The sequence below is a fragment of the Carassius carassius genome, chromosome 20 (assembly GCF_963082965.1).
Source record: "Carassius carassius chromosome 20, fCarCar2.1, whole genome shotgun sequence".
NCBI classification, from domain to species: domain Eukaryota; kingdom Metazoa; phylum Chordata; class Actinopteri; order Cypriniformes; family Cyprinidae; genus Carassius; species Carassius carassius.
The window spans coordinates 32,328,999-32,401,087 of record NC_081774.1 but is presented as its reverse complement, the minus strand read 5'-3'; the positions used below and the strand labels follow the sequence as shown (position 1 = coordinate 32,401,087).

The following is a 72,089-nucleotide window of genomic DNA, read 5'->3' as shown; positions in this document are numbered from 1 at the left end:
ACATCACTGAATTCAATGATGAACTGCCTTTTTGCTTTATTGACACACTGTTTTCCTATTTAATGCTGTTCAGTTGTTTTCTCACAGTCTGTATTGTTAAAAGTGCTATTTAAATAAAGGTGACCTGAATTGACTAATATGATAAACAGAAAATGAGTAGAGCTGTGTATCGCCAGGACTGGACTCGTGAGCAAGCGCTGTTACTCCACCCCTATGCTTTTCATTTCATAAAAGTTTGTCAGCAGCATTCATACACATACGGCCGTGTGAGAGAGAGAGCTAGTGGTTTCAGTGCACCGTAAGTATTTGTTATGAACTGTTTGTCTACTTGTGCATTATAGTTTACAGTACTGTTTATTTAGATTATTATCTGATAATATTTTACTTAACTATATACCCTTAAACATCTTATTTTATATTATAAAATATACTTATAAATTATATTAATAACTAAATATCAATGATGTTAAGATCCATAATACTGAAAAGTGTTCTCACAGTTAAGGCAGGTGTCTAATCAATATGTGATCAGTATATGAATCAATAAAGCAGAACTTTAATTGTTAAAACGTTCTCTCTTTTTAATGATTGTACAGCGCACTACACAACTGATGGGAGCAGCTCTTGTCGAAGACAGTGCCTGGATAAAAAACGTTTGGATGACATACATCACTATCGCTTTAAGTTACTGGAACCTAAATAATTATTTCTTCTTTATTGTAATTTGTAAAAACTGCTGCTGGGTCTCGTGTCGCCCATTACTTATTATCTCAATCGATGTTACACAACTCAATGCTCTCAAAACAATTAAGGAAATCAGAATACATTGACATTAAATGAAAATGTCATTCTAAAAATAACGTTAGTAAGTAATGCAGGGGAAAAAAATAACAATCTTCTTTTTTCTAATAATCTAGATTTCAGTTTAAAATTCCTGGATCACTGACACACGGACTATCATCATGAGTTCTGGACAGAATCTGTGTTTTTTGTCTTGGAATTCAAATGGACTCAAAACTAAAATACAGACAGTGAGGAGCAAAATAAAGAAATGCCACATTGTTTTCCTCCAAGAGACACATTCAAATGAGGTTTTAGAGAAACTGGAAGACTGGAAATCAATCTACAGCACAGGAACATCAACAAACACAGGAGTGGCTATTTTGATAAGAAAAGATATATTTGATTCATTCGACACAATAGAAATGGATAATAAGGGCTGCTTTGTTGTAGTTAAGTGTACCCTAAAAGGACAACTGTTCACATTAGTTAGTCTATACAATCCCATAGCTAATACTAGACCGCTAATACAACTCAGAAAAGTAATTGAGAAAAATGCAGATGGCATTTTACTGATTGGAGGAGATTTTAACACTACTCTGAATCCATATCTAGACAGAAATTCTGAAACAAAAAACAAAGAACACTTATCATTGAATCCAGTTGTGGGGGAATTTATGACATCATTCCATCTGATAGATGTATGGAGAAGATTTCACCCAACTGAATGTGAGTTTACTTACAAATCAAGTAAAAATGATGAGAAAGCTGTCAAGTCAAGACTGGATTATCTTTTCGTTCCAGAGGAGTCAATGCATTTTATTCAAACCTGTGAGATTTCTAAAGAAGATTGCTGTTCTGACCATCAGCCAGTTCTCTTTGAAATACTGATGATCAAAGAAGAATATACAGAATTATTTCTGTATATCACTGAAGAGGAATTCAAAATATTATCCTTGGTTTACCCAGTTACTGACAAATGGTTGAGCTACAAACCTATATACCAGTCAAAACGTGCTCTCACTAAAGATCCCCACAGACCTCCGATTGAGGAAAAAGAGATTATAAATGCAATAGAGTCCTTAGCAGTGAACCAAAAACAAGCTGATCGTCCAGATCGCAAACCAGTCTCATTCTTTGTGAATAACTTATATCATCTGATTCCAGTTTTGTGTGCTTTTTGTAACAATATACTTCAGCAATCAGCAAACATCCCAGAGTCCTTTAATGAGGCTTTTAAAGTATCTGAGACTCATTACAGATTTAATGTTGACTATCTGATCTTAGCAACCATCATAGCCAGGAGGCTTCGTGACCACTTGGAGTCCCATTCAGTGGATTACACAGATGACAGAAAGAAGGAACGTAAAGCAGTATTATTTACCTTCAAAAAGCAAGAGGTGATCAAGTGGTCTGTCTTAAAAGAATTTCTGGCAAAAGAAATGGATAAAGTCAAGACAAACCCACCTATACCTGATACATACCTGATAGATATTTGCTACAGGATCCTGAAAAACAGCCCCAGAGGAAAATACAAATTACTGCGTTGGGGTTGCCCTCTGACTCCAGTGCTCAAGACCCTGTGTCTTAAATGTATTGCTAATGAAATGATTGAAATGATCAAAGACCCAACATCAAAAATATTTATTTCTAGAGAAAATGTTGTTGTTAGATTGCCTCTTAATTTTGATATAAAAATATTGAATGACTTGAAAGAAAAATATTTATTTGTGGAATGTAAACCTGTAGATGAATGTAAACAGTAGATGCCAACCCCACCTCAGACCTCAGATGATGCCAACCCTGAAACAACATACAGAACTAACAAATATTGCTATAAAGTTTGATTGCTTAATGTAATACTTGCTGTTAATAGTGTTCATCTTTAATAGATTTGTCAGTACATTTCTGACAAATATGCACATACACTGACCACTGATATGCTACTACTAAATATTGTAGAAACTAAATTTGCTGTAAAGTTGCTTTGCAATGATTTGAATTGAATAGATGATGTAAGGCCGGCCGGTCAGTAATCCCCATGAAGCCGAAGTTCAGGAGCTCTCACAAAACAGATGCCAGCCAATAAAACAAACTTTCTAATATGAGGGGGAGATCTCAAAGTACTGTACATATATAGCCCATGTCACTGAAAGTATGAGTTTCCATACTGTGCCTTTATTTGCAAACTGCATTTATTATATTACAATAATAAATTATTGTAATTCTTTCATGTTTGGTATCATTTTAAATGTCTCAGTGCAATTTGCAAAATGGTTTAAATTTCACTGCAGCCATGTAAATTATGAGAAAGTTTGAAAACCTCCCTCAGAATGGGGTGAGAATGTCTCCTGTTCTCCAGCCAGGAGATCCTCCTGACCAACCAAAAGGTGTTCTGTTTTACATCTAATTTAAATATTTCCTTTTTCTGGCCTGGATATGTGAGTGAAGTGGCAAAAACGGTAATTTGGGATTCTATAAACAACCACACATCTGTGGAGCACTGTATCCAGAACACTCACACGCCGCTCTCTCTCTCTCTTTCTCTCTCTCTCGCTCAGATTTATCTTTGAGCAACTGCTGTTATGTATTAATTAATTATTAATTGTATGCTTATTGTATTCTTACTGTTTAATTATGTAATTGACATGATATATTCTTACCTTGCAAATAAAATGTTAAATCAGATTTATTCTCATGTCTTCTGAAATCATTATGATTAGTAGATTAAGTGGAGTTTGGTATCACCACAAATCTGCATCCAGAGATAAAACAGAAAGCTCATGTGGGACCTGTAGATCACGGACTAAAGGCTTTCCACACTGAGTGTGATGGGAAAAAGAGAGGCGAATCACCAAAGGACTGTTCACCTTCTGCTAATTCAAGCCTGCTAGGACGCTATGTGGCGCCGACCAGCAATGCATTTTTCCTCCGATATGTACCCCATGGATTTTACACACTGATAAAGGGAGAAAATAGCCATTAAGAAATGAAGATACGGATTAGTGCTGTTGTCTCTGCATCAGTCTATATTGGCTGTGTGTGATGTCTTTCTTTCTTCAACAAATACTGAAAAATAGAACTGTATTCCCTTCAAAGGGTTTACCCCCCGGAGTAAGATCATCGAAGGGTTGAAGGGTGTAGGAGACTAAACAACTGTTTCTTGAAGTTCCCTTCTGTGTCATCATCACGTGCCCACGGTGAGGCGCAGACATCATGAACAGAATCAGCTCAAAGGATCATGGGAGACAGAAGTGTCCATCAGTTGTACCCTTTGTAGTCCTTCATTCCAAAGGGGCCTTTGAAGAAGCCAGATTTGAGCACTTTGGTTTGGAACAACTCTTCAATATGGCCGCCATGATTGTTTTCACTCCGAAGTGCCCTTTGGAGGGCGATACATCTCTTGTTTGGAAAGCACTGATGGATTCATGCTGTTGTCTCTGCGTATTGGCAGTGACAGCAGAGCTTGTGTCAGCTACAACCTGAAACCATCAATCTCCTCTAGTGGACACTCCAAAAATGACACATAAATCACATCGATTTTGTCTTTTTTTATGATCATACTAATACATTAATCTAAATTAAGATAAACAAAGTTTGGTTCTACACCAGAAACGAACTAGCCAGTCATGACTTTTCCCGAACATTGTCACCTCTGTCTTGTTTGAACCACATTAGTTCAGCCATTTAGGGCCATTGTTAATGATTATTATATTATTTTCAAAATTTATTATACATCATATTTGAAAAAAAATTTAAAATATAAAATGTAAAATGTATGTTTATTTGCAACAGTTATGCTAACAACAATAAAAACACATTTATGACATTAACTGACAGACACTGTGTTATGTTACATGCTGCTGCTGTTACTAAGTGTAAATAGTACATATAACTATTTTCACAGTAAATAGCAACTGTTGGAGTCTGTTGTTTGTGGTTCTCTGATCCCAAATGCAGACATGGTTTTATGTTTACAGGGCGCAATGCATCAACCTTTAAAAACACAGTATAAGTCATTATCATCCCTTGTTATGTCCCCATTGTTGCGTATAGTGACAGGAAAAAAGGCAGAGAATCCAATAGCGAGTAAATAACAGATGTTTATTATACTCAAGTACTCGACAGTGGTAAAAGACAGTTCGCTGGACAAAGCACAGACGAGTGAAGGAGGGTTTTGAAGTAGGCAAGGCAGGCTGAAGAGACCACCGCTCAGAACAGCGACGCAGGTATGCAAACGGCAAACCAAACCGACGGGATCCAGGAATCGAAGAAAAAGAGCCAAGACCAGGACACACATGAACAGCCAGAACCCCCAGACACACTGCAACAATCTGATAACAAGGCTGGGTGAGACACAGTTTTAAGTAGCCCCGGTGATGAGTGCAGCAGGTGGCAGTGATCAGAGTGATAGGTAATTAGTAACCGTGCCTCCAACACAACCACACACACAGAGAAGGTGAGAGAGTAGGTGTTTCTCAATGTCAAGGATCCTTCCTTGGCAGGACGTGTCCTTCCAAGTCACTTCCTTCAGAGGCTAGGCGAGACTCCTCTTAAGCATTCGGAGAACACGTAAATGGAACAGGCTAGCAAGTGCACGTAATTGCGTCATTACGTCAGTGAAAATATCCGTTTGAATAACGCTGTATCATTAAATTACTTTGGACAACTTAACTAGTTGTTTATAAAAGAAATGCCGATGATGCAACCAATTGTTAAATGACAGGTCCGGTTCAGTTAACCATTTGTATTTGTATAATTGACAATATAAATATGGTAGTAATTTGTACTGGCATTTAAACGTTAAACTTTACTTATATTTACTACAGTTATAACAAATGTTTGGTAACGTAAATAAAAACCGTTAATCCTCAGACTCCGCTAACGTTCGACATTTTTGAATTTTTGAACAAGATAGCAAAGCTGCGCGCATATGATTGTGGGTGATTTGAGAGCGCGAAGAGCGCGAAGGATACACATATGCATCCTTTCCTGTGTATGGGATATTCTTCGAACGAAGGACTCAGTCCTTGGTTGAAATTCCGAGGATCCTTGACATTGGAACAGTCCTTCGAAGGATGTCGATGACGTAGCATCCTCGGAATACTGGCTTCCGAGGATCCTTCCTTGACATTGAGAAACACCTAGTGAATTCATGAACCGTGACAGTACCCCTCCCCATAGGAGCGCCTCCTGGAGCTCCCAGGAGGACATAGCTATTGATTGTAATCATCAATAAGGGAGTGGTCCAGTATGTCTCTAGCAGGAACCCAACTTCTCTCCTCCAGACTGTAACCCTCCCAGTCCACCAAGTATTGAAATCCATAATGGACAAATTTGTTTTTGAATAGAGAAAATAAAGAAATTCAAAAAATGCCAGCGAATGTACATGTACCAACTGTGAATAGTCGCAGTATCAGTATTGAAGGAGAAGTGCTGGATTTTCGTTTGTTTTTTTGTCCCGCAACTCACTTAAAGAAGTTCAGATAAATAGAAACACCATACACTATGTAACAATCCTTAATTGAAGAAATGTGGCAAAATATCTCTGGAGAGAACCTCATATTATTAAATTCAAAAGTGCTTTCCATATTTGGATCAAAATAGGCTACATTTGTGAACGCTCATTTTCTGAAATGTTGCGCATCAGGTCATGCAAGCCTGCATCTTAAAGCCTCTGTCAAACTTTCTGCGTCCGCGAGTCCGCTATGGACCACTAGGTAGGCGTGACGTAAAAATCGTCATTGGAGAGTGTGTGCCGAGGCTCATGAGCAGACGACCGCGTGGACAGGTGTGCGTGGTCAGTAGGCTTCAAAAGCACAATTGCACATGTGCAGGCAGTGTAAAGAAGCTCATTGCTACTCGAACCTGTGCAATCCGTCAGTAAAAGAATATAAAGACAGTCAGATGTGCAATAATTCTGGGCAATTGCAGAGCGGACCATCAGCCTGCGCATTCAGAAGTATAAATTGAAGAAGTCTGCGTCCGTGCTGGCCGTGTCTGCATTCGGATTGCTCATGCGGAAAGTATAACACAGGCGTTACAATCGCAACTTCTTTGTGTTACTCCTTTCAAGCTGAATCTCACAAAATTGGTCAGCTCCCGACAGAATCAGGTTTTTATTTATGGGGAGTAGAATTGTTTATTTCAATGTATGTGATAGATTATATATCATAATAGTTAGGCAATAATATTATAAATCAGGTTGGCGTGTATTGCTGACCTAATATTTAAATTATATGCGTAGACTTGCACTTAGACCATAGTGCGGCCCGCTGGAAAAAAAGGTTGAGAACCACTGATATAAAGGTTGCTGTCCCATTTTATACAGGAATTGTTCATTTTAAAAAATCTAATTATATTGTTAACACAAGTTCATTTAGAACTTTTTTTTTTTTACTTATAAACTCCTTGAGAATTTAAAGTTAGTTTAATAGTATTTAAATTCAAGTTTAAAAAAAGGTTTTAATTGCTTAAATTATTTTTTATTAATTAATAATATGTTATCATGTTTATTCTTGTAAAAAATATGTGTTTATTCTTTAAGAAAACAAGGGAAAAAATAAGGGACAATCCGAATACTTCTTTTGCTTTACCTATTTATGTAAGCTACAATTATTCAAAAAAAAAAAAATAATAATAATAATATTAATAGAATAATGTCAATTAAAAATACCATTGGCCTGAGTAATTTTGACCATTATAGAATTGTGACTTTAAAGATTAGTCATTTAGGTGGTAAAAATACTGTGAAATTAATAATGGCATGGATTTTAGAGCATAACAACTGAAGGTTTATGAAACATTAGCCAATAAAGCATTTTTTAAACAACGGAACTTTAAGTTGTGAACTAAAATATTATTTCAACCATACAGCATGTGAATAAATAAAATGCATAATTTTCATAACATTTCATTATTCATAAAATGCATAACGTTTCTGGTGTTTGGATTTGTACTTCAATATAATGAGCTCCAAGTTTAAGAATAGCCCTAGACTAGTTTCTCTCTCTCTCTCTCTCTCTCTCTCTCTAACAGCATTAGCTCAATGATATACGTCTTCTTTCCGTTAGAATGAATGTTTTCCTGCCTTGCTAAATGTTGGACTCATGATCAATAAGTTGTATTGGCCTGAATCTGATTCAGTAAAGTCAAACCGCAGACAGTGAAGCTTGCATCGCTGAGCGCGCGGGACTCGCTGTGAGGCGGGAACAGAGGATTCCGCTTGGTCTTAAAGCCTGCCGCAAACATCCACGATCACAAATAACAATGATTTTCTTAAAATAATGATTAATTATTAATTGATGATTTGTTATTATCATTATGGTCTTGTGAAAATAATAAAATTATGAATACAAAGAGTAGTGCTGAGTGAAAGCATGTTTCAGCCCAGTAACACACCGTTCCTCAGAGCCAAAACACAGACCGAATTCTGTTCAGCTGGAGGGGGTTGGGTTTTGGGTAGTTATTCATGGCTTGTGGGGGTGGAGATAAAAGTGTGAATTGCTCTTTCATATGGACAGTGTCTTATGAGGCTTTCACTTGCTGAACTGGTTTATATACGACTGTTGTTTTGGTTATATTCACAGTGCTGGCTCTCTCCGACGAGAGAAATGCAACATTTGCAGATTTCACAATTCGTTTTCATTTAAAAAACATTTCAAGCTTTCTGTAGATATATTTTTAATGTACCTATGTGAGACACCACGATATTATGTTAATTAAAAAATTATACATTCATTATCATGAAAAATTAAAGTGATGAGATGGCGCCTCCCTGTCATTAATGCACGTTAATAATTTTTGCACAAACACTTGAATTTGAGCTTCTTATCACGAGTAAAATTCATGCCAACAGCCAACATATTTAGCTTGATCAGAAGGTTGACTGCAAGAGTCGAGCGGGATGTTAAGAGTTTGTCTGTTTCTTTTACTGATTATTTTCGGGTTAAAGCATGATATAAACAGATTCACACTCAATCGCTTTCGTATGGAAGCATATGGGTAGCGATATTCAATTTGGGATGTAATATTCAAAATGACAATGCAATATGTAAAATGGCAATGCATTTCTGTATTTACATTTACATTTTCCAATACATTTGTGCAACATTTGGTGCAAAATGAAAATGAAAATTTAATTACATAATTTTCATTTGCCATTTCATACACCAGTTTTAATATGTAAAATGAAAACTAATTTTAACGCTTTATAAGTTGCAAAATTAAAATGAAAATATATTACAGAAATGATTAGATATGTATAACATGTTCAAGCAAAAACTGTGGCAAAATGATCATTTAAATGCTATTTTTCTTAAATGCATTAACACTCACAGTCAAGACACTTACGATTGCATTTTCATTCAGTGTCCCGCAAAGAATGTAGCAAAATTCAATGTGCACATGGAAAATGCATTCCGAGCCGATCACGTCTCCACCCCCTCCCACCATGTCAATCACTGCGTGAACAAGGCGGGGCTTGCAGAAGGTCAAGAGACTCAAATCATTTCAGTTTATGGCTTTAATATTTCGTTCGCTCTGGTGGGCGGAGCTGAAACGCTGCTTTCATCTGATTGGTCGAATCGCTCCACCTTCAACTCGGTCTTTTCATTCTTTCAGGCAGAATAAGAGTCAGTGCGAGTGTGACACTGTAATGTCTGAAACCACCGCTCACTGTTAATTAGCATAGTATTTGAATCAGATGTAGCTGGGCACATAATTCGTGCTCAGTTTTAATCTGAGTGGATGGTTAGATGCATGATGGGCTAGTATTAAAAAAAATAAAAAAAAATAAAAAAAATAAAGGTCTTTCCAGCATTTAGGTATAACAGTACTGTTTTTTTTAATCATCTTGTTGCAGTTATACATTTGACTGCTAAATGAATGATAAAGAACTATATTAAAAATTTCTTCGTCATTTGAATATTGATTTAAAAATCGGTTTAAATCATAAATCAGATTTTTGTTTTCTAAAAAAAAGGCCATTTGATGTTAGGCCATTTGATGTTACCCTACTTTAAAAGCAAGTAAAGAAGGTTCCCTTTAAAATAACTTTAGTTGTCAATTACTAAAGCTTTTTTTTTACATCGTGTGAATGTTGTTGATTATAATGAGAGAACTTGAGTTTAATCGTGAGGACGTTTTATTAATTCTTTAGAGTTTCAAAGATTTAATCGTGACGGTTTAATTTTATTCGTTTCTTGTTTTAGGCAAATTAGGCCTAAATAATGGGAACGAAATTATACAGTGCTTCACATTTAAACATGCAACAATTTCTTAATCAGTTTACAGACAAATGTCTTTTTCCCAATAAGTTATATCAAAATAAAGGACAGGTAACGAATAATAAAAATGCATGTTGTTTTATTAAAGGAAAAAATATATTTATATTTAAAATATAAATTAAAATATAGGCATAATATATTAAAATATTGACATTTAGCATATTAATCCATGTAGCCTATACCCCCCTAAAATAGGCTACCACTTTTACTGCTCCGATGCAAAGTAAACCACAATTTCTTTTGAATAATATAACGGATAATTAATATAATATAAATAATACAGCACACCTTTTAAATGTGTCCAATTTAAAATATGGTTTAATACCATGTAGCTTAGAAAATATAAGCACAGACTCAGGCACAGGATTGACATTTATCCTGCTTGAATTCGTTCTAAGAAATGCACATAACTTCATAAATACCAAACTTTCATCTGTGAATATTAAATATTAAATTATTAAATATTTAAACTATAGTGTTTTTCTTTCATTTTCCGTGACTGAAGCAGTCAAATGTAACACATCAGCGAGGCAAAACTGACGTCTATTTGCGAAAATGTGCTTTGATGCGCTTGTTTGATAACTTGTGGTTAAAGCGCCACTCAGCGGTCAAAAGCTGCAAATGCACTTTATAGACGGCACGGCGGCGGTACACGCGGCGGTAAAAGAGGCGTTTTCGATGTCTACTTAGTGTATGTGTGTACTCAACCCAAGAAATTTGCTGACTCCAGGAGGAAGGGTTCTTAGAGACCAAACATCGCAACACTCTTTTAAGATCCTAATTGGCCCGCTCGGTTTGGCTATTGCTCTTGGGATGGAAACCCGAGAACAGACTAACCGTAGCCCCCAGTAGTTAACAAATTTCTTGCCAAAATTTGGATACAAATTGGGGCCCCCTGTCGGAGACCACGTCCATCGGAAGGCCATGTAAACGAAAGACTTGATCTACGACAGCCACCACTGTCCCCTTGGCAGAAGGTAATTTGGACAAGGGAATAAAATGAACCATTTTCGAGAACCTGTCCACCACGGTCAAAACAACCGTCTTGCCCTGGGAGGGCGGTAATAAAATCTAGAGCGATGTGTGACCAGGTTCTCGAAGGAACAGACAGCGGTTGGACTAACCGTCTGAGGAGCGATTGGAAGTCTTACCCATGGCACAAACCGAACACGCCAAAACAAACTCCCCGATGTCGCGAGCCATACCAGGCCAGAACCGTTGCTTGACCAAAAACTTGGTTCTATTAACTCCTAGATGACAAGCAACATTGAAACCATAGCCCCATGATGATGTCGGACCGATTTCTCTCAGGCACAAATAATTAACCCGATGGACCGCCGGGTGGAGGCGTTACTCCTTCTAAGGCCGTCTCGACCTTCGATTCGATCTCCCGTATGAGTGTGGAGATGACGAGTCTCTCAGGAAAAATACACTCGGGAGTGGACGGGCGCTTGGAACGGTCAAAACACGAGACAAAGCATCGGGTTTGATGTTTTTAGAACCCGGGTGGTACAAAAGAGAAAAATCAAAACGTTCGAAAAAAAGAGCCCACCGAGCCTGCCTAGAGTTGAGTCTTTAACAGATCTGATGTATTCCAGATTCTTATGATCTGTCCATACCATAAAAGGAACCCCCGACCCTTCTAACCAGCGATGCCATTCCTCCAAGGCAAGCTTGACCGCCAAAAATTCCTTGTTGCCAATGTCGTAACTGCGTTCGGCTGGCGATAAGCATTGGGGAAAAAACGTGCATGGATGCATCTTGTTGTACGAGGAAGAGCGCTGGGAAAGAACTGCACCTACCCCCACCTCTGACGCATCCACCTCCACCACGAACTGACGTGATGGATCAGGGGCAAGAAGAATGGGAGCTGTAACGAAGCGGCTCTTTAGTTTGGAAAATGTAGCAACAGCTACACCAGACCACCTGAACGTCGTTCTGGGGGAGGTCAACGATGTCAGGGGTGTGGCTAGTTGGCTGAAATTACGAATGAAATGTCTGTAAAAATTGGCGAACCCCAGAAACCTCTGCATGGCCTTGCAAAATCTGGACTTGGCCAATCCACCACAGCCTTACCCTTGTCGGGGTCTATGCAAACTCCCTCGGACGACACAATGTACCCCAAAAATGGAACTGACTGTGCATGAAAAGCGCATTTCTCCGCCTTGACAAAAACCCAAATCGCTCGCAACCTCTGGAGCACTAGTCTGACGTGCTGAACATGTTCCTGGAGAGAAGAAGAAAATATCAGTATGTCATCCAGGTAGACATAAATGAACCGATCTACCATGTCTCTCAACACGTCATTGACTAGTGCTTGGAAGACAACAGGGGAGTTGGACAGCCTGAAAGGCATGACCAAATATTCAAAATGGCCCCTGGGGGTATTAAATGCTGTCTTCCATTCATCCCCCTTCCTTATGCGGACCAAATGATAAGCATTACGTAAGTCCAGTTTTGTGAATATTGATGCTCCCTGCAGCCTCTCGAAGGCTGAAGACATCAACGAAAAAAGGATAGGTATTCTTCACTGTGATGTTGTTCAGCACTCTGTAATCAATGCAAGGTCGCAAAGATCCATCCTTCTTACCAACAAAAAAGAACCCCGCCCCGCTGGAGAAGAGGAAGGGCGGATGAACTCGAAAGCCAGCAAATCAGAAATATATTTCTCCATGGCCTAGAAAGTAGAAAGTAGAAAGTGAATATAACTTGCCTTTAGGTGGAGACGTACCTGGCATTAGATCTATAGCACAGTCATGGGGACAATGGGGAGGAAGAGAAGCAGCCCGGGACTTACTCAACACTTCCTTCAGGTTGAGGTATTCCTTGGGCACGTTAGACAAATCCCCCGTCTCCTCCTGAAACACAGAACTAGACACAGACGAATGAGCAGAAACAAGACAAGAGGCATGGCACTGATTACTCCACTGATTACTTAATGCGATAAACAGACACTGTCTACTCAATCATCACTGCAGCCTTTCATGTGAAGGGAAAATATCTACAAAATAATGCTGTAATCAACACTTCCACGATTCATTCATCTCGACAGATGTAATAGTAAAACGTAGTAAAAGTATTAGAGAGGGGTTCTACATGTAATACGCATTTCAAATGCAAAGATGTCAGCCAATCACAACAGTTGAGTCTCACAGCAGACACGCCCCTTCAAACAGAGCATTCAAGCTAGAGGGATAAAATCAGGATATAAAAATGCATTTTATTTCTACATTTTAAATGTAAAAATCATACTAACAATATAAGTACACCTCAGGAAACATTAAAAAAGAATTAAAAAAAAAAGAAAATAATCCTTAAAAAATCTTTAAAAAGTGAAAAAGTGTTCTTTTCTCAGCCTCGATGATACCACTGCAAGTTGTCATAGGAGATTTAGTCTCTTAGCCCAACTTTTAGCTCTTTCTAGCATATAAACTGTGTATTTACATTACATTTCTGTTATCACCAAACCCACGACAATAGGGGTGCATGATAAATCGCAAGCGATATTTAATGTGCATCACAGAGCCATTGTTCACTGACAAACTGAGCCAAACCATGATCATGTTTTGCATGTTTTTAACAGCTTGTCAGTGAACAACGACTCTGTGTAGTTAATGCAGCTTCATGTAAAAAAAATAAATAAATAAAAAAAATTCACTGATAGCACGCAAAAATGGCCATGAGGCAATGTCTCCACAATGCACAAGGGTCTCCAAACTCAGCCCTGGACGGTGTCCTGCAGAGTTTAGCTCCAACCCTAATTAAACATGCGAACTAGCTAATCAAGGGATTACTAGGCACATGGGCGTCGGACTGGGGGTATAACAACTACTGATTACCAGGGCCCCAAAGGAAGAGAGGGCCCTTGAAAAGTCTGGAGTATATATTTTCAGGGGGGGGGGGGGCTGCTAGAAACTTCCAGGCATTGCCAGGACACAGGCCCTCCAGGAATAAGTTTGGAATTTCCTGCTTAAGTCTATTGAGACCAAACTTTGTTTGTGTTATAATAACCATGAACTGAGGCTACCTGCACAGTTTTGGCAAAGTGCCACCTAGTGGTCAGGAGATATGAAATTTTACATTTTTTCTAACTTGATTTGGCCATCACAAAATGTTTTTCCCCCTGAAGATTGTGTGCAGCATGCTGAGTCAAACCATATCTTATTTTCCCATGTCAGCCATTTTATTAATTTTTTAAATAAAATTCTATATTTTAAAAACACATTGGCGTATCGTTACACAATTCAGTATGAGTTTCAAAATTTTGGGGGGCAAAATTTATAATGAAATTTATAAAAAATTATGAGTGTATTAACCTATTGTAATGAAACTCAATATTTTCTTTGGGTTATGCCGATAACATAGATATCAATTTAACATAATTACTTTCTTTTTGCCAATTAGATTTTCTTAAAAAAAAAAAAAGTTATTTTTTTATTTTTTTGTCCAATTTTCATCATATTTGACCCAGAACATCTTCAGACCATGCTGGCAAAAAGTTATGGATTTGGTATCAATATATGAAATGCTTATTGTTTAACACATCAATGAATGATCGAAAATGACTATTTTTGCAAAACTTTGACATACTGACACCATTCTTTGTGTGTGCCATTTTCACCTCACACTGACCATGCCACGTTGAGTTGATAAGAGTGCCACATATTGGTCAAAAGTGATTGGATTTATTATTTTTCTTAATTCATTAATTCTTTCTTTAAAAAAAAATATTTATGAGAATTTGTGTATTATTTAATAATCATTCAGTGCTTCATTGTTGTCATTTATTCCTGGTTAAATTGGCATGACACTTGTGGATAAAGGCTGTGATATTTTTTTGTGAAATCTGATTATCTAAAATGACTGTAAAAATCGCATTAACTGCATTAACACACAAGGCCCTGGAATCACTCAAAAGGGATTCAGAAATGTATTCGGTAAATGTTGATCTTATATTTAAACATAAATACAGACATTGGCAATAAAAATATAGTTCACAAAAAAGTAAGAACGTGTTGATACAAGGACAGACACACAAGAATTCCCTTTCTTGGAATAAATTTTGTCTGTTTTTGTTCTCACTTTAGATTTGATGAAAGTGGAGGAGGAAAACGAGAAGCACCACCCTTGTGAAAAAGAAGAGTGCTTAATTGTATTAAAAGTGTACTCGTTGAAGTGTACTTCCAATCTTAAAAGTATACTTTTTTAAAAGTGCATTTGCAGATAATATCATATAATTTAAATTAAAGGCCACTTAAGTGTACTTAAAGAGATTACACTTTAACGACAATAGGTCTTAACACACTTAAGAGCACTTTATAAAAATGCACTTTATGATAATGTCTAATAAAGTATTACTTAATTTAATTTAATTTAATTTAATTTAATTTAATTTAATTTAATTTAATTTAATTTAATTTAGCAGACACTTTTATCCAAAGCGACTTATAGTGTATTCAGGCTATCAATTTTTACATATCATTATTTAAACATACATGTGACATAATTGTAGCCGCACTGGGTTGTACATTATAATTAACTCAAACGATATATAGGGAATTTTAATAATTTATCAGGAATATGATTAATCTATATATCCCACGCTGCCCACGTTAGAGGATATTGCACCAAAACTGTCAGGCGCAACAGTGTTCTCCACAGTGGACGCATCAAGTGGATTTTGGCAGAACCCACTCGATGAGAGCAGCAGGAAACTTACAACCTTTATAACTCCAATGGGCCGCTTCTGTTTCCATCGCCTTCCTTTTGGCATTACATCTGCACCGGAAATATTTCAGCAGAAACTGAGCTCACTTCTGAGAGATCACGCCGGCACAGAAGTTGTCATGGATGACATTCTGATCTCTGGCAAAGACCAGGAAGACCATGACCAGAACCTACAAGCTGTGTTGAAAACAATTAAAGCCTCAGGACTGAAATTAAACAAGGACAAATGTCAATTCCAGAAACCTGAGATTCACTATTATGGACACATCATTGGGGAAAATGGTATTAAACTGGACACTGAGAAAGTCAGAGCCATTGCAGAACTTCCCAGCCCAACGAACATAACGGAACTGCGTCAAAGGATTGGAATGATAAACTACTTGGGAAAATTCCTCCCTGAGCTCTCCACTGTCATGCACCCTATAAACAGCCTATTGAAGAGCGACACTGTGTGGACATGGGGAGAAGCACAGGAGGAAGCCTTCAAAAAGGTGAAAGGCATGCTAACCTCAGCACCCGTACTGGCATATTATGAAACAACAAAGCCAACAGTGGTAAGTAATGCAAGTAGTTATGGCCTAGGGGGCGCACTCTACCAAGAACACAGTGATGGACTCCGACCATTCGCCTTTTGTTCAAGGACACTGACAGAGACTGAGCGTAGGTACTCCCAGATAGAAAAGGAATGCCTCGCCAGTGTGTGGGCATGCAAGCGTTTTGTGAGGTATTTACAAGGTATGGACAGGTTTGTGCTTGAAACCGACCACAAACCTCTGGTTCCACTTATCAACAGCTACGACCTGGATAAAGCACCTGTTAGGTGTCAGAGGTTATTGATGCGTCTAATGAAGTTTAACGCTGACGCTGTTCATGTACCAGGAAAACAGCTCGTTGTTGCTGACACCCTGTCTCGCAACCCCCTGCAGGGCAGTACTGTGTCAGAGACAGAGCATGATGTCAAAGCTTATGTTCAGGCAGTGATTTGAGAGAAGCTACAAGCAACGACAACATTCTTCAAAAGGTGATTCATTACACAAGTGATGGCTGGCCCTCAGATTTGTCCTGCTTGTAACACAACCTGCTCAAGTATCACGCCGCTAGAGCTCACCTGTCTGAAGTCAATGGACTCTTGCTGCATGATGACCGCATTGTTGTTCCTCTTTCAATGCAAAAGACTGTGCTGTCACAAATACATGCGGGTCATCAGGGACTCAAGAAGTGCTGAAAAAGGGCTAACATTTCAGTGTGGTGGCCAGGTCTCGGGAGAGACATTACTGAGCTTGTAAAAGCATGTGAGTTTTGCATCAAGAATAAACCAACTCAAAGAAAAGAGCCACTGATCACCACACCACTGCCAATAGGAGCTTGGCAGAAGATAGCCGCTGATTTATTTGAGCTTGAAGGTAAACAGTATTTAGAGAATCCTTCGACAACCGGATCCACAACTAGCGTTGTTGAGTTACAGAGCCACACCTAACACCACAACATGCCAGAGCCTAGCTCATCTGATGATCGGACGAGAAATCAGAACCACAGTTCCTGTGTTTCCACAGCAGCTGAGCCCGACTGCAGTTGACCATCAAGCAGTAAGATTTAAGGACCAACAATCCAAAGCTGCCTACCGTTTCTTCTACAACAAGCGTCACTCGACCTGACCTTTGCCTACACTGAAGCCTGGCCAGAGGGTTAATGTCAAACTGGATGGGGAGAAGGGCTGGAAAACCCCAGCAAAAGATATCGAGAAAGCTCAAGAGCCCAGGTCCTATCTAATCCAAACCGACCAAGGGACTTTTGCCCGCAGGAACAGGAGGCATTTGCAAGAAGTGCCTAAGCCAAGAGTGCTGGACAAGAGATTAAAAATGACTGTGACTTTGCCACCCAAAGTGACACAGACATCCCTCTCACTCCTACTGGTTCACCTGTGTCCTGTGTCCCCATTATTTCCTCGAGTTCGGGTGCTTCTCCAAAGAGAACCTTAGCCGGGAGAGCTATTAAACCACCCGCCAGGTTTAAGGACTATGTTTAAGTTGAAAATGTACTTTACGGGTCGTGTATTGTGTTACGGTACTGACTTCTTGTTCTGATATTATTATGGAAGTTACAGTAACAGTTAAATAGTAAAAGAAGAAAAAAAAAGAAAGAAGGGGTATTTTATTTAAGACTTTGTTAATCTGAATATATTGATATACAGATAAGTTACAAAGGTACTTACACTATTTGGTATAAATACTTAATTGGCTGTTAAAACAAAATTAATAGAAATGTAATACCACTAATTGGAATTTGCTTAAGAGGAGAGATGTGATGTGATTTAAATGATTAAATGATTATTGCAGTAAGCCCTACAAGAGGCGCTACTGGCTTTTGTATTGGTTTTAGCTATGCCTGCTTACGTCAAATGACGTGCTCTTGAGCAGCTGTGTTATTGATAAAAACACTTGATCGCCACTGTTCTCTGCTCCTGGCAAAATCCAGTTAATAAACTGTTGAAGACTACTTTGAGGAATCCGTGAAATTATGACAACGGCCCATTTTGGAGATCTCCGGTCTGCAGTTAAACCTACTTGGACATGACAAGCTAAAAGTGCTTTATTAACTCAGTATGCCTATAGATTTGAACTGCTTTGAATCTTTTCCATTTGAAAGTAATATATTCCCAGCTGTGCATTTACAGACAGCCTCTAATCATCATATATTTTACTGGCAACAAACCAAAGGATGAGGACAGTAGCTTTTCTGTGCAGCTGTGGGACATACAGGAACATCCTTCGTGAAGATGTGTGAGAGAAGCTTGCAAGGCAAGATTATTGTTATTATTATTTTTTTTATATATATTTAGGTAAAAAAGGGATATTTATATATTTTTGGTAATTGGTAGAGTTTTGTTTTATTCCCTGTAAAGCAGGAATAATGAATGTTTGTAAAAATGTTATCTATTTTTTTAAGCCCAGTGTCAGTGAAGACGGTGTGATCAGGAATTCTGCTGTTTATGGTAAATCTGAAGGAACATCTCTCAGTATTTTGCTATGATGTTGCCCTGATGATTGAAGTAACGTTAATTCATCTCTTAGGTGATGCAGATGTGGTCAAAGGTTTACACACACCTTGCAGAATATACTACTTCATCAGAGTAGTAATTGTATTTTTTTAATGATTTTACCTCTCTACCCTCTTACTGCTTAAATTATTATCAATTTGCTGATGCTGCAAAGTGTATATAAACTTTAGACTGCAACCGTGTGTATTGCTTTCACTCAACTGAACCATTTATAATGACTGGATATGTTTTATAACAATGGTTCTATTTCCGTTTTTTTTCTTCCCTCAAGGAATTTTTCTGGACTTTCCTGCCTCTTTGAAACGTTCACACAGACTGTGGAGAGATGGAGTGCAGCTTCATGACGTGAAGTTTACTTCCGATGCAGAGCTTCTGGGACATTGACAGACAGCACGCCCCAGCAAGTTCATTTGGAGTTCTTTTCTTTATTAATTAATTGATTTAGTCAAACTTGCATTCACTGATGCTGGAGTAAGATTTTATAAGAAAACCTTTAGGCCTGTTTAATGTTGGTGCTAGTAAAGGTTCGAGAACTAATGTCCTGGTTTCACACACAGGGCTTAGACTAAGACAGGATCATAGTTCTTTAAGGACATTTAAGTCATTTTCATTAACATGCCTTAGGAAAAAAACATTACTGGTGTGCATCTTTAGACAAAACAAAGGTACTGTTATTTTTAAAGACCAGTCAGTGCAAGTTTCTATTAGGTGAAACTGCTCAGAATTACATTTTAATCTTGGGCTGGTCTTAAGCCTTGTCTGTGAAACCAGAGGTACAAGTAACCCACTTCGGCTCGGTGTTCATCTTCAGTTCTCTCTTCACAGCAGTTCAGTCAGTGTACTGTTTGAGTAAATGCATTTCTCCGGGATATTGGTTTGTTTGAACTCTGAGGGAGTGTCAGCCACATTAAACAAGTTAACAGCTTAAGTCATTTGTGGATTAATGCGTATTAGAGATGCGAACCGTTTAAAACGATTCAGTTCAATTTGGTGAACTGGTTCAAGAAGATCCGGTTACATCGAATGATTAGTTCGTGAACCGGATATCACAAACTGCAGTGTTTTGAACTCTCTCACAACAGACACGGAAGAGAAGACAATGCTGAATAAAGTCGTAGTTTTTGCTATTTTTGGATAAAAGCACTATTGACTTTTTTTTCTGTTTTGTGGGTGGCAGTCGTCAGCGAGGGGCTGCTGCTTTACTTTCATTTTGTGATTGTTTATTTTGTTAAAGTGTTTAAATGTTCGCCGGGTCCTGCCACTTTCTTCCTCATCTAGGAATGTTAGTTACACACACATATTTTCATTCTCAACTTTAACATTAAATTATTACATAACTGATGAGAGTTTACTGGAAAAATAACCATGTGCCGCATTTTTGCGTGCATATGACCCATTTAGGTGCACACCTTGAGCTAAACGTTCACTTTACTTCTCCATGTTCTGTCCTGTCTCTGATCGCATGCACAGAAATGCTCCTGAGCAACACCGCATGTTCTCTTTCACGCTTTTAATAAAATAACTTTTAATAAATCTAATCAGCTTTAATAAATCAAGCATGTCCCATTTTGCTTGTGACCTTACATGATTTTACTGATTTGCATTTAAACATTTATGGAGGAGCATAAGCGCACCACTGGAAAAAGGTGCAGAATGGGGAGAAATAATTGTTTATGTTGAATATTGTAAATACATAACCAATGGAGGCCGAAATCGAAACCATATATCAATTAATTGCACAGCCCTACTCAGCAGATTTGTTAACAGGTTTTACAAGGAAACTCTTACATAAGAACTTCTGCTGCTATTCAGGAAAACTCCTCATGCAACAACATCTGACCAGACACAGAAGAGCTCACACTGCAGAGAAGCCGTTCAAATGTGTGGAGTGTGGAAAGAGTTTCACACACAACGTAAGGCTAAATACACGCATGAGAATCCACACCGGAGAGAAGCCATTCATGTGTCCTCAGTGTGGAAAGAGATTCATGAAGAAATCAAACCTGAACACTCATATGAAGATTCACACCGGAGAAAAACCCTTCGCATGTCATCACTGTGGAAAGAGTTTCACATGCAAAGGAAACCTTAATATGCATGTGCGAATTCACACCAGAGAGAAACGGTTCACATGCCCTTAATGTGGACTGAGTTTCACAGAGAAAAAAGTCCTTAGGAATCACATACAGATTCACTGTAAACAGTGCTTGACCTCTGCATATTGCATTAAAAACGTCTTGATTGATTAATGATTGACTGGTTTCATTCTAACGACACCCATTCACTGCTGAGGATTCACTGATTAGACAGCGATTGAATGATGCATTTCTACAAATCTGATAAAGAAACTCATCTACATGCAAGGATGAGGACATTTTCTGCAAATGGTATTTTTTGGTTGAACTATTCCTTTAATGTTATGCATATTTGCCCCTATCAGATAAATTAACATCTTTTAATTCTGAGAACTATTTATTCTATTAGAACAAGCAATATCCAGTTAGTTAAAATGTATGAGATTGAAACAAATTGGATTTATTGGTGCTAAATATATAAACCTGGTTATTGTGTATTTAAACATTCATTTTATTAATATTATTACAGAAATGTGTTATCAATAGCGGTTTCATTAATGTGTGACTGACAAATACATAAGACGAAATATGAATGTTTTTAATTTAAATATCTGGGAGGAGCTAATTAATTATTTATGACATACTATTTATCTCATTTGTTAATTTCATTCAAAACCTTTTAGTTAAACTAAGCTGTTGAACAGTAATGTATTGAGAATTAAACATTACTTTATGATGATACAAAAAAAAAAAAAACTTAAATGGCTTGAACCATTATTTCTTATAGGTGAGGTGAGAAGCACATTCTTGTTATTGTATCTTAACAATAGGCTTTTAGGCATGTGTTAGTTATTACAGATGAATAACATATGTCAATAATATTGTTTTTGATTAATATTTTATCCTCTGCATAGCAACACACTCGCCATTTTACTAACTGAAACCACATTAACCAAGACGACTAAACGCTGTAAAATATAGATTGAAAAGAATGAAAGAAATAAGGGACGAATGGCGATTAAATTAAGTTATTCTGCAAGCTGATGTTGTGATAAAACCGAAACAACGCGAGACAAACCTGCGTTGAGATCACGTGATCCGGACGATTGATCACATGACCGCGGAGACATCGAGGCCATCCAAGAGTTCTGGAATATTGAACGAGGTTTTCTTCGCGGATCCTTAGTTTGGTTATTTATGCAATACACATTCTTATAATTGCATTGCATTGCACTGGAGCAAGTTATGAAGAAAAGTGATGCAGCACTAGCAGCTCCTCGTAAGTAGCAGAATAACAACAGAGCTCTTATCTGAGAGTCAGCGACAGATAATGCTGCTTCTGTCTCAGATGTGATAGAAATAAACTCACAAAGTGCGAGATAACGCTCAGACACACCCACATGTCCAGTTACATCAAGAGAATACAGAACAATCATAAACACGTCCAAATGACAGATTGGCAGTTTAAGCAAAAATGGCTTAATATACAGATTTTGGTGTTTTATAACCAGTATTGTTTTTTTTCTGTACGTTTTTTATTTTTCAATTTACCTCCACAACCATAATATCTAGTCTTGTAAAGTATGCTATTCACTGTACAGATAAAATATATATATATATATATATATAAATGTAAAATAATTGTGGAAGAATATAAATATAAATACAGATTGATTATTGATATCCACCACATTACAATAATGTAAACAAATGTATGCATGTGTGAAAATAATTTGTGTTTTTCTCTAGATTTCAACCCCACTGTCATCACAATTCACACCAATTCTTCAGTAAATGCTGAATATTTCTACCATTTGGACAACTTGGAAACAAACTGAGATCTTTATAGCTTAATATTGTATTGGTGGAGTTTATTAAAGAGGAGACATGAATGATCCAGAACCCTCCCAAATCAATAATGATGATGAAAACAAGGAACAAAGAGGTTTGTATACACAGTACATCAAACACACAACACACACAACACACACACATATATATATATATATATATATATATATATATATATATATATACAGACAGGATATGCTAATATTTATGACCGGAAAGTAGGATTAAATTCTGCTGCTTCTGCTGTAAATCAGTGAGATCTCTCTAACAGTAGAGCGGATACTGATATAAACTGATGTAAATATCACTCTCTATCTCCAGTAATGTGTCTCAGTGAGATGAGATGTAAATGATCCGCACATATAACACAGTGATGATTGAGAGCTGGAGAAATCAAGGCTCCTCAGAAGATGTGAGATGTTCTGGAGGCTTGTGAAGATCATTCCTCCGCTGAGGAACAGTGAAAGTAAAGCTCCTCAAAAGATCCTGAGGATCAGATTTGAGAGTCTAAAACATGACTGATGGAGAATCAAGTAAAGCTGAGCTGCTTCAGTCCAGGAAGAGTTCATCTGGAGATATTACTGACCTTATTCTGACCTTTACTTGATCACAATCAGGAGAGATGAGACACCAGAAGCAGCACATTTCTAGCTTACTTTTACTCTGCAAAATGACTAAATATACTTGATAAAAAAAAAAAAGATACAGTAAGCTTGATAGGAATAAAAAAAAAAACGATGATAAATGCATTATTATAGCCAATCAAAAGTCAATCAAAATGGTTATCTGACATCTGTGCTTTACTACCATAGTTTTTTTTTACCAAATTTTTTTTTTCATTTTAGACCCATCAAAAAAAACGGAGGAAGGTCGAGACCAGAATGAAGCGCAGCAGAGCTGTGAATCAGACCATCAGTATCAGATTATAGCTGGAGAAAAATCACTGAGTCCATCACAGAACATCAGCCAAGAGCGAACTAAAGCAAGTCAAGCCCGGCCGTTCACGTGCCTCCAGTGCGGGAAGACCTTCAAACGGGCCACGGATGTCAAAGGTCACCTGCGCTATCACTCAGGCGAGAGGCCTTTCACCTGCGACCAGTGCGGGAAGAAATTCATCTTGGCGTCGCACTTAAAAACACATCTCTCCATTCATTCAAATGAGAAGCCTTTCTTGTGCTCTATCTGTGGCAAGAGTTTCTCACGCCTCTGTACTTTCAAAGATCACGAGAACATCCACACCGGCGTGAGAGCGCACACTTGCTCCGAGTGCGGGAGCGCATTCGTCACGGCCAACGCACTGAAGATGCACCAGCGCGTTCACACCGGAGAGAAACCCTACAAGTGTTCACACTGCGGCCGGAGCTTCAGTCACTCGGGAGCGCTGAAGAGACACGAGCGCGTTCACACCGGAGAGAGACCCTACCACTGCCCTCTCTGCGGCCGGAGCTTCACACAGTCCAGTAATCTGCTGACACACGTCAAGAGACACTGTCCGAAGTCACGCTGATCAAACCAGGACCACATGTGAACACAGCCACATTCAGAAGCAAAGACAGTAATCCCCAGTCACTAGGGATGTAACGATGAATCGCGAGCCGGTTGAAAATCAATTTCAAAATGGGTTGAGATGCTCAACAAAGTTTAGATGGTATTTTTTTCTGTTCATCTTGCCTCTCTATAATGCATATTAAAGTTCAGAAGTGCAGTGTTGCTTTGTTTACCGCGGTAACCAAGGAAACACTTTAAGCTCCACCTGCTGCGGTGTTCATAAGTGCTTTGTTTACCGCAGTAACCAAAGCAACGCTTTAAGCTCCACCCGCTGCGGTGTTCATAAGTGCTTTGTTTACCCCGGTAACAAAGGAAACACTTTAAGCTCCACCCACTGCGCTGTTCATAAGTACTTTGTTTACCGCAGTAACCAAGGCAACGCTTTAAGCCCCACCCACTTCGTAAGTGCTTTGTTTACAACGGTAACCAAGGAAACGCTTTAAGCGCCACCCGCTGCGGTGTTTGTATGTGCTCTGTTTATCACGGTAACCAAGGCAACGCTTTAAGCCCCACCCGCTTCGTAAGTGCTTTGTTTACCGTGGTAACCAAGGCAATGCTTTAAGCCCCACCTGTTGCGGTGTTCGTATGTGCTTTGTTTACCGCAGTAACCAAGGAAATGCTTTAAGCCCCACCCACTGCTGTGTTCGTAAGTGCTTTGTTTACCACAGTAACCAAGGAAACGCTTTAAGCTCCACCTGCTGCGGTGTTCATAAGTGCTTTGTTTACCGCAGTAACCAAGGAAACGCTTTAAGCCCCACCTGCTGGCAGAAAGTGGATCTGCGTCTTATTCAGCTTGTCTGCGGTTTCTGTTTCGTAAAGATATTTATGTACAGTTTCACAAAACTTAAGTCAAGTCATTCTGTTTTTACTTCAGATTTAATAATTATACAATCTAATTTAGATTAAAAACTGCTCATGTTGCATGTATGCAGCATCTTTATTTGAATCATGATTAAAATGCACTGGTTGCCTCTCATTTTAAATGAAAAGAGCACAGACAAAGCCTTAGTTTGTTTATATGATGTGATTTAGTTTGTTACTTATGATTTGGGCCTTGTTTTAAAACTTCAGTTTAGTTTTGTTATTTACATTTACCTTTTATTTACATTTTGTTATTTAGCAGATGCTTTTATCCAAACGGACTTACAAATAAGGACAATAGAAGCAATCAAAACCAACAAAAGAGCAATAATATGCAAGTGCTATATTAGTATATTGTTATAGTGTAATATTTCAATTTCACAAAGAAATGTGCAGCATTTTGTCCAAACAAAAAGGCACATTTAATTTATAATTTGTCTTAAATCTAATTTTGTTAAAAAAGAAAGTCAACATCACAAAAAAAGCGTTACTTTACACCAGGGTTTTTCAAACTGGCTTAATGTTAGTGTGTTTGTGAGTTTTTAAAAATAGAACAATTCATTAAATCATAAAAATGTCAAATTAAGTTAATTATTTAAACACTTAAACAATAAAAATATAAATATTGAATTCATTTACATGCATGTCAATGTGACTATTAATCAAAATCAGAGAACTATAAACATGCAAATGTGTTGTTAAATTATTGAAGTAATTTGTTCCCTTAAGATAAATAATTATTTATTCTTGGCCACATTTCACGTCACACCACATGCTCCATATAAATGTGGCTATTTAATATAACAGGAACTAATTCTTAATTTCTGTCCATGCATATATTGAATTTATGATGTCATCTGCAATGCAAGCTTAGTTTTTTGGTTCAAAAAAAGTTTAAAAACAAAGCAAATTTAATGAACTTTAAAGATTTTCTTCACTTGTTCCCCTAGACTTGTGTTTGACTTATGAAATGCCACTGCACACACACACACACACACACACACACTCACCTGGCCTCTAGCTATATACTGTAGATAAACTGAAGAAAGACACGGTAACACTTTAGTATAGGGTCCAGTTCACACTAATAACTAGTTGCTTATTAGCATGTCTATTATTAACATATTGGCTGTTTATTAGTGCTTATAAAGTACATATAATGCATGACATCCATAATCCCACCCAATACCCTAAACTTAACAACTACCTTATACACTATTAATAAGCAGCAAATAAGGAGTTAATTGAGGCAAAAGTCATAGTTAATGGTTAGTTAATAGTGAGAATTGGACAGTGTGACCAAAGACACTTCCTATGTAGAATTATATACCATATATGGACAAATGAGAGAAGATGATTTCCTTACAGTAAAAAGTTACTTTAATAAAAAAAAGTTGGATTGATATGACATTAAAAACATACAAACAGGTGACACATTAATAGAGAATCCACAGGGTACACTGTAAAAATGACCGTAAAAAACTGAAAATGCTACAGTACAAACCTGTTAAAATGGATAACGGTTAGTTGAAAAAACACAAACTGACATTCCCTGAATTCTCTGATTTGCATTTCAAATTTGGTTTGAATTTGATGTTTTTTCTTTGAAATAACTATGTTTCTTCTTTGTTTTTTCTTATCGGTTGTGTTTATTGTATGTTACATATAATGTTGTTAAATGAATGTTTATTGCATATTTCAGTTTAATGTGTCTCATCATGATGGTATTACAAAGGTACAAAACAGATTTCTGTACTTCAGTAGGTTGGTATATTAACATTATATCAGTTAATGAAATTACGGTATTTAACTGTAAATTTTTTAAAACCGTAAAAATTAAAATGTTACCGTAATTTTTACAGTAGAATTCAGACAACCACAGCTGCCGGTTTTTACCATAAATTTTACAGAATGTTTTTTACAGTGTTGCTGTTATTGGCCATAATTCTACTAACATAATGGTATGGTTCCCTGCAAACCAATATAAAGCTGATTGAAGAAGCATCAATGAAACATTTCTATTATGGGATTGTGTCCCATTCACACAGATCACAATCACCAGATCTGAAACCAGAGGTACAGCAGCACTCCAACAAAATCATCATCAAAACACCAAATGTGAAATATGAATAAAATAAATAAAGCTTTAAACATGGTGATGCCACAGAAAAACCATTCTGGAATCCCCAAAGAACATTTTCACTGATCTGGTCTTAAGAAAACCATTATTTTCTTGCTGTAAAAAACTTTTTTTATAATCTGAAGAACCTTACGTTAACTATAAAGCACCTTTTGTTCAATGGAAAGTTTTAAACATCCATGTATATGTCAATAAAGCCATCCATCCATCCAGCTTTATCAATAAAGAACCTTTGGTTTGAGGAAATTAGAGTAAATGCCAAAGTGCACTGGTGGCCCAACACCATAAAAGACACTTTATGTTGGATCATATCTTTACAATCATCTCATTTCACTACACACTGGATTTGGCAGTGGATTTATATTCTATTACCCTAAACCTCATTCTGAATGATATATAAGCCGGTTTCCCCATTTCCCGACTCCGTATGCATTCAGGCTTCAGTGGGATAGATGCACATTGACTCTCACAGCTGCATGTGTCTGGACTGTGCGAGACCGGAGCTTACTTTGGAAGAACATGCAAACTCCTGTCACTGATCTATATGTCAGTATTTCATTTTAAAGAAGAAAATCATAAAGCATCTTAGAAAGCATCTGACAAGTGATTCTGAAATATAAAGACTGATTCAGCTGATCAAGATCAGGAAAAAAGGCACTTTAAAGGAGTTTTCTTTTGCATTTTAGAAAAATGTTGTCAGCATGATCCCCGCTCATGCGAATCAGCGAAATAGACCAAAAACCCATGGCAGGCCAATATTTGGTCATGTCACAAATATGTGATATGCATGTGCATGACCTCACCGGTTTCACAAATATGTGTTTTTTTAGTTTACAGAGAGTAAACTAAAGTTACAAAAAAAGAGCCATTTGAATCCCATTTTTACATCCCAAGTTTGCATTTTCATGTTTTCGTGCAAATTAATGATTTCCCATTACTGGAATTGTGCTCTCAGGTCACATATGTCTGTGCAATGATCTGTTCACAATCATTATGCCGTAGCATCCAACACCCAGATACAGTGATGAAAGTTAGGCTGTCAAAAATACTGAACGTCTTTGTAATGTAAAGGTTGTTAGAGTTGTATAAATGCCCCGTTACCCAATGTAGTTATGTAAGTATGACACAAGTAGAAGGTGGCGTTTCAAGGCCCTCCAGCGGCGTCTTGAGACATCAGCAGCAACTGCTGGAAGACAGTGGGTTTGATGCAGCCCTCCAGCGCACGGCACAGTTTACCCACGGTGATGCCCAGCAGACCCTCCTTCATCTTCCAGCACTCCAGCATCTGGTGCACCTTCTCTGCCAAGCCGTCGCGCTCGTAGTCGTGCTCGATAGTGTCCACGTCTTTATCTGTCAGCTCCAGTTTACGAGCCACCTGCTTCCAGTTTCTACCCACGCTCTGACGCACGACCTCCAGGTGGCTCTCAGTGACCTTGTGCTCCTCTGACCACCACAACCAATCAGAGAAAATCAAACACATCTAATGAATAAAGCAATGAGAGTTCAGTCATTTCAGCAGGGCTACTACAAAATGAGGGCTTTATTAAGGCGAGGCAGTAAATGCATTGCTAAGTTTTTAGATTTTGGGCTATTTGGCTTTCCAAAAACCGTTTCAAGGTATAGTAAAGAAAACTTCCAAAATACTGTATACTTTTAGGTGTTGCTTTCATTGCACTTAATCTATTTTCATCTGTAGCTGCAGTCTCTACTTCAGCAGCACATACACACTCGAAACCTTACATGTTTATTACTATTTTCTAAAGGTTTTTAGCGAAAGATTTGTACATAATACTACTAACAATAAATAATTTGCATATGTAATTAAACAAAAAAAATCCTTTTTTTTCTGGCTGTTGAGAGTTTTTTATGATTAATGGAGTGATAAAAAGACAAATCCAAAATCCTCTCAATGAAGACTAATATGTAAAAAAAAAAAAGTGACTTAATTCAGTGATTTTTGTTCTGGACATGTATGCAAATTAGTGCTTATTTAATTGGATAGCAGCTGACTGAAACAGAGACAGTCTTACCGTACTTCAGCAGAAGCTCATTATTTCTGGTTCTGTTGAAGGGTCCGGTGGATGACGAGCTGAAGGAGCTGTTATCAGACACTTGCACATGCATCGTGTTGTGATTTCCAATTTGAATGGCACTGGCATTCGAGATGGTCACAGGCCTAGACCCTAATGGAAAACCAAATTAGGAGAAAATTTTATATATGTGTATATATATATATATAAGTAGTCAACATAGATTAATTTTTTTTATCTACATTAATCTCACTGTGATCTTGAAATTAATCTAGATTAAAATGGCTCATTCGAATTCTGCCGAAGGCATTCAGAATGTGTTACCCAAATAAAATTGATAAACAGTAAGTCTTTGAGAAGGGGTTTATCAAGCTAGGTGGTGCATTAGAAAAGGGGCTCATCTTCTGTTTCCAAAATGCATCACAAAGTGCTTGAGAAAGCTGTAAACTAATTCCACATTGCACAAGGTGCAAACAACCTTACGTCTGTTTCACACATACTCCGTCTGCAGTGTGTATGCGCGGCATATTTTTTTACGCACCCATGTTAACGGATTCCAGTTGCGTTCCAGGAGCGTTGCGTCTGCAGCAGTGCAGCGATCGTTTACGCATCGAGTAGCGGACTGCAAACGCGTCCTGTGTGAAAGCACATCGAGTCCGTGCTGCACCACATACGTAACGCACACGGAGTATGTGTGAAACAGGCGTGAGCAGGGGTCAGCTGGGGTCAGCGGGGTCAGCAGGGGTCAGCGGGGGTCAGCTGGGGTCAGCGGGGTCAGCAGGGGTCAGCGGGGGTCAGCTGGGGTCAGCGGGGTCAGCTGGGGTCAGCTGGGGTCAGCGGGGTCAGTGGGGACCCGGTGAAGGTTGTACCAGTGGACCCTGTTTGAAATTGTTTAATTTGTATGTTCGTTTATTCTTATTTATTTGTGCTATTTACACAATGTTTAAGTTTTTTTCAAGTTTGTAGGTGTCAAGGTACAGACACCAAATAATTGAATGTAAAATAGCACTGGATAGTCTTCAATGTAAAAATGAAATATACAATCAAATCTACATTTATTCAAACACCTTCAACATTTCTCACATTATTACAGTTTTGCGATATATATTAAAAATTATATCTGGTGTCTGAATAATTTTTGGTTTGACTGTTAAAACTAAGTAATTCAGTCAAGAGCAGTGAGTGATTTTCTTGGATTAACATTACAGCAGCCAGTCGCTAAATTAGACGCGGTCACTTTAAGAGACGATGAACGCATCCAGTATAATACACATCCCATTTTTTTCCTCAACTGTTTAGTTTCACTTAAGAAATAACTGACAGTTTTTTCGAGCATAATTTCCAAGGTGGATATTTTGACATATTTTGTATGTATTTGTCGGCACAAGAGCAAAAATAAGCAAATTCGGTGTTCAAGTGTTTTGAGACGCCTTTCTCTGCGTGAGCCCTGAACACCAGAACACCGCGAGTACTGAATTGGGCTCTTTCACATCTTTTTGTTTGTTCAAACTGCGTTTTTTATTTGTTTGTTCAGGTGCAGGAGGGACTTCGAGGAGAACTTCGCAGAAGAGAGCTCGGTCCAGTGTCACTGTCTGTGATTCGCGGCTCTCGATCTCTCTCGTGCGCACCGAACACAGTGCGCGAGTAACCAGCTAACGTTACTCTGTTCAGCTTTTCCGCGTCTTGTTTGGATGCTTTAAATGTTTAAATCGACAAGCGCTAAGGCTTAAAAACACGTGAAAAAGATAAGCTTTCGTGACGATGCGCAGCAGTGGCCCGTCAACTGTCCTGAGCATGTTTTTAGGCTGGCATCAGTCAGTCGGTTATATAAAATATCAAGGTGAAAGTCATCATAGCTTGCTTAGTATAGACCCAGCTCCCAACCCAACTTTGAGAATAGATTAACGGCAATATTTTATTTTTATCGCCCATTAAGTGTCTCATGTTAACGCAGCACGTTAACGCCGATAACGGCCCACCACTAATACATATATATATATATATATATATATACAGGTGCTGGTCATATAATTATAATATCATCAAAAAGTTGATTTATTTCACTAATTCCATTCAAAAAGTGAAACTTGTTTATTATATTAATTCATTATACACAGACTGATATATTTCAAATGTTTATTTCTTTTAATTTTGATGATTATAACTGACAACTAAGGAAAATCACAAATTCAGTAACTCAGAAGATTAGAATATAACTTAAGACCAATACAAAGAAAGGATTTTAAGAAATCTTGGCCAACTGAAAAGTATAAAAATGAAAGTATGAGCATGTATAGCACTCAGTGCTTAGTTGGGGCTCCTTTTGCCTGAATGACTGCAGCAATGCGGCGTGGCATGGAGTCGATCAGTCTGTGGCACTGCTCAGGTGTTATGAGAGCCCAGGTTGCTCTGATAGTGGCCTTCAGCTCTTCTGCATTCTTGGGTCTGGTATATCACTTCTTCCTCTTTACAATACACCATAGATTTTCTGTGGGGTTACGGTCAGGCGAGTTTGCTGGCCAATTAAGAACAGGGATACCATGGTCCTTAAACCAGGTACTGGAAGCTTTGGCGCTGTGTGCAGGTGCCAAGTCCTGTTGGAAAATGAAATCTGCATCTCCATAAAGTTGGTCAGCAGCAGGAAGCATGAAGTGCTCTAAACCTTCCTGGTATACGGCTGTGTTGACCTTTGACCTCAGAAAACACAGTGGACCAACACCAGCAGATGACATGGACCCCAAACCATCACTGACTGTGGAAACTTTACACTGGACCTCAAGCAACGAGGATTGTGTGCCTCTCCTCTCTTCCTCCAGACTCTGGGATCCTGATATCTAAAGGAAATGCTAAATTGACTTTAATCAGAGAACATAACTGTGGACCACTCAGCAGCAGTCCAGTCCTTTTTGAAGCGAGACGCTTCTGACGCTGTGTGTTGTTCAAGAGTGGATTGACACAAGGAGTGCGACAGCTGAAACCCATGTCTTGCATACGTCTGTGTGTAGTGGTTCTTGAAGCACTGACTCCAGCTGCAGTCCACTCTTTGTGAATCTCCCCCACATTTTTGAATGGGTTTTGTTTCACAATCCTCTCCAGGGTGCGGTTATCTCTATTGCTTGTACACTTGTTTCTACCACATCTTTTCCTTCCCTTCGCCTCTCTATTAATGTGCTTGGACACAGAGCTCTGTGAACAGCCAGCCTCTTTAGCAATGACCTTTTGTGTCTTGTCCTCCTTGTGCAGGGTGTTAATGGTCGTCTTTTGGACAACTGTCAGGTCAGCAGTCTTCCCCATGATTGTGTATCCTACAGAACTAGACTGAAAGACCATTTAAAGGCTTTGCAGGTGTTTTGAGTTAATTAGCTGATTAGAGTGTGGCACCAGGTGTCTTCAATATTCAACCTTTTCACAATATTCAAATTTTCTGAGATACTGAATTTGGGATTTTCATTAGTTGTCAGTTATAATCATCAAAATCAAGAGAAATAAACATTTGAAATATATCAGTCTGTGTTTAATGAATGAATAAAATATACTAGTTTCACTTTTTGAATGGAATTAGTGAAATAAACTTTATGATGATATTCTAATTATATGACCAGCACCTGTATAGATAGATAAGATAAGATAGAGAAAACAACACAAAGCACATAATAATATAATAATAAGGCCTTCTATTCTCGCTCGATCTGCAATAGTGTAATGAACGCGCTGATGGCGTTTTGACGTGCACTGAGGTATTCAGATACATACGTTGACAGGCATTTATAACAGCCTATCATAATGTTTGGACCGAGAAATATGATTGGTCTAAAATTGTATGGTCCTACGCCTCCCACAGACAATATAAATACATTTAGACCACTTTAGACTTAGTGAACTTTTTTTTAACATTCTAGTAGACATTATATCAACAAAGCACAATTTAAATAAAAAAGTTAGTAAAATATAATTTTTTGGCCATGTTTGAGACCCCATCAGATCAGGCATGTACTGTACAAATAAATGCCGCCTTGCTGGGCAGAAGATACTGCTTTTAAAACATGAGAACATATTAAAGATCCCAATTTGAACACTGTTATAATAAATTAACTATTTTAATAGAGCTGTTGTAGGGTAATGGTAATTATTACCATATTACAGTAAACCTACAGCATTTATTAATGTTAATGGAGCTTTTATTTTGGCAGAGACTCGCAGGAAAATCTCAGTGCTTCTTTTTTTTTTGACAACATATTAAAAATGATTCTCATTACATATTTGGGAAGATGTTTTTTGCACATATCACATTGACTCTTTTTTATCTTTGTTAGGTTAAATTTATTTGGTCTTTTTGCTTATTCTGCAAAATATTATTGTGAATTGTTAACTGTACCCGAGTCAGATGATGCAGGATCTGGACAGGACTTGATGCGAGTGTACGGCGGATGATGAGGATGCTGGACCGAGCTGTAGTCAGAATTTGGCATGGAGAGATGACTTGCCAACTCTGGCCTGTGCAATCCATCAAAAGGGCTTGCAGGCCTCCGATGGAGCTCCTCTGCTCTGTCTGGGTTTGGGTAAGCAGAGGGTTTAGTCCAAGACTTGACAGAAGAAGGTTCTCCGGCCGACCTGCTGCTGGCCGGCTGCTGCGGGAGCGGGTTATAAATGCTGGCGTCTGGCTGAGACTCTTCAGCGGTCCTGAAGCTGAGGTCTTCAATGCCAGCCTCCACCGGACCGATGTCTGAGCTCCTCAAGGGCCCTGGAGAGTCTCTGGAACACGGCGGAGCGTCTGCACACACAAGAACACAACAGTCAGCGCTGCATTTACAAGCATCTGATCCCAGGTATTAAATCTAGGTTAGGAAAACTTTCTGATTTCTCGTTGTGATTAGAATGTTATTTAACTGATACATTTATTAGAATGTTTTATTAACTTAACCCCCCCCCCCAAAAAAAAACAACAACAACAAAACAAAAACAAACATTATTTGAACCATTAAATTTAATATTCTAAGAATGTTGAAATGTCCAGTGGTTATTAGAACGGTAAAGGTTACAAAAATGATTTTTTAGAATCTTCATCAAGTACTAATAACATTCTAAGAATGTTTCCTCTTATCGTCATGAGAACATGCATCAGATATAATTAAAGTTATAAGAACAATACATGAACATTAAGAATGCTGTATCCAAACATTTATATATATATATATATATATATATATATCGCTCTAATATGATTAGTGTAAGCCAAATGTTATTATTGCGTTCAGAAATCGACCTTTTTCCCAGACTGTGATGATGCATTTCCACAGTTCTTAATATAACTGTAATATTATGTGTTATATTTTTATTAAAAAAAAAAAACTTTTAGTAGGACTGCATGACAAATTGTTCATGAATCACGATTTGAAAATGCTTCTCTTGATTTATTAAGCGCAATCCTCTGCGATATTTACCCATTGCTTATTTATTCGGACAACATTTTAATTTGTTATTTGCGTTGTATTGCATCAATAAGCTTTCATGTCTCCGGTTTGTCTCCAAGAGTTTACATCCTCCAATCAGAGTTTTTTTTTTTTAAATGGATACATTTTCTACCCAGTAATTTACTTAATATTCCCAACCTGGCAACCATTTGCACTCAATCTCTCAGTGTTACCTGAAAGCTGAGCTGAAAACATCAGAAAACACGTAAGCTGGAGTTTAGCAATCTCTATTGAGATATAAATGTGTAATAAAGCCAATTTGACTAACGTGCCTGAAAAAATAATAATTCATATTAAAATAACATGAAAAAAGGCACTCAGTGTTAAATGGTTGCTGAGCCCTGGTGTAAATAACACATCGAATGCACAACAGGACTGAAGAAATCAGCAGACCTTCAGGAGTGATGGACTTCAGCTTTTCTAGCATCTCCTCTGGGCCCTCATACGATCTCTGTGCAAAAGAACACAATGCCATGAAATAAATTAGTCCCAAAATGAGAAACGGATGTAGTCTGTGTGTGTCATTCAGTGATGTGCTGTGAAAGTGAATAAAGCTTGTAGAATGATGGGTAAAAGAATCAGTGAATCAATCTTTGGACATCCGAACACTTTCAGATTCACCGGAGAAAGAAAAACCCTCTCACCGTCAGACTCTCCAAATCCACTTTTACATTTGCTGCCAGCTTCTCCTGGTAAAAAGGTAAAAGCGATTCAAAGCTATCTGTAAAAAAATGAAAAACAAATAAACAAACAAAAAGATAAAAAGTTGAATCAGTATGTTTTCAGATGCTACGTCCAGTAAAAGTATTTCAGCTGCATCCGGTTCTGTTCCTCATCCAACTAAATCAGGAAGATGCGTTCCCATTGGAAGCTGTGACACACATTCGTTGTGAACCCTGAGGGCTTCTACCTTTAAATGTGGGCCGGTGCCGAGGGTCTTCCTTCCAGCAGGTCTTCATGAGCTGGATGAGGTCTTGAGGAGTGTCTGGCTGGATCAGGTCTTCATCGGGACGCTCGCCCTCACACACACAGTGACAGATCTGATCTTCACTCCTGGCATCTGACGATAAAACACATTTCATGCACTCTTTCTCAGCACTAAACCATGCACTTGAGTTTTAAACTCTGCAGATATGAAATGGGGTCAAATATTAAGGAGCATTTGCATGCAATTAGGGCTGGGAGATAACACGATAATTACGGTGATATAATTGATAAATGTCCGATATAATGTTAATGCGGACAAAGCAACAACATTTCCTTCCAAAAGCACCTAGCAACAAATTCAGCTACTTTTTTTTTTTTTTTGCCAACTTTTAGCAACTTTCGATAAGTGACTCAAACGATTAAAAGGTTTTCCATAAATAACAAAAAGAGGAAACCAAAGATGGCCAGCAGTACACACAACACATGAATTAAGTTAGCTGCTATTTTCATTTGTTCAATTTAATAATAATCAAATCATTAAATCATGTTTCCTGTACAATATCTAGAAAAATGGAAAAGGTACTAGTAATTTTCTAGTACAAAATCTGTTTTAACCCGAAAATTTAAAAAAAAAGTATAAACCTTTGAAAAGTCAATACGGGAAATTCAGAAGCTGAGACAGGTTTGGGACAGCGTGAGTAAATGATGGCAGGATTTTCATTTCCTTTAAGTAAACCAATGGGCAGATTTAAATTTATAAAGAAAAACTAAATACCTGGGGGTTTTAAACTTTTGGTATCTGGCAACCACAACATGAACACAGAATCAGACAGATGCCGAATTACAATCTTCACAGGATAAAGAAATCATCATGATGATAGAAATAGAGTTGTGTGGCTTTGTTAAAATTTTTATATTTGAATAAGAAAAACTGTGCTTTTTAAACTGACAGGAATAATGAAAAGTAGTTTTTTATATAATAATTAAATCAGTGGTTCCCAGCCTTTTTCAGCTCGCGGCCCACACAACCACACACATATGTTTGCGTGGCCCACTTAAAAAAATTAACTGACCCCGTTATTGTTGGGTTAATAACTAAGTACTCAGAAGCTAGATTGTTAACTGTATTTATTGAATGAACTAGGACTGTGCGATATGGAGGGAAAAAAAAAACCTATCGCGATTTCTTTGATCAATTTTGCGATTGTGACACACACCAACAGCTTTTACAGTCATAAATGCATTCAGGATTAATTTGAAACATATTTCCAAAAGAAAACCAATTAGAGCTTTATCAAAAAGTTGTAACGTCTCTACAACAGACATAAGTCAAAATTATCACTATAGTAAAGATGTAACAAAATGTATAGACTTATGGCAAAAAATAAATAAATAAATAAATCCCGTGTCCAGGGACTTTTTTTTTCTTTTTTGCCATGCATTGTTCATAGAGCTCATTAATTGTAGCGGTGCCTCAGGTGTTTACAGTGTGTATACAGTATGTGTATGCGGTCAGCAGCGAGAGCGCATAAATATAACGCGAAAGCACATTAAAATAATGCACTAGCACGTATCTCTCTGTTCGCACGCAGATTTCCTTTGCTCTGACACAAAACCAGACGTGCTTGCTCAGATACACGCTGCTCTGTGCGGAGAGAGTGTGCGCACTTAAAACATGTCTCCTCTCGCTTAAACTGCATCCTGTGCACTCACAACTCTCTCTATGCTCATGTGTTAGATATTAATTATTTTCGCACGTTTTTATTTCTAGCCTTTTACCGCGTGCTGTGTGAACGCTCTGATCCGTTAACATGTGCTCGGAAAAAAGGCGCATCACAGACAGTGTGTGAACCTTGAGTTAGGCACATGCCCGGTCTGTTCTGTTCTCGCGCTAGGCGCGCTGCATTCTGATTGGATCGGATAGCATACTGCGGGAGGTCAGGGCCGTGGAAAATCGTGCTATAAAGCGATTTAGAAATCGCGCACGCTCAAATCGTGATTTTATGACAATTACTTTTAATTGTACAGCCATAGAATGGACTGGAAATTAACAGAAAATAATTGGCGGCCCACCTGCAATACCGCCGCGACCCACTAGGGGGCCGCGGACCACAGGGTGAAAACCACTGAATTAAATCATATTCAATATTTTTTTATATATTTAATATTATTTATAACATTAAATAATAATAATTAAAATTGTATAGCCATATATTTTTATTATTTTATATGTATATTATAATTATTTTTATTATTTCAGTATGTTCCTTACAAAAGCTATATACAACAGAATAAGAAGAGTTTATTTGCAAAAACAGAATTAAATGTTTTTTTATATAAAAAAAATGTTTTATTATGTTCTTATGTTTTTACTGTGTTTTATTGCGTTAGTTAGCTGTACTTGTAACCTAATGAAAATAGCCGACTGCAGTTTGATTGAGATTAACTGGAATGCACAAAGAAGAAACATGACTTTTGGAGTTATCTGTTTTTGCGAAGGAACTCTTCGTACAGCACACGAGGGATATGAACAGTGGTGTTGTTATTAGTGAGTGTGTCTGTAAGATCAGACTGCAGCTAGTTAATGGTGTTAATGAGACGAGACTCACTCTCGTAGGGCTTGCGGCCGCTGAGGATGACCCACACCACGATGGCGAAGCTGTAGACGTCCGATTTCTCGCTGGAGCGTGTGTTGATGCTCTTCAGGTGCTCAGGAGCCATGTAGCACAGCGTCCCTGCGGCGCGCGCACATGACTTCTTGCCCAGACGACTCTGTCTGCGAGACTCCTCTTTCGTCAGCTCGCTCCACACCTGAGACGTGGCCAGACCCAGATCTGCGATCTGAAGCATCAACACCCTCAACTCAAACCTTCTTTCTAAACTGGTACATTTCAGTGCTTTTGAAAAGGTATTATCCCTGTGAAAAGACCATAGTCTGATCTATGGGTAACTACTTTCAGTAATGTCAGTATTTAGAGAGATGTTTCATACTTTGATGTGGAAGTTCTTGTCCACCAGGATGTTCTCTGGTTTGAGGTCTTTGTGGATGACGTGGTTCCCCGTGAGATAAACCATTCCCTCCAGGATCTCCAGAATGATCCTTCCTTTCACAGACACTGGAACAGGCACCTGGATCAGCGGATACGAGGAAAACATGATGAAATGAGTGAGGAGCTGTTTATTTGTCTGTGGATCTGTCAATTCACTAAAGAAATTACGCAAATCGGAGAAAGAAGAAAACAATATTTGTATAGCATGCGAGAGTGGATGTTTTTATTTGTCAAGATCTTGGATCAATTTTATCTAGAAATGTGTATTTGTATTGAAATGTTCCTATTCCATAAATATATATTTACACTAGCTACAAAAATAGTCACCTTAAGGACAAAAACCTCGCACTATTTCATCCCCGTGACATTGAGCATAACAACATCCCTTCATTGCCAAGGGTTCAACATTTATACTGTTTTTAAATATAAATGTACTCTTTTCATTATAAAAATAAGTGTACTGAGAAATGTGTGTGCTTTCGTTATAATCTGACACTGCATCAGAATAAATGCTGTTGCTATTTTTTATTCTTTTTCACAAAAAAAAAACAAGAACAGTGATTTTATGTAAACAAACTGACATTTAAATGGTTAAAATCCCAACAATAAACACATTTTTTAAGATCAGCACTGATGTTGGTAAAAAAATTCAATCTATGTCAGTGAAAGCCAAAAAACATGAAAATACAATATTTTTATGACATGGACTATTTCAACTGTTTGGTTTAGTGGCTAGTGCTGTTTTGGAGCATTCAGTGTGTTTCTGGACACCAGGTGACACACAGAACACACTCAGAGCTGGAGAAGCTTCATGTGTTACCGTCTCCAGCATGGTGAGCAGGTTTCCTTTAGGAATCAGCTCCATGACTAAAGAATAGTCTCCGTCCTCCAGAATAACCCCCAGCAGCTTGACCACTCTCTGATGACTTAACCTGCTCATCAGACTGCCTTCGTCCAGGAGAGACTGCTTCTGATGCCTGACACACAACCACACACACACACACACATCAAACTCAGTCAGTGCCCACAACATCTGAACACACACACACACACACACACACACTACATGTGAAGCAGTGCTGGTGACACATCACACACAGCGAGAGCTGCGTAATCAGATTACCTTTTCAAGTGTCAAGTAAGGTAATGCATTACTTTTTAATTTAGAAGGAAACATCTGAGTTATTTTTTCAGATCATTAACTCCAGTAACTGTGTGTCTATATGTTGATTGACAGCTCTGGTGTTGCCATGGTGACAGAGATCCGGAGTCAGTGCAGTGTTGTGTGTGAACATGATCTCACTGTAGATCTAGACTCAATATGAGCATCTGTTTACTCAAAAACACATTCAGTGTTCCTCAAAATCATTAAATTAATTTAAAAACAGTCAAATGCAAACTTGGAATATTATACAAACCTGCAATAATATGTTAAATAACACATTTAATCCTATTTTATTAACCGATGTCATTGCTAGTGACCTTCTATGATCCAATTCAACCATACTAAGCAAAACTAGCACATTTGTGATATTTTTTTTGTCATTGCTGAATAGTGTTGAACTTCTGCATTATATTCTTCATGTGATGTGTTTGAGTGGCGCCCTCTACTGTACAGACGTGGATTTACACTTCCTTCAGCCTGAGGCTCAGTCATCTACATTTAGGCATTTAGAAGACGCTTTTATCCAAAGTGACTTACAGTGCAATCAGGCTATACAGTTTTTTTTTTTAATCAGTAGCCTATATTCATTTCATTTTTCATTCATTTGACTTTTGACATGAAAGGGCATGTAATATATGCACGGCCATAGGCCTACACTTTATTGGCTGAATAACTGGCGCGAAGATAACGCAAGAGATAAATCTTAGTGGTGGAAATTTCGTTCATTTTTCAGTTCGTTCACCAAAATGATTTGTTCACCATTTCTTCATATTACACGAAATACGCCACAGCAAGTAACGAAAAAGAGTGTCGTATGTGTTATGTCTTAAGTCAACGAACGTATTCACTTGTGACAGAAACTGATTTGGCTTTATTAAAATGTGTTCATAATCGCATTCAATAAAGTCTAAATAAATTGTTCAGATGAACAAAGCACGAGATTTCTTACATAATTATTTTAATTTTTTGGTCGGACAGTTCATATATTATATATTCACATTTATAAATCGGGGATTAAACGTGGAGTTATGTTCTGTATGCTAAATATCAAAACAAGCGTATGCGCAGAGTAGCCTATACTGCGCTTTGCGAGATTGAAATGCTAAATGGCCGACTGACCCGGTATACGCTCATTCATTACTCTCAATCATATATATATATTGTGGCGGGGTGAAATAGGACAATATATATATAATTATTATTTTTTTTTTTAACATTAAAAACAAACAAGCAAGCACTGGCCAGATTTAAAAAGCAACTAAAATTACTTTCCATAAAAACTAACTAATGTTATTGTAGGGAGTAACGCAATATTGCAATTTCCTTTTATTATTATTAATGCTTAAATTAAATACAAACCTTAATCAACCCAAAACGTAATGCAATAATATAAAAATCAAAATAATAGTAATCACAAAATACATTTTTATAAAATAATTTGCCAAAACTGTATTTTTCATATTAACATTTCCATAATTTTAAAGTCAAACTAAATTATAATAATTCTGAATAATTTTGTATTTTTTTTAAGCACCGAACCTGCAGGTGTCCCTCACTCACCTGTTGCGCGGGGGTCCGGTGTAGACCGTCTTCTGCACCACCTTTCCCAGGGTTTTGTGGTAACACAGGTACACTTCCCCAAACCCTCCATAATCCAGAGGCTCTCTCCTGATCAGATCTGCTGATTTAATAACACTCAGACTCGCTGCTGTAGCCATAGTTCCTCAATTCCTGAAGACAACTTCCCTAAGAGCAGCATAAACATAAACATAAGACAAATCACACAGATGTCACGTGACGCTCCAGAAGCAGGATGGCGGAAGTAGAACTAAACACTTGACATATTCCCGACGATCTAGAGTCTGAATGAAGAGCCGCAGACAAAACTGCACTTCAGAGAAACACATTAGAACAAAACAAAAATAAATTAATTAATACAATTCGGTATTCGAAAGGTTGAATTTGGCATTTCTGCTTTCCATTCCAAAACTAATCAGTAACAACGTTTAGGAAAAACAACGTTTTCTTCATTACTTGACTTCAAATATTAGATTTCTCCCATACCGACAAAAGAACATCTTTAAAACTATTCAGAAACACAACAGTAAATAAGTGTAAAATTACCGTGTAACATAACTCCTTCTTCACTGTGCTCTTCCGGGATATTACTGAACAAAGTGAAAGTAGACATCAGGAAGACAGACATAATCAACAGCAGAAAACCAGATCACCACATTTAATCTAGCGCTAATAGGTAATGAAGGTAACTGTTCAAAAAAAAAATCTTTAAAAAGAGACCTTTAAAAATGCTGCATCACTGTTTAAGAACAAAATAAAAAAACTAAAATAAAAAAGGGAATTGTAATCAAATGCTGCGAGTAAATGGCAGTTGTAAGAAATAAGTAGGTGCCCAAATAAATTTGACTCGACAATAAATAAATAAATGGACAAAAAATACATTTAAATCGGATTTTATTGTCTTATGTGCAAAAACAGCGCAGCACAAATTTTACAGAACAGAACGGACTGGACAATCAGAATATAGTATTTCAGAAAATATGTTATAATTATATAATTATTCTTTATTATATTATTATAATTATAATACTTCCTAAAAATTATGATATGCCCTCTATCACACCCACGTTTAAATCTAGAGTAAGACACAGAAGGATCACGTTTTTTGCCTGTGTAATTAAGATTTTTACATGTATTAAATTTAATGCAGTCCAGCTAGCATGAACCCATCGCGAGTGACTGAACCCAGCTTTAGCAACATCAGGAGTCTGTGATGGTGTGTACTGTGCCTTTAAGAGAGTCTCTGAGCGCGTGGACTCTGGATTAACACAGTTATGTCTGAACGCTAACAGCGATTCAAACTGTCGAAACTAGCGGACTCCTGAAACACTGTGTCATGGGAAACGGAATAAATAAGGTAGATGGGCATGACTTGCTTTCTCCTGCTGCTTTAGGACTGTAACTTTGAGAAGGAATGTGATCTCGATGCTGGATCTGTGATGAGAAATCAGAACCCAAAGCAAACATGACTCTTTATTTTATTTTATTTTTTTATTATGCTTGCAAACAATAGAGATGACAAACATGGTATACAATTTTGTATCAGAATTACAAAAATGTCAATACAAAATATAGTAATAATGTACAGTACAATGTCATCTGAACATACAAACTATCAGAACATAACTAAGACAAATAAAAATACGGAAAAATGAAGAAAAAAAAAAAAAAAGAATCATGAGGGTAAGACATCTAATAAAACATTTAGTGTATACAAATTAAAATCATTACAATTTGAAATAGTTTTAATAGCTTTCTTATTTACTGAGGATGAAATAGTGGTAAGGTACATTTTAAATTCTTAAAAAAAAAAACAATAAAAATTGGTTTGTTATTGGTGAATTTACATTTATGAATGTAAAATTTGCCAATAAAATAAAATAAATTAATAACAAAGCAGGATTTTTTTTTATTGGAGTCAGACTCAAAATATCCCAAAATAATGTCTTTAAAGGTTACTGATATATCTTGCTGGATATTATCTTTAATAAATACTTCAATATTTTTCCATAGTTGTTCAGTATAGAAAACATGACCAAAATAAATGATAAACAGTTTCTGTGTGAACTTGGCAAAATGAGCATTTTGTGTCAATATTACTTTTATATTTAATCATAAAATATTTAACAGGGTAGAATTTATTTATTATTTTAAGGGACACTTCTTTTACTTTATTAGTTAGAAAATATTTCTGTTGTAAGGACCAAATCTTTTTCCAATTTAAGTTTTTAAATAAATTACTCCAATAAGAAATTGCAGGAGAAACAGAAATGATATTATCAAGAAAAAGAGATCTAACTTTATTATTTCTTTCTTTTTTTCCTGAAAAACATATTTTACCTATTGGAGTTTCGGTTGGCTCAGGAAAAGTAGTAATTATAGAAGGAGAGTGAATGTAGTTTTTAAAGAGGACACAGATTCCTGATGGTATTGCTCCCATGACTATGGCAAACTCTTTGGGGGTAACTGGCATATTGTATTCAGAAAGAAATTCACTGTAAGTCATTAAAAAAACCTTGGTTGTTAAATAGTTGACATACTAAAAGTAAACCGTTATTAAACCATTTATCAAAAAATAAAGATCTATTTTTGTATAAAATATTTTGATTATTCCAAATAAAGAGTTTATGGGGGGTGAAATTGTGTTTATATATTAAAGCCCATGCCAAAAGTACCTGTTGGTGGAAATTTGAAAGTTTGATGGGAATTTTAGACATGTTGTAATTGCACATTAATAAAAATTTTATCCCCCCAATTTTTGAAAATGCTTGTTGTGGGAAGATATTGCAGATGGAGTCTTGATTTTTCAAATACCGATGAAGCCAGTTTATTTTAAAAGTATAATTTAAAGAACTAAAATCAATAAAATTTAAACCACCTTTGTTATAGTTGTTTAGAATAACTGATTTCTTCATATAGTGGTTCTTATTTTTCCAGACAAAATCTGTCAGATCTCTATCAATCAATTTACACGTGGACTTATCAACATAGAGAGATTGGGACCGCATAAGAGAGACGTGAAAGTCCCTCGGCCTTAGTGAGCAAAACTCTTCCTTTAATAGAGAGATCCCTTTGAAGCCAACAATTAAGTTTTTTCTTTGTTTTAGCAATAATCGGATTAAAGTTTGTTGCACATCTACTTTTATCTTTAGTTATTTCTATGCCAAGATATTTTACAGTACTTTTAACAGCTATGCCACATATTGAAGAAACATTAAAATTTTTAATGGGCAATAATTCACATTTATCATTATTCAGATTTAGACCAGAAGCTCTAGACAATGACTGAAGGATATTTAAGGCTACAGGGATTTGAGAGGAGTCTTCTAAAAACAACGCTGTGTCATCAGCTAATTGACTTATAATTAATTTTTTTTTTTTTTTAGGTTGCTCCTTGTAATATGCAAATTAAGAAATTGCACTGCAATTAAAAATAAATAAGGGGACACTGGACAACCCTGTCGAACACCACGATTAAGGAAAAATCTGGGAGAGGTACCGTTTTTTAGTTTAATTGAACTATTTCCATTTACATATAACATTTTAACCATCTTACAAAAAAAATCACCAAATCCTATTTTTTTAAGAGCTTGAAATAAAAAGCTGTGTTCTTAAGTATCAAAAGCTTTGTAATAATCTAAGAAAAAAAATGAAGCCGTCATTATTAATTATATCAGAATAATCTAAAATATCTAATATTAATCTTATATTGTTAGATATGTGTCTATCTTGCATAAAGCCAGACTGTGATTCATCAATAATAGAATGTAATACTCCTTTTAATCTTTTGGCTAATACTAAAGCAATTATTTTAAAATCATTGTTAAGTAACGTTATAGGACGCCAATTATCTATTAAATGAATATTTTTATTTAGTTTGGGAATTAAAGTGATCAGCCCTTGGCATAATGTAGGAGGGATAGACGATTTATGTATGCTTTCCTTAAAAATGTTTTCACTAAATATGTGATAGAATTCTGACGTTAGTCCATCTGTACCAGGGGATTTGTTTATTTTTAAAGATTTAATTGCTTCATCAATTTCTTTTAAAGTAATAGGAGAATCGCAGAAGGCTTGATCATCATTACCTAATTGATTAATGGAACATAACGAATCAAAAAAATTATGAGCATGTTGCTCGCTAAATTTAGATGTGTATAAATCATGATAGAATTTGGCACAGAAATTAGCAATGACTCTTTGGTCTTCACATAGAGATCCATCAATCATTAGTTTTCCAATCTGATTTTTTCCATTTGTTGTCTTTCCAATCTAAAGAAATAAGAAGAGTTTTGCTCACCTTCCTCAATCCATCTTTTTCGTGATCTAATAAATGCCCCCTCAGCTTTTTGTTTATAAACCTCATCCAACGCATTTTGATGATGAGCAAGCTCAACCTTTTCAACATCAGATAGAACCATTTTAGATAGAAGATTTGAAATTTTACAAATTATAATACTCTCATCATTGTTTTTCTTTTTAGCCAATTTGCTACCAAAAGAACGTACGTATTTACCAATTTCATATTTCACTAATTCCCAATTACTGCAAAAATTGTTTTCCTTATTTGCTTTTTCCCAATAAGTAGTGATTATACATTTAATTTTATCTTTTACTTCTTTATATTTAAGCAATGAATTGTTCAGTTTCCAAAAGGAGGTAAATCTTTGCAAGTTAGCAGAATCTGAAAGAGAAATGAATATGGATATGCATTTGTGATCAGAGAGAGGCGATGGAGTAATATCAGAGGATACATTATTTAGATCTCTAGAGACAAGCCACATATTGATACGAGACTGGTTTGAAAGAGAATTGTTACTCCATGTAAATTGTTTTTGAGAAGGATGAGTTTCTCTCCAACTGTCGAGTAAAGAGAATCTCTGCATAAACCTCTTTAAATACAGACTCGAGTTATCAGGTGACTTTGGAGGCCATCTATCTAAGATGTTATCCAAAGCCATGTTAAAATCTCCTCCAAAAACTAAAAAAGAATTGGGTATTTAGTGAGTAATTTCAACACATGTTCTTCTACTTGATCCATAAGTTTTTCATTGTCTTTTTGTTGATTGAAACCATAAATATTAACAATAATACCCGTTAAATTCGAAATACCCAGTACGAGACAGATATATCGACCACCTGAATCACAGACAGAGCATACAATCTTCCCATTAAAGCGGTTTTTGAGAATACAAACACCAGCTGAGTTACTTGTACCTTGAGCCATCCACAAATCGGATCCCCATTGAGATCTCCAAAAAACATAATCCTCTTTGGTTGAATGGCTTTCTTGCAAAAAAACAAAAGTTAGATTTAAATTGTTTAAGAAACAGAAAAATTGCTTTCCTTTTTGTAATATTTCTTAACCCTCTAGTATTAAAAGAAGTGATAGAAAGAGACATAAAGTGAGAAAAATACCTATAAGCTATAACCTATAGTCCTATAGAGGTAGATTTAACCGGTTTCTGAAAATGTGTTAACCACTTCAGCTGTTATTTAGATTTTTTGAGAATTAGGCATATGCAATATTGGACCCACCGGTGGGTCCCCAGAGTTGATGTGGTTAAATATACACACAGAACGATGAGAACAGCAAACTCTAAAATAATACAAATTATATAGTGCAAATCAGAGTTTAGATTTCAATATTCACAACACATGAATAATCTCTTTTCTTGTAGTAGAAATATAAATTCTACAGTGCAAATGCAGAGTCTATAATAACATAACTAACAAGAGCTAACTTCCTTGTTTTTTTTGTTTTTTTTTTCACAAGGAGCGAGATCGAACAGAACAAACTCCTGAGATTAGGATCAAACATGACTCTTGTCTTTCAGGTGTGCGTTAAATAACGCGCCATTGTTGCGCTCAGGGTTTTTAATTTAACCAAGAACGAAACTAATGCGCTCAACTGTCTTTGTCGGTTACGATAAATATATATTATTATTATTATTTACAGTGACGAGACGTGTCATAACAGTTAGACCTTGAGTTGATTTGAGCCAGAAGGCAAAAACAGCAATCAAGTATAAATGTCCCATTCAGTTACAGGCACGTAACGCGGCCGCCATCTTGGAACGGTCAACTTGACGTCATTCATCACACTTTAGGTTCTCACAGTGCGCCAAGTAGACCATTCCAGTATGGAACGTCCAATATACATCTACGTATATTTATCTATGACAGCAATAGCCTAGCAATCCCATTGCAACGTGACCACATAAAACACCTTAGATTTGGAGAAATGTAGCATTGGATCTCTTGCTTATCAATGTCAGTGAATGGGTGCCGTCAGAATGAGTCCAAACAGCTGATCTAAACATCACAATGTTAAGTGTAGAGATGAGAGGGAACTTCAAAACATGACTCAATTAAAGAAAGATCAAAATGCAAATGTCTAGCATTCTACAGGCTCAGTGTTTCAGTGCAGTTCTCAGTCAGTGACTATCGTCGAAAGATTATTTAATCATGACACTGTTTATATATTGTTGATGGTTGTATGTGTTCATATTCTTTCCCCGCATCTGTTTGAATGAGCTGCTCGAAGGAGCAAAGCATAGACCTTTCAAAATAAAAGTCCTTGTGTATTCAGGGCTTGTTTATAATAAAATGCCCCACATTATGCATAAAGTCTAATATTTTTGCATGTCATTTGCACAGTCCCCGTCACAGAACGCAAAGACTAAGAACATTATTTAACATGCAAAATATAGATCAGAAGCACAATTATCTTTAAATATTATTGCATCAGTAAAATCCAGCATCGATTGACCTCTAATTCTTCTGGACTGATATATTACTACTATACATATTATTTAGTAAAAACTAAACTAAAACTAAACTGTGTTGTAGTTGAATGTGCTTCATCCTGTTTAATTAAATGAAGAATCTGAGATGCAGATTTTACAACAAAATGAGCCCTTCTGCACAACATTACTTGCATTTGCTGAATGCATTGTTCTCTTGCATGGTGCAAAGACCTGTGAAGACGAATGAAGTGCATATGAGTTTATTATGAAATGAAAGACTTAGTAGAAAATAAATCATTGCATGCATGTGCAAGAGGTCTTAACATTGCATCGCCCTCTGTGTCTTACTCTAGAGGCGTATTAAAGCCCATCTCTGTCTTTCCTCCGTTTCTGTAGGAGATGACTTCTCTCTGTATCCCAGCAGCAGATTCTCTCACACAAAACCTGTGTTTCTGACGGCTCGTTCTCTAATAGCTATCCGATCTCTCTCGGCCGCCAGTGGGCAGCGCGAGTCACTGGCACTGAAGGCGTTTCATAAGCAGACGCTTTATATGTTCTGCATTCACACACGCTTTTCCTCAGTCTTCTCTAACACTAACTCTGTGTTGTTAGAGTTTTTATGCCGTATTAAACTAGTTACACCCTTGCATTCACACATACACACACACACACACACACACACACACACACTTCCTCTTGTGGCTCTCTTGGTGCAGGAAGGAAGTCGTGAGCTGGGTTCTGCAGTGATGATGCCTTGGTCTCACTACGCCTTTATTTTTATCCCCCCTTTACCATCAGCTCTCTTGTCACCCTTACAAACCTGTGAAACCCAGCCATGCGTAATGTGAAACTGACCGTCTTGAACCGAACTGGACCAGCCCAGCCCTTCTCATCCTGGTCCTGTCAGAAGGATGGATGAAGAAACCACAGTCAGATTTCTGGATTTCTGGACCGTTTCAAGCCAAAAAAAAAAAAGTATTTTTTTCTTGCAAGCAGAATATACAAATAGAAAGGCGAAAATGTTTTATTTCTTGGAACAATTTTAGTTTCCAACATTGTCAGAGATTATAGTGCATAGAAATCAGGGGATTTTAAAGACCTGGAGATATCTAAAGTGAATCTACACTCTTATAAATACATAAATAATTTTTTTTTAAAGGAAAACCAGACCCGAGACAGACCAGATAAAATTAGACACGTCTTTTTTTTCTTTCAGATTTTTGACTTGATTTGGCTGCTGCATCTTTACTTTCTTTTATTTATCTGTTCATTTATTATTACCTTGTATTATTTGCTGTCTGGATGCGTGGTATTTCTAAGGATTGGAAAAATAAACAAGTGTTGGGATTTCAGTGGGAACTCAAAAAGATAAAATGTAACATCCAAGTTTTCTGAAGAGACACAATGATCCGATTTAATTTAGGCTACATTTTATTTAATTTTATATCAATTTTAGTTCACCAAACAAGAGTGAAGCTATGTACTGTAGTAATCATAGCAGACTTGCCTGACTTTATTTCTGTGGCTCTTGTTAAAGATTGGATTCAGTGTACAGATGAGAGGATCATTAATAACAGTGTTTCTCAGCTCACTGGAGTATTCTGAGCATTCAGTACACACTCGTCTGAGCGTCAGCTTCAAGCCTAAATAAACTTTGACAGGACCAGCGAAGGCAGTAAATCGTGAAGCTGTAAAAGCAGTAATCTGCATCTGGAGAACATCATGTACACAGGATGTCTCGTAACTCGGTGTTTACTGCTCCGGTTACGACCTTCCCACCGAGACCTCAACCTCACCTCTGCTCCAGTGGGCCTCACACACGTCTGTGTAGCACAGTGAACAGGAGAATTCACCCAAAAACAGGGAAGATTCTGTCACCATCCACTCACCCTCATGTCGTTTCAAACCTGTATGATGTTTGTTCTCTCTCTCTCTCTCTTTCTCAGTGTCTCGCTCTCTCTCTCTCTCTCTCTCTCTCTCTCTCTCAGTCTCTCTCTCTCTCTCTCTCTCTCTCTCTCTTTATCAGTGTCTCTCTCTCTCTCTCTCTCTCTCTTTCTCAGTGTCTCGCTCTCTCTCTCTCTCTCTCTCTCTTTCTCAGTCTCTCTCTCTCTCTCTCTCTCTCTTTATCAGTGTCTCTCTCTCTCTCTCTCTCTTTCTCAGTGTCTCGCTCTCTCTCTCTCTTTCTCTGTGTGTCTCTCTCTGTCTCTCTCTCTCTCATTCTCTGTCTCTCTCTCTGTCTCTCTCTCTCTCTCTCTCTCTCTCTCTTTCTCAGTCTCTCTCTCTCTCTCTCTCTCTCTCTCTCTCTTTATCAGTGTCTCTCTCTCTCTCTCTCTCTTTCTCAGTGTCTCGCTCTCTCTCTCTCTCTCTCTCTCTCTCTTTCTCAGTCTCTCTCTCTCTCTCTTTATCAGTGTCTCTCTCTCTCTCTCTCTCTTTCTCAGTGTCTCGCTCTCTCTCTCTCTTTCTCTGTGTGTCTCTCTCTGTCTCTCTCTCTCTCATTCTCTGTCTCTCTCTCTCTGTCTCTCTCTCTCTCTTTCTCAGTCTCTCTCTCTCTCTCTCTCTCTCTCTCTCTCTCTCTCTTTATCAGTGTCTCTCTCTCTCTCTCTCTCTCTCTCTTTCTCAGTGTCTCGCTCTCTCTCTCTCTCTCTCTCTCTTTATCAGTGTCTCTCTCTCTCTCTCTTTCTCAGTGTCTCGCTCTCTCTCTCTCTTTCTCTGTGTGTCTCTCTCTGTCTCTCTCTCTCTCATTCTCAGTCTCTCTCTCTCTCTCTCTCTCTCTCTCTCTCTCTCTCTTTATCAGTGTCTCTCTCTCTCTCTCTTTCTCAGTGTCTCGCTCTCTCTCTCTCTTTCTCTGTGTGTCTCTCTCTGTCTCTCTCTCTCTCATTCACTGTCTCTCTCTCTGTCTCTCTCTCTTTTTATCTTTTTGTGTTGAATCCTTTTTTTTCTTCATACAGCAAAAGTTGTTTTTAGAACCCACTGATATTCACATTAAAAACAAAAACAGTTATATAAAATATATTTTGGCTGATCCTTGTTTTTTGTTTTTTATGCATGTACTGGTTTGTATATAGTTATTGAAATCCATGTGGGATGGCTTTGTTCTATAATTTAATTAACAATAAAACAAACAAACCCATCACATTCATACATTGTTCATTGTACAAAATCGAGTTGTTTTAATATATTTGTATATATATGTGTGTGTGTGTGTGTTATCAAGTCAAGTGAAAGTTTATTTATAAAGCACTTTTTTTAGAAATGAGAAGTAGAATACCAAAGTTAAAAATATAATAAAAAATAATAGACTTAAAACAGTAAGTGTTTGAGATATATAATTTCGTTTTATGTAACTATGATTTATTATTATGATTTCTCATTTCTCTTTTTTTTTGGAAAAGTTAAAATAGCAGTTAAAATGAGTATTTCAAAGAATATGTTCTCACGTTTATTATTAAGTATTGATGTTTAAGGTTTACTGGTTTGACCTGATGTTTGACCCAATCAATCTGTTTGCTCTCCACAGCGTTCAGTATTTGGAGAAGAGCGTTACGTTCATGCACGAGTCTCGTCTGAAAGGTGCACTGGTAAGTGAGCGATGTTAGGTCTGCATACGTCTGCATGCACCAGGACACACGACTCTACCTAAAGAAGAAACTCAGTGTGCACTCAGGCCAGATACCAGCCCTGATCGAGCCAGTGTGAGCATGTGAACAGCTGATAACTAGGTGTCAAGGGGGCTGGGCTATTTCTGAACTTCCCAAAACAACAGTAAACACCAGCCTGTGTTTGACGTGAGACTATAACACCGCTGTGCACTGAGCGCTCCATTCTCAAAAACATCAAGAGGTCTGTAGTATTTCTCTGAAATCTCACGTTCTCCTTCCTGTGATGTCCAGTCACACGACTAAGTCAAATGCATAGTGAAAAAGTAATGCATGCATCTCAAATCTGTTAACATGACATATCGCTCGACACTTGTTGATATTTACAAATTTGAAAGCCTAAAATGTGTTTTAATGTCACTGTTGATGAGGATTCATATAAAATCAGTCTTTAAATGTGAGATGATTCAAATGCATCTGAAGCACATTTTGAGTTATACTTTAGCACAATCAGTTAGTTGAACTTCAGCACAATTAAAGTGGATCAAGTACAAAATTAGTTGTTCCAGTGGATCAGGCTTTAAGTATATCAGTTTACTGTACAACAATTTTATTAAGCAGTTTCACAGCGATGCCATAGAAGAGCCATCGCTTTCTTACCTTTTATAATCTGAAGACCCTTCAGAGAAGCTTTTGTGAAACCAAAAATACCAAAAAATACTATAGATAATAGAATTATAATAATAGAAAAATAATAGAATTTTACAATGTTCTGTATTTCAGGAATATTCAGGAATTTTAGCTTTTTCAGGCTATACATTTTTTTTTTTACCAGTATGCTCATTTCATTTTTCATTCATTTAACTTTTAGCATGAAAGGGCATTTAATATTTGTAAAATAACTTTTTTACATTAAAAACAAACAAGCAAATTACTGAATACTTCTAAAATAAAGAACATTGTAAAATTCTGAGTGCTATAAAATACAGAGTATTCTAAAAACACAGCATACTCTTAACATATTTTGCCGGCTCATATAGTCGGATATAGTTCGAAAATGAATTTTATTTAGCAGAAATGTGCTGCAGTTGCTGATATTTGTATGATGAAATTCTGCTGTAAATCAGTGAGATCTCTCTAACAGTAGAGCGGATACTGATATAAACTGATGTAAATATCACTCTCTATCTCCAGTAATGTGTCTCAGTGAGACGAGATGTAAATGATCCGCACATATAACACAGTGATGATTGAGAGCTGGAGAAATCAAGGCTCCTCAGAAGATGTGAGATGTTCTGGAGGCTTGTGAAGATCATTCCTCCGCTGAGGAACAGTGAAAGTAAAGCTCCTCAAAAGATCCTGAGGATCAGATTTGAGACTCTAAAACATGATTGATGGAGAATCAAGTAAAGCTGAGCTGCTTCAGTCCAGGAAGAGTTCATCTGGAGATATTACTGACCTTATTCTGACCTTTACTTGATCACAATCAGGAGAGATCAGACACCAGAAGCAGCACATTTCTACAGTTACACTAGAAGAGCTTTGATTGAATAAAACACTCTAAACTGTCAGAGACAGAAAACATGAGGAGATTGAGTTGTGTATCAAATATGAGACAGTGGGCTAAATATGTGTGTTTGTGTAAATGTGTGATCCAGATTACCACATGGTTTGTAGAAATATGAACCGAGCTGGAATGGTGTGTGAAGAGCCACTAAAGCGTCTGTCTGGACGGTCGATCTGTGTTCAGTTCAGAGACTCGAAGGAGATCCCTTCAGCGACGAGGAGGATGTTCATCAGCTGCTGACACAGATTCCCAGCTCCACGTCGGAGGACCACGACTCTGAACACATCTGAGCATCCCTGGACGCTCGTCATGATATCTGCCATCAGATCGTCATCATGCCACACGGGCACAGCACTGCTGATTAACTTATGGACACTTTCTGTAAATAAGACATAATCAAGGTTTTGATGTTTACTACTGATGTGTCTTTTAAAGCAAATTTGCATTTTGATGTTCATTTTTTTTTTTGTTATATTATAAAAAGTGATTTATACTATAGTCTATGACTTTCTATTTTATTTTATTTTTCTTAAAGGGACAGTTCACCCAAAAATGAATATTCTGAAGATTGTTGGTAGCCACTGACTTCCACAGTATTAAAAATAAAAATGAGAGCCGGTGGCTAGCGGCAGCTGTGTAGTTATCATCATTCTTCGAAACATCTACTTGTGTGTTTAACAGAAGAAAGAGACTTCAGGTTTGGCAGGACTTGAGGATGAGTAAATGGTGAGACACCATGAGACACCATGAATATATGGACTAAAATGTGCTTTTAACATACTATCTCTGTATTTAAAACGTATTATTATTAGTACACTGGAGTGAACTAGTGTATGAAACAGCTACTACAAATGGTAAGTATTTTTTTATTATTATTATTTTTAAATTTAGTATGTTAAAAGCACATTTTAGTTCATATATTCAAAGTGCCTCAGAATAGCAGATTTGAGTACACTTAGATGATCTTAAGAATCAGGTTTAGTATATTAAGTACACAATTAGTGTGAAAACAGAGCACTTTAAATGCATTATTGAAGTGTGGTGTATGAGGGATCTGTTGTTTCGCTGTGAGACAGCAGGGAGCAGCATATTCAACACTTGAACTTGAAGAGCTTGGTAACAGATTTGATATCAAATTGGCTACTTGATGAGTTTGTATTTGCTTCAGTTATTTGGGGGATTAGTGAAGTCTACAGCTCTGTTGGAACACATTGAGACACAAAGCCTCCTCCGACGGGACGCTCGGTCGGAGAATAAGTTCGTGAGCCCCGTGTTGTTCCGTGACAGCTGTGAGTTTCCTCAAATCAAACCGACACAAACAAACACCAAACCCCGTCAGGATAAGTGATGACGAGCGCCGGGAGATTTTCTGGCATGTTTTATCGACAGATATTTGTTCCAGCGTGTGTGTGTGTGTGTGCGTCTCGCAGGGATTTCCCGTATGCTGGATGTTTATTCTTTCGGTTCTGCCGCGTTTCTCTGAAGTCTTCAGCTCTCAATGATGCTGGAGAGACACGCTTCCACGTAACGCTCCACCCATCTCTCCACCTAACGCGCTTTGACTTGTTTAAGAATAGAAACACCTTCCTCTGACAGGACTTGAGAAGTGTCGGCTTTCAAAGCGAAGCTGTCTGCATTCACCAAGGTAAGACTTTATTACTGAGCTGTGTGACACCTGAGCTGAATATGACTGGAGTGTTCAAGAAAATGCATCTTGTTTATTAATAATGCTTATGCTTCATATGCTATTTTGTTCCTTAAAAAAAGTGTAGTCTAAACTACATTTGACTTGCATGTAAACATTCTTTGAACGCATTCTTTCCATGCAACATTTTCAGTCGTTTGAGAACTTGTTGTAAAAGTGTGCATGCATGAACTGATCTGAATCACTCTTCTGCTCACTGCATGTGCACCTGCTCTCGCATGCCTCCCTCCCTCCCTCCCTCACAGACATGAACTTAGATGGGGACAGCAGCATGTCTGTCAGTTGTGGGAATGGCAAACTTAGACAGTGGCTCATCGATCAGATTGACAGCGGGGACTATCCCGGCTTGGTTTGGGAAAATGACGAGAAAACCATTTTCAGGATTCCCTGGAAGCACGCGGGGAAACAGGACTACAACCGGGACGAGGACGCAGCGCTCTTCAAGGTGACCGAGGATGAGGGTGCACCTCTGGTCAGGGATCTTTAGACCTGTGCTGTGGCCCCTGAAAGCATTAGCACACTAAGTCCCTTTATTTTAATACATACTGCACGCTTTTCAAGCTTGACGTTTGACGAAACCGATCAAACAATAGATCTAGTGTTAAAGTGAAGACAGAAGTGGTTGCAGAACATTAATGGATAATGCCATAGTTATTGTACTCAACCACACTTGTGGTTCCTCCTGTGTGAACTTGACTTCATCCACTTAAAGTCACCGAAATGCCATCTGATTCAGAGTAATCAAACCAAAACCGTAAAGAAAAGCGCAGTTTGTTCCGAGAAAAACTAGTTTGCAGCCACGTGGTTTGATATTTTGTTATCTGATGCGATTACACGCACCTCTAAGTGACTTTAGTTTACAAATACGTTTTGGGGCGACTGTGTTAATGCATATTATTATTAAAGCACACTTTTTTTTTTTGGAATCATATTGGCTACTGTAGGATAAATTATTAGGAGTAATCGTGTTGCATTGAGCTGAGAAAGACCATTACATGTTAATAGATTGACATTGTGTTGTTATAGAAACAAAAGCAATGACAATTCAGTCAGTCAGACACATTGAACAGTAATTAATTTAATGCATTATTAGCACACTTATTAACAAAGAGTTTTTAACTATTGTATGCATTAGTATTCCTCGCTCACTCTTCATCTCTTCTCATCTTCACGCTGGTCTTGTGGTTTGTAGGCTTGGGCCCTGTTCAAAGGCAAGTACAGAGAAGGCTTGGACAAACCAGACCCTCCAACGTGGAAGACGAGGCTCCGCTGTGCCCTGAACAAAAGCAATGACTTTGATGAACTGGTGGAGAGAAGCCAGCTGGACATCTCAGATCCTTACAAGGTCTACAGGATAATACCAGAAGGAGCCAAGAGAGGTAACTTCCATTTTTGGATTGCATAACAATTAATTGCAATGAGTGAAGTGCATTTAATGTATCACAACATGCATCAGTAGAAGGTCTGTTGGAACTGTGCATTGGTTGCCTAAATCACAAAAACTGAAGGGGTGCATTTTTTGCTCGAGGTTTGATGCATTGCATCATTCCAGCTCTTACTGAAAAGTATAAGCTCACCAAGGAGCTATGAACAGAGCTAATTTGCTACACAAAGGTGGAGGCATGCTATGCATTCACATTAAATATTGCTACTTGCCCTCAGTATGTGTAGCAGGAAGCTAAGAGGAAGCCACTACATGTGCTAAAATCCCTCAAGCTTTTTATAGAGAGCTTCAGTTACCAAGTGCACAGCAGTAAAGCAACGCAAATCACCCATCAGACCTTGCATAAGACGAGCTCGTGCTTCGAGATGCTGGGCCAAGACCATGAAGACCTCTGGTGTGACCAAAAAGCGTTCAAGAGTTTGCAGAGTTTCAGTAATTTTTTAAAAATAACATACTTTGTAGTTTCACACCTTAATTTAGTTGCTATATTAGTGCTTGTGAACTACCTGCGAAGTGGAAGCATGAACTGATCTGTAAGTGAACGATTAAGTGCATTTTGTTTTGAGGATAAAACAGATGAAGACACAGAAAACTGACCAAAAATATTAGTATAAGATATAATAATCGATCGCTCACCCGAATTCAAATCCTCTAGAAAATGGAAACGTGACTGTGGCGTAAACTATTTTGATTTTCAAAAAGATGAATTGTTCGGTAAGTACAGCCACAGCTTCTTTAAAAAAAATAAATACATCAGCAAAGGAAGGAAAATCGCACTGGTCAAGTCTTGGGCTTTATAACACACTCTCAGGGCAATTCGTAAGCGTTTTACGCGGATCGGTGGCAAACTCGTACGACTCATTTGTATGTTTTCATACGATTTGCTGAGTTTTGGGTTTAGGGCTGGACCTTTATGCTTAATTATTTATTTATTAATGAATTAATTTTTTTTTTACAAAATCGAAATCTGTTCTCATGTTCAAAACAAGAATAAAGTCGGCCACAGTTATCACAATTATAGTCAAATGCTTAAATTGTGTGGATATTTTTTTTTTTTTTGTAGGATTTGCAGACAAAGATTCATAAATCTTATTGTGCAGTTATATATATATATAGGCCTATATATGAAGGTTATAAATAGATTATTTTTTGCATTTTAGGCTCTAAGTCCAGCAGTATGGATGACGGCGCGGGACACATGCCTTCTATTAGTTATCCAGTGCATTCTTCTTATCCTCCTCTACAGCCTCAGGTAAGGTGTATCACCTTTGCCATGTCACACATTTTTAACAAAATATTAATTTCCTAGGGAGGCGTCTTATGTGGAGAGATTTTCTTCAAATTAGCATTGCATCTATATCTAGTACATATGCATTTACTGCTTGTTCCTTGCTGGTGCTTTCAGTGTGAAACAGTGTAGTGTCAAGATACTTTTATAGTTTTAATCAAAATTTCGAATTAGTTTATATTTTTATATTTTCTGACTTTTCTGAGTTTTTGTAATCTTGCTTTTAACAGTTTTATATTTTTTGATTATTTTATTTTAGTACATCAAGTAAAGCAAGTTATATATTTAGTGCATTAACCTTTGTACAGACACACACGTGCGTACACGCACACACACACACACACACACACACATATATATACACATGTATATACATATATATATATATATATATATATATATATATATATATAACTAGAGCTATATCATGACCTCAGAGCAGTGTTATTTTAGTATCACTGATATACTATCTTTTTTTATTTATTCTTTTATGTCTATATATAGTTTTTATTCATTTTTATTTCTGTTTTAGTTAAGTGCATCAAGTTAAACAAAACCAATCTAAAAATGTTGCTCTTAGCATCCAGCTGAGATAAAATTGTATTTTATTTTAATGAAAGTTTTTAAAATATAAATACATTTTTATGTTTTAGTTAACTTTAGTAAAAGTGCTCAATCGACCCTGCTGTAAAGATGAGCTAGTGCCAGCTGGTGTATTACTGGTGAACCAGCGCAGCCTTATGAAACCTCTCTGGTGAAGCAGGTTAACCAAGTGAATCTTGAGGGTTAAGCTAGTTACGAACTGTAATGTGTGCTCCAGTGTGTTACGAACTCTAATCGTTGGCTCCAATGTGATAAAGTCCAGTCTCAGAAATCTGTCCGCTGTCCGTCTGCAGATGCCGGGATACATGCTGCCCCAGGAGAGACGAGACTGGAGGGAATACAGCGGCGATCAGCCTCATCCCCAGGCTCCTCACGCAGAGTTACCGTACGGCCAGTGTCCGTATCCACCCACACGCTCCCTGTCCTGGCACCCATCGGCCTGTGACAACGGTACCTGCCTCTCCAGTAACACACAGTGTCCAGTTCTGAGTGCAGAACATTACATTCATCACATTCTCTCAAATTTGGCAAACAGCAATGTATCTTAAGCAGTGTATGGGAAAATTACAATTTTTAAGGAATGTAATGCATTAAAATATTGCATTACTCCATAAAAAAATAAGTAATTGCATTACCTAGTTCATTTTTAAGGAAAGTAATGAATTACAATAAGCATTACTCCATGAAAAAGTTACTGATTGAGTTACTTTTTATGGAAAGTAATGCGTTACAATATTGCGTTGCTCCACAAAAAAAAAAAGTAACTTATTTAGTTAACTAGTTAATTTTTAAGAAAAATCTTGCATTACAATATTGCATTACTTCTTAAAAAAGTAACTAATTGTGTTACTTAGTTACTTTTTATGGAAAGTAATGCATTACATTGCCTTTGTGTTACTTTTGTTACCCAGCTGCTTTTTTCTTTTTTAATAACAAAAACCCAGAAGCTATATTTTTGGCAACTGTAAAGGCCCTTTCTCATCAAAAGTGAAATGAATAAGCCTCAGGCTGAAGGAAGTGTCTCTGATTTCTCTCAGTTCAGAGACAGAGGAGCTGTCAGTCAATAAATAGAAAAGTAATGTAACTGCCGTTATTTATTTGAAAAAGTAACTCAGATATTTTCTTGTAAATTTGAAAGTAATACATTATTTTACTAGTTACTTGAAAAGTAATCTGATTACATACCTCCCATTACTTGTAATGCTTACCCTCAACACTGATCTTAAGTAAGCCAATAGAATTACAGGCAATATTTAAAGGTTGTGTACTATATTTACCAAAATTAATATGAGAGAAGCTAAAGCTATTCTTGGTCATAGATGCTAAAGAAGAGAGTTTATCAAGGGCGAGCAACATTAGCTGACTTTAAACAGAAAGAGGAAATCCTTCATTTATGGTTCAGCCTGTCTGTTTATTAACGCCGCTTCTCACTCTGTAAAACGGCCAACTCAAGGGGTACCAGTGAATTTGTGTCACAGAACACCTTTTTTTTCTGACATTTAGTCCCTTTATTAACTTTTGCTAAATGTAAGTAAAAAATATCTTATTTTATCTTATAAATGGTCATTTACTGTAGATTCATAAGGTCTTTTGAATAGTGCAGCTGAAATTCATTGCAGTCTTGGGTTCTTGGTCTTGAGACCAATCGAAGTTGACCCAAGCAGTGGGTCTCAAAATATAGTCTTTTTCCAGATTTGGGTCTTGTTTATTGTTTATTGTGGGGTTAATTGTACTAAATAAACCCATACACAACTCTAGTCTAAGCTGGTCCAGTCATGGTCTGGGTCTGGTCTCGATTCTGACTCTGGCAATGATAGAAGTGGAAAGACAATCATTTTGTTTCACTATAGGTGCTACTGTCACATTATAGTTTTAATTTTGAAGGTAGTAAAATCAATTTTAATGCATCTACACTTTCCAGGATACCAGATATCTGGCTCCTTCTACACATATTCGCCTACAGAAACCCATCCAGTGGCAATGGACCCCAATATGAGATCCGCCGAAGCCATGGCACTATCAGGTACGAACACGGCTGTCATTTTGCCATCTTTAAGATACTTTTATACTTTTTTTAAATGCATATATATTTTTATTTTTTTTATTTTTTATGGTTTTAGTTTTAGTTAACTATAATAACCCTGACTATGAACTTTGACATGTTAAATGTTTTGTGTGGTGGATATGATTGATACTGTAAATCAAGTAGTTTAAGGAAATACAATTTGGATGATAAAAAGCAGATTTGAAAGGTCTTCGTTGATTGGATTCTTTGCTATTGCTCAGTGTTAGGTGAAATATGTTACTAAGTAATTAATTACTTGCCCATTGAAAAGGTAAAGTAAGGGATTACTTTAATTACAGTAACTTCTGATGTAATTGCATTAAATACTGTACAGACTATAGAACAATTCTATATAAAACAGTGGATTTAACATGTTTTTAATCTAGCAGTCTCTCTTTAAATACTTTGATCAATTTAATAATATTTTTTTGCAATTTTATATTATTTATTAAAGTAATTAATAATAAGAAATCCAATGCTTTTAAGGGTAGCACTTTATTTTAAGGTGTCCTTGTTACACGTTTTGATGTACTTATTATTATAATACCATTAAATTATGCATATTTGCATGGATGTAACCTAATCCTAATCCTAAACATATAGTAAGTACATGTTGTTAATTAATATCAATCAGTACTTAAATGTGTAATTACTCTGTAACAAGGACACATTAAAATAAAGTGTAACCCTTTTTAGAGAAAGTAATCAGTAGAAGTAATCTAATTACACTTTTAGTATTTACTAATTAGTAGCTAATAATGAATTACTTTTTTAGAGTAAAATACCCAACACTCCCATTGAAACCACCTAGAAACCACCCAAAACACTGTAGTATTGTGTCATGTTTTTCTTTTTAACCTTCATCCTTCCCTCGGGTCATTTTGACCCGGATTTTTTTTTATTTTACAATTAAAAAAAAACCCATTGTGTTCATCTGAGTGGTACAAGACTTTGTGACTGTTGTTCCACTTGAATTTGGAGCACACACAAAAAAGAATTGAGTGGATTTGAGGATTTATGTGGCTGTATTTATTTATTTTTTATTTTTTTTACAAATCCTTTCCCTTATGGGTCATTTTGACCTGAGCATAGAAATGAATGGAATGTCAAAAAACAACATTAGAGTTTTTAAAATTAAAAATCAGATACAATCCAGAAAAAAATAATATCCAAACAAAGGGCTGAGACTACATAATATTCTAAAGGCACACACACACACACACATGGTACACGCACACACATAGAGACACATTATAACACACATGATTAAAGAAAACAAGGTAAATAAAACATTAATAAAACAAAAATCACAGAAACAAATATAAAAAATGGATCAATATAAGCTTTCTGGACCAAAAACCGCAAAAAGGTTTCATTTTAGGCCTTTCGGGTCATTTTGACCCGTGAGGGAAAGGTTTGTGCCAGAGCATGAGTGAATGATGAAGGTTGATGTGTTTTCTGTTGTGTGCTCCTCAGACTGCCGTCTGCACGTGTCTCTGTATTATCGTGAGTCTCTGGTGAAGGAGGTGACCACCAGCAGCCCTGAAGGCTGTCGCATCTCTTCCTCTCCGTCTCCAGGATCCCCCTCGTCCCCGTCCTCCCCGGGCCCCGAGGAGCGGCTGTATGGCGGGGCCGAGCCTGTGCTCTTGCCCTTCCCGTACCCTCAGTCTCAGCGGCGCGGGGCCGAGAAGCTGCCGAATGTGCTGGAGCGCGGCGTGCTGCTGTGGCTGGCTCCGGACGGGCTCTACGCCAAGCGTCTGTGTCAGGGGAGGGTGTACTGGGAGGGTCCTCTGGCCCCGTACGCTGACAAACCCAACAAGCTGGAGAAAGAGCAGACCTGCAAACTGATGGACACGCAGCAGTTCCTCTCAGGTCAGAGATTCGTCTGGAGCTTGAAGTCCAACATGATTAGAGTCCCTTTAATTCACTTCATTAGAACTTTTGCACAAAATCATTCAGCAGAAACATACATTTTCAATACATTTCAAAATAGCCTAAACATGTGTTTCAGAATATATTTATGTTTCTACCAGTATTTTTATTTTATTTATTTGTTTTACCATTGTTGAATTATTATTATTTTTTTACGTGTCTATAACAGCTATTCTTACCTGAGCGGACACTTTCAGTTTAATGCAACTAATGTATGAAGGATTGAAAGTCTGTTTGTTTGGTTTGATTCTCTTGATTAATAATCCATATCAGATAGCATCCAATCAGAGCAGTCTGTTTAGCTGTAGGTATGCTCTAGAGCTGTTTTTAATTGGACTGCGTAATGAAGAAAAGGCCTGTCATCTCTGAAAGCGTGTTCATTAAGTTGTGTGTGGTTGGCCACGTGTCATGATCAGTGTTTGAGACTGTGGGATTTCCAGCGAGTGTCTGATCATCACACATGAACCTGCTAAAGTTCATTTGCATCTCAGCTCTCTGCTAGTCATCAGTTTACGAGGGTCTTGTGTTCGCATTATTGCTCATCAGGAGTTTTTTTCTGTCTCTGATGGGAAGAGTCATGACTGTAAAGAATGGGTTTTGATATTAAAGCCCATCAGCAATTTTAGACACTTTTGTACCACTTTGTATTTGTCACGCTAGTTGCTTCTTAAATCACATTTAGTCATTTAGCAGACACTTTTATCCAAAAGAGGACAATAGAAGCAATCAAAATCAGCAAAAAGAGCAATGATGTTCAAGTGCTGTGACATTTCTTTTTTAATAATAAGTAGGTAGTGTAGAAAAAGAACACTAGTGCTTCATTTAAAACAATTATGAATCCAATTTAAATCTGCCATTAGTATGCAAACAATTCTGAAGTATTATTAAATGAAATTATTTAAATGCGTTGCATTTATACCTAATGATTGTTGTAGCCGTGCTTCATTTTATTTATACTGAATTTGGTTACACTTAATTTGAAGGTGTCCTTGTTACAGTATAATTATTCAATTAAGTACCGAGTGATATTAATTAAGTACATGTACTTACTGTATGCTTAGAGTGTTACTTGCATGTAATTATGCATAATTTTTTGTTATTATAATAGTAAGTATGTGTAACAAGGACACCTCGAAATAAAGTGTTACCCTGAATTTATACTGAATGCATGAATTTATGCAACTGAATTTATATCATAGCAAAAATGTAATGAGAATTATTGGTATAAAAAACAGCAAAACGTGAGAATGTGCATTCAAATTCTAGCAGAAAATGTGCGAAATGAGAAAAAAAAAAACAATGATCCTAAAAAAAAAAACGTAATTTTCTTCATGCACAGTGTTTTTTCTTCTTTTGATGATTGTGATTCTGAGTGAACCTTTTTGTGAGTAAATAAGATGCAGCTTAGTTATTAATTGTTGTGTGCATTGTCGTGCTGTCTGCAGAACTGCAGGGCTTCATTCACCACGGCCGTCCCATGCCTCGCTCTCAGGTGGTGCTGTGCTTCGGAGACGAGTTTCCAGACCCTCAACGGCAGAGCAAAATGATCACAGCTCAGGTAAAATCAGCCTCTCCGCAGCTTGACACACCATTTATATCATTATAATGCTAATGCACTATAATGCACTCAGTAAATGCATATTTCTGTACTCAGGTGCAATAATCCATTAGTTATAATTCAGAGTTAACTGACAGCGTGTCTGCTTTCGCAGGTGGAGCCCATGTTTGCACGGCAGCTCCTGTATTTTGCCGGCCAGACCAACGGTCACTACTTGCGCGGATATGAGCTTCAGAGTCAAGGTGCTTTACCTGTAGAGGAGTATCAGAGAAGCATCCAGCACTTGCAGGAGTAACAAGCTTCACATAGAAGCAGCTGAGATGATGACTGTATCTGCTCTACAGCCAGCAGAGATAGTGAAAGCCAATGGAGCAACATAATGAAGACTTGAAATCGCATTGCGATCACCTGACCAAGTGCCCACTTTCACATCCCAAAAAGCCACCAACATGACAGTCCAGCTCTTCGGACACCATACAGTATTGGATGCAGTCATTTTGTATGAAAAAGTTTCATGAATTACATGCTAAAACACTGTCAAGTTGATTTGAGCTCAGCGTTTCACTCACTCATTGCCGATCATTTGTAGAGACAAAGTGAAGTGTACTCAGATTTTTGGACTCCCAAATATTTCATACGGACGTTAAAGAAAGAAGCTAACCAAAAATAAAACTACAATCTAACTATTTCCCCGCTAAAATATAGGAATTGTTTGTTAGTTTTTGATAAGTTGATGTATAGTTGCATAGATTTTCTATTACCGGTCTATATTGCTCTGCTTTTCTAACACAATCCTCTTTTTTCTCATTGTTTTTGGCGCCGTGTGAGTATTTATATTGGATGCATGTAGGTTTCAAATGCACAGCCGAATGTACTGTATAGCTGTATAGATATCTTGAATGTAATCAAAGTAATTATTTCTCTGAATGGCTTCTGACAGAAAGTTATATAATGCTAAATACTAAGAAACAGTTTGTGGTTGTGTGTGTGTGTGTGTGTGTGTGATTGTTATCTGCTTTCAACTAAAGATCTTCGTTTCAAATGTAATCATAACAAAATCTGCTTCTCCCCGTGTGTGTGTGTGTGTGTGTGTGTTGAGTGCTGATGGGAATGCACTAGAGCAGGTCACTGCCCACTCTTTCCCTCTTTCCCTCTCTGTCTCAGATCCATTATTGTTTTTATTTTTGTATTTTTTTTTATTGTTTTGTCTATTTTTTTCTCAAATCGGTGCATTTTTCAAGACAAGTCAAATAAAGATATTTTTCTTATGATCCTGGTTTTGTCCTGTGTATTGTTTGTTTCTGCTTGGCTTTCAGAAGTTTGTATATACGAGTATGTAATATCTGTTGTCGTATGTAATATGTGTAATATAATTTACTAATTCACAAATACGAGGACATTTGGTTAAAACAAGAAGTCATTTTGGCTCCATCAGATGCACCAAAAATAACTGTTTTCAAACTAGTTTCCCAACCCCTGCCATTGGTCAGGCAAGCAGATGGTCCCGCCCCCAAACTCACGCCATTGGTTGAGTCAGTTTTGTTTTGATTTAACTCATAAAGTGCATAAATATTGTTGAGAGTAATTAAAAAAAATAAAACATTAAATATTGAAATGTTATGAATGAATAAATTAAATGTGAATGTCAAATTAAATCACTTAATGTGTGAGTCACTGAGTTATTCATTCAACCAATTCATTCAAATCAAACAACTCATTTATTCAGTATTGTGTTGCTCAGAAATGAAAAAGATGCTATGGATTGCTGAACTTTGTTTGGAACAGTTTTTGTTGCTAAATAAATAAATAAGCATTAAAATGCAATTCACTTAATTTTTGTTATTTGTTTAATGTTTGCATCAAGTCAATATCACATTTTGCAATCCTGCACATATTCGTGAAAACAGCTCTTTTGCTCTTGTGATATTGCTTAATTTTATGTAATAGGAAAAACAAGATTTCAAGTGCTTTTTTTGCAATCATATCTTTATTTTTATTTAATATTTTGGCCATTTGTGTTGGTTTTGGCGATTTTTTAAAAATTCCCCATTAAATTCTGTACAATTTGGGTACATCATTATCAAATTACATCCAATTAGAAATAAGTTATTGATTGCATTTGAAGCAGGAAGTTTTACATCATCACATACATGATATTAACAAATAATTCAGTCTTGAATTAAAATCCCGAGTCCTTTTAGTCTGAGATCAAGACAAGACCGAGTGCAAATGCGGTCGAGGCCGAGACAAGACCAAGACCTTCAAAAAATGGTCTTAAGACCAGTCTCAAGTATGACAACTGTCCACATTGACATTAAGCATGCTGTGGAGTGCTAGCTTAAGCTAATTAATCAATTTGAGATCAAACTAATGTCAGATTACTGCTGTAAATAACAGACATGCATCTGAGGACCGCTTCGCCATTTTTGGTTTCCCTACGTTAGAATGAAATTTGTATATGTATGGAATGAAAGATTTAGACTGCAATACATGCTATCTTGCTTATTTTTGATCAAGTGCATGATCCAGTCAAACTAACAAGAATCGCCGCTTCTCACCACAGGTCGAGAGCTCCCACACACGCTTGCAACGCTGTTTGCAATTGTTCAGTGGAACTGTGGATTCAGAAAACACTGAATCGATTAACTATGTTGGTGACAATTAACCTTGCAACCTTAACTGGCTAAAGATGCTTTTGGGAAACGCACCCATGAGTAATGTTTTGATAGCACCATGCTAGTGTGACCTGCTCAAATTTCATGATACAAAACCAGTTTTTAAAAATCAGATTTTGTGCACAAAATTAAGTCAACCCATATATAGCACACGTACGTCTGCAAGAGGTCTGATCTGGAAAGCATCTGGTGTGAACCAACATCAGACAGACGTCTGTAAGATGTCAGTTTTACATGCATTCTTATCATAAACATCTTAAAGACATCTTCTAAACATCTATTTGGCATCTGATAGGAAACGTCCTAGACGTGTTGCAGATGAGCAAACACTCTAAAAATACGTCTTGCAGATGTCAAACAGACATCTCCGTGATGTACGTGTGCTATCAGGGAAACACATTGCTTTTCATGGACAAAATGGTGACTGCTTCATTTTTGTGTAAAACAGAAAACATCTTTTGAGGGCAAAATCCTCTCAGCATTTCACAAAGTGCATTTTGTGAACAAAATAATTATTTTAATACTTCATCCACAAAAGGGAATCACAAATGCATTTTCGTAAACTGAACTTTGTGTTTGCACAAAATGATGTTTCAGTAGACAAACTGCAACTGGCTTTAGTTTTTTGATGTGTGCATGCATTAAATGCATTGATGCATAACAGCCGAGATTAATTAATTTGGCCGGTCACACTTGGCGAAAGCATATAGTGTGTATGTTTGTGATATAGCAGGCGTGTGTGTGTGTGTGTGTGTGTTGTGCTGCTGTCTAGCTGTCTTTAGTTACGCTTGAGCGAGAGCAGAGTGGTTTTAGGGGACAGTGTGAGTGCAGAGAGAAAGACACAGGAAGCCTGATTCACAGGTGCACAGGAAGACTAGCCCACAAGAAAAACAATGAGACGGAGAGGAGCGGGTGGGGGGCTGCTGGGGGGCTCTGCACATTTACATATATCTGTTCTACTGGATTATACAACAACACACATTCATCTGCACCTTCCTGCTGCGTTCATTTACATCATGCTTTCAATTGCTTTTTGTTTTTTCTGATATGAGCCATGTACCATATACAAATGTCTAACCATTCACTTTTAAAATATACAAACGCTGTGTTAAAGTGAGCATGAAACCAGTCCAGGTTACTTTCTTAATACACTCATGACTTCATAATGAACTCAATCAGCTGTCTGTAGGTTTAGGGAAAGACTATAAAAATAATCTGTAAAAATACGGCACATGTACTGTTGTAACAAGGAGTCGGAGGCGTTCGGATCCATATGCAGCATTTATTCCACAGAATGGTAATACAGGCAGAGATCAGGAATGGCGTCAGGTGTGTCAGGGATAACCAGAATCGTAACCAAAAACAAGCAGGGATCGGGACAGGCAGCAGAGAATCAGAGTCGGAATACACAGTCCAAAGGTCAAAACACAGGAATAACAAACACAGGGGAAAAACGCTCGGAAATGTCAGACTGGCTAAACAAGACTTCCCATTGAGTGAGAGTGAGTGTGCTGCTTTTATGTGTGTGTGTAAATGAGGTGCAGGTGTGGCAAGGAAATTGGCTGATGAATGAGGTGCAGGTGTGGCAGGGTGATTGTGATGCAGTGACTCATGGGTAATGTAGTTCGGGTGTGGTGCAACAGTATGAGAGGTGCTAGTGTCCAAGTGACATCTGGTGGTTGATGGGTGGAATGGTCCTGAGTGGAGTGCCCTCTAATGAAGTTCATGGGCACTCCATCTAATAATCGTGACAACTGTATTATAATGAAGGGATTTGGTATTGATTTTTGTTGTTGTAGGTATTTTGCATTTAACTGTATTGTGTTTTACAGTTAATAAAAATGTTCATAAAATTAATGAATACTGTACTGTTAGAAAATGACCAGTACATTCTCACTTTTTTGTTTGCTTGCTTTTCATGCATTTTTCATACAAATAATATCTTATGAAATTATACAGAATTGCATAAAGTAAACAAATTATGTTTTCTTGGATGGAATGTGTGTGAACACACACAAACACACACACACTCACACACACACACACACACACACACACACACACACACACACACACACACACACACACACACACACACACACACACAGACACAGACACACACACGCACGCGCGCACACACACACACACACACACACACAGACACAGAAACACACACACACACACACAGACACACACACACACACACAGAGACTTTCTTTCTTTCTTTCTTTCTTTCTTTCTTTCTTTCTTTCTTTCTTTCTTTCTTTCTTTCTTTCTCAATTCCAACCAGTTCTTTATGGATAAATCATGCGTGTGATTCAGAGAAGTCTTGAATTGTGATTGTGTCTGAGCTTCAGAGTTTATTCTCTCGTGTCTGGAGGTATAAATGTCATTGGTTGAGAGGATGTTAAAGGGCAGAGGGGGAATCCTTCTTTTATCTGCATCTTTCTCTCTGTCAGGCTCGACCGAGCTGATGTTCCTGCTCTCATGATCGCTCTTCATCATCAGCCCACACACTCAACTCAAGCCCGTATTAGCAAATAATCGAAACACAGCATTTCACAGAAACTGTCCCAGCACCACGAAAGAGTATTCCTCTTGGGCCTTTCTCAGAACAAAGTCTTCAAAAACGAGATACAGGTATCTAGAAGTGAAGGGGTTGGTTTTAAGGTCACAAATGGCTTAATATCAGGGATTAACCCTGTCATAGCTGTTGCTGATTCAGTTCCTGACCAGTTCTCACTAATTACATAATTCAGTGTGGATGTCCCCAAATACTGCAGATACAGTACACACAGACGTTTCGTGATGCTGAGTGTTCTTATACTCTCCTGACGCACGTCAACCACAAGAGTCAAACATACCAATGAGAGGATCAATAGATTGAAGTTTTTTATGCAACAGCCCACAATCCTAATAAGTCTTAAATTCTTTGCTTTCAAACGTTTAATGTTTATGTGTAAATGTATTTTGGCACATCCTTTTTTGTCTGTGTTTAATACAAAAGCAAATTTGCAAAAAGAAACATCGAAACACGTCTCAGAATGTTCCTCAGAAGAAAGTAGACGACTAGGAGTGTAATTTTTGCTTGAACTGTTTCTTTGAGGTCATAAACCAGTATTTTACAAAGAGCTGCCTGTAGATATATCTTAATATTTGAGCTGGAAACTGTCTGATTATATCATTTTCCAAATAGCCTCTGTTGCCTAAATATAGATTTCCTCACTAGGATTTAGTCACACAGCTATAGCTGAGCTAAATATTGGTTTCCAAATGATGCTGTGTCCACAGATATGCACAATATCACCTGATGATGACTGCTAGCATCTCAATGTCAACGGATTAGAACAAATAATACTTATTTTAAGGAACAACTGTAGTGGGATCTGTAATGCTCACTAACAGTAAAGCATATAAATGTGAAACTACAAATCGGTGTTTGTGCTGGTGAACCTGATTTACCAGGTGTTTCACATCCACTTTCCCACAACCTCTTTCTGCATCTCCATAGAGACTCATGCACCACAAACCCTCTTCCACTGGATGTGCTGACTCTTGTCAAGCTAAATGCAGCTTGTAAAAGGTTAAGATGAGATCCTGCATGGTTTTCTCAGAACGATACCTGTGTTCTCAGAGACTCATCACAGAGGTCCAGAGCTACTGAGACACATCCACAGTCAAAGTTAGAAATGTTGTCAGAATAAATGTAACAAAAAAAAGGTTCGTAGTTTTTGTGTTGTGTGAATGACAGATATGAACAGTTCCATTCAATGACATGCACCACAATCTGTCTCTCTGAATGAATCCAGTCTGATTTTAGATTCTAAAAGTTCTTTATATGAATCCTAAATGTTGCAATCTGATGTCAGATGAAAATATAAATAGATGCATTTCAACTTCTGTAAACTTGTGCATCGAAAGAATTGAGAAAAGTCACATTCAATGCATGCTTAATTTATTCCCATTGATCAAAATTTCATTTATACTGAGCTCAGACTGACTGAAGTGTTTACATGAAGGTTTTTCAGTCTGATCCAGCCATCAGTCGGATTATTTGGATGCATGTAAGTGTAGCTACTTACTGTGCCTCAAACTTAACTTGTATTGGTTTTGAGTTATTTATATAGAGGCTTTTTTTTTTCCTTAATACATTTAAATGATATTTTTTTTAATTTTGTGGTGAAGTGTGACCTGGACATATTCCTGACAGATTCCCAAATCATTTAATGCCAGTAATTTCTGGTAAATAGCAGAACCACGGGTCTCTTGTGGGCCATATTCAGTGGTATCTGTTTACTCAAAGCACACTTCCCCAGTCACAACAGAAACCTGAAGCGCTCGTGTGCCATCTTTAGATCCTCACACTGCTTCAGACTGATGTGGGACAATGCATTCACACAAACTGTACATCTCATCCACTGTCTTGTTCAGTTGCATCAGTAGGTCACTAAATACGGATTGAGTTTCATAGTCCTTCATTTAAAATGTTCAAATATTAGGAATAAAATAATTAATTTGGAATCAAAAGGAGTCAGTTGTGAATCATATGAATGCAAACTGTGGGTTGAAACTCTTCGGGTTGATCAAATTCTTAATAAGGGTTAAGAGAAGTGACTTTAGTAGGTTTCACTTCATACACTTCAACACTGTAAAGTGTGTTGACCTGTCCCCACTCACTGACACACACACACACACACACACACACACACACACACACTATATCAATATCACTGCATTATTTTTTGGCTGAGATCTTGTATTGACACGGAGGAGTCGAACTCTTGGTTCCAGTTGAGTTTCAGCAGGGTGAAGATGACTCCTCATTCTCTCTGATCTACTTTTTCACAAGTCAGATGAAGCTTGACATCATCATAATGATCCAATCCTAGACTCTTCATTATGTGCTTATTTAAAACCAGGCCAGGGAGTGCATTTTAGCTCTGAGTTTGATGAATTAGTAGATGAGGTTGATATCAATATCAATACCATATGATTTTCAAAGAATGGAATTTGGTTATATATTATTCTGGCCTCCTTTCTTCCTCTTCTTTTTTCTTATTGAACAGACGTTCATTTCTTCCATGACAACATGACATGCTTATCACGTGAACGTCTCTTGTCTGTTTTTTTTTTTTGTTTTTTTTTAATGAACTAATAAAATATTTTTATACTTCAGAATTTCGTGTTTAATTCAGTGTGTTGGATGCCATTACTTTGTATCTATTTGTGAAATTTACTAGCAATTTTTGAGTGAAAATTGTGGAAGAGAGCTGACATTAAACAGGTTTAGACATAAAATGTGACTCTGGAGCACAAAAGCAGAAATTTACACAATAAATCATCTTTCCATTGATGTGTG

The 72,089-nt window shown here is 37.2% G+C and overlaps 3 protein-coding genes across 4 annotated transcripts; 2 read left to right on the top strand and 1 right to left on the bottom strand.

Moving 5' to 3' along the window:
- Positions 1-22,060: 22,060 nt before the first annotated feature.
- LOC132095900 (gastrula zinc finger protein XlCGF49.1) lies at positions 22,061-24,832 on the top strand. Of its 2 annotated transcripts, XR_009422520.1 has the most exons (3): positions 22,061-22,206; positions 23,624-24,675; positions 24,733-24,832. XR_009422520.1 is itself a non-coding variant. In XM_059500996.1 (2 exons), the coding sequence occupies exons 1-2, from the start codon at positions 22,173-22,175 to the stop codon at positions 24,283-24,285; spliced, it is 696 nt and encodes a 231-aa protein (XP_059356979.1). In that variant the 5' UTR covers positions 22,061-22,172; the 3' UTR covers positions 24,286-24,683. The 2 variants fall into 2 exon arrangements, 1 of the variants encoding a protein (XP_059356979.1); XM_059500996.1 differs by lacking the exon at positions 24,733-24,832 and having other exon boundaries at positions 23,624-24,683.
- A 2,029-nt stretch (positions 24,833-26,861) lies between these two features.
- On the bottom strand, positions 26,862-42,222 carry LOC132096893 (receptor-interacting serine/threonine-protein kinase 1-like). The gene is made up of 11 exons (XM_059502570.1): positions 42,095-42,222; positions 41,531-41,716; positions 39,626-39,782; positions 38,747-38,884; positions 38,365-38,596; positions 35,739-35,888; positions 35,473-35,549; positions 35,222-35,279; positions 33,733-34,128; positions 29,358-29,510; positions 26,862-28,770 (listed from the first exon to the last, which is right to left on the bottom strand). Exons 2-11 carry the CDS (start codon positions 41,686-41,688, stop codon positions 28,472-28,474), a joined length of 1,818 nt encoding a protein of 605 aa, XP_059358553.1. The 5' UTR covers positions 41,689-41,716; positions 42,095-42,222; the 3' UTR covers positions 26,862-28,471.
- Positions 42,223-54,823: 12,601 nt separating this feature from the next.
- LOC132096892 (interferon regulatory factor 4-like) lies at positions 54,824-64,538 on the top strand. The gene is made up of 9 exons (XM_059502569.1): positions 54,824-55,105; positions 55,411-55,610; positions 56,358-56,544; positions 57,770-57,861; positions 58,794-58,950; positions 60,422-60,523; positions 62,042-62,437; positions 63,943-64,055; positions 64,210-64,538. Exons 2-9 carry the CDS (start codon positions 55,413-55,415, stop codon positions 64,348-64,350), a joined length of 1,386 nt encoding a protein of 461 aa, XP_059358552.1. The 5' UTR covers positions 54,824-55,105; positions 55,411-55,412; the 3' UTR covers positions 64,351-64,538.
- The last annotated feature ends 7,551 nt before the right edge of the window (positions 64,539-72,089 follow it).

What these genes read in the sequence shown, in the direction of transcription:
- LOC132096892 (XM_059502569.1), top strand. Translation starts at nt 55,413, where the DNA reads ATGAACTTAGATGGGGACAGCAGCATGTCTGTCAGTTGTGGGAATGGC. An exon ending in CGAAGCCATGGCACTATCAG is followed by an intron (nt 60,524 to 62,041) that starts GTACGAACACGG and finishes TGTGCTCCTCAG; the next exon opens with ACTGCCGTCTGCACGTGTCT. An exon ending in GCAAAATGATCACAGCTCAG is followed by an intron (nt 64,056 to 64,209) that starts GTAAAATCAGCC and finishes CTGCTTTCGCAG; the next exon opens with GTGGAGCCCATGTTTGCACG.
- LOC132096893 (XM_059502570.1), bottom strand. Translation starts at nt 41,688, where the DNA reads ATGGCTACAGCAGCGAGTCTGAGTGTTATTAAATCAGCAGATCTGATC. An exon ending in ACAAGAACTTCCACATCAAA is followed by an intron (nt 38,597 to 38,746) that starts GTATGAAACATC and finishes TTGATGCTTCAG; the next exon opens with ATCGCAGATCTGGGTCTGGC. An exon ending in GCACCGGCCCACATTTAAAG is followed by an intron (nt 35,550 to 35,738) that starts GTAGAAGCCCTC and finishes ATTTTTTTACAG; the next exon opens with ATAGCTTTGAATCGCTTTTA.
- LOC132095900 (XM_059500996.1), top strand. Translation starts at nt 22,173, where the DNA reads ATGAAGAAAAGTGATGCAGCACTAGCAGCTCCTC. An exon ending in TGCAGCACTAGCAGCTCCTC is followed by an intron (nt 22,207 to 23,623) that starts GTAAGTAGCAGA and finishes TTTTCATTTTAG; the next exon opens with ACCCATCAAAAAAAACGGAG.